Below are 72,089 nucleotides of genomic sequence, written 5' to 3' on the forward strand. Positions count from 1 at the left end.
ATGAGACAGCTGTAAATATTGATGTAAAGGAAAGTGTTTGGCTATGAATATGTAATGATCATTGACAAAATGATCATCTGGAATTTGAGATTCGCAAGATCTACATTGTTTATCTATTACATTTGGGGAAAAGGGAAAAATTTTACCTGCTATTTATTTTGAAGACAGAAGACACATGGAACTGAAAAAAACCCAGACTTTTATCACACTCTGACAAGCATTGTACTTAAAGGGGTGGCCCTGAGCATTTTAATCGCATTGAAATTCTAGCCCCCAAGCAAATAAGAAATGTGACAACTATTCTCATATATGAGGAAAACAGACACTAAGTTGTTACAAACTCATTGTACAACCATGATAATGCCTAGGTTTCAACAGTACTTTGGCAAAGGTCCATTGCATAGTTTAGATGCAAATCAAAGGAAAATCTCTTTATGCTAGAAAACAATTAAGTGTAGGCTATGATGTACTGTAATACTAAAGAGCGATAAAGTCCGTAATACACATGAAATCTAGTAGTATATTCAAAATTTTTATTTAAGGCTGCTAGTGTATAAAATGGATTCTCAAAGGAGTGTTTTGTTTTGATGTTTATTTTTGAGTAAGAACCACTCAGTGTCATTCTTAAGAAAACAAGTGAAATGTGTAAATGCTGTCATCAGTGAAAAAACGTATTGTGCTACATAGAATTAAAGAACAGGGAGAACCGTGTGGCCACTGTCATCACATAAGCAGTGAGCAGCTGGAAGCAACATAGACTGAGAATGCTCTCCCAGCAGTAACTTTTATAGTGTTTGTGTTGTTATGAGCTACTTTAAAAAATCTTGGAAAATTCAAGCAAGAGGATGAAAAAGGAGGAAAGCCATCATTGGATAAGACATGTAAATAAAGGTACAAGTTTTTAATTAATATTTATTATTTATTCATTAATTACTTATTAGTTATTAATTGAGTCTTCTCTTTCATTTAGATGTTTTGTAGATTTAATATTTTTTTACTGCGATGCCATTGCAGACCCCTACAAGAAATTATCTATTTCTTAATTTTAGTTTGTGGAGTCATTTCTCATCTATAACGATTCATTGTGAGATCAGCTTTCAAATGATGTTTTCCAATGTTTTCCAACATTTTACATTTTAAAACATTTTTCAAAATTTATTAGGTTACAAATACAATCATTAGATCTAAAACCAACCAAACACACACATTTATAAATAAGATTCTTGAAAAGAGAATTCAACCTGTAAGAAAATCTGCACTTTTGGGGTATTTTAGAGGTGTATGAGGTCTTTATTTCCAGTGAGGGAATGTTGACACAAGAAAAATGTAAGAAATAAATCACTACATCTTGAAAAAAAGTAATTATTTACTCATTTTAAGTGGGGAAAAAAAAAAGACAAAAAAAAATCAAGACAATGTCTTGGTCATTTGAATGACAAAAAAAAATAAGACTAAATTATTGCAGAAATAAACATTATGAAAGGGACAGAGCTAGCAAGACTAGCAAGAATCACTACCCATTCTATCTCAATCATGAGAATATAGTGAGGATTCCACTTTAATGGTAATGAAATGTGAACTCAATGAAAAACACTCATATTCAACAGCCTTGTTTACAGTGAGTGATCTCCTCTGAAGTTAATGCAGCATCTCAAGGAAGAAAGCACTACTCCACATAAATAAATTTGTCAGAATACGATAGATGAGTAATAGAGATGACTTCTCTGTAAATAATATTTTTTTTGAAAGAACTGATGGAATTTTAAGGAATGGGAGTGTTTAAATAACAGAGAAAACTATTAGACTTTATTTATTTATGCTGTTTTGTAGTACACTTCAGTCACACCTTTTTTAAAATTTTTATCTTTAAGATCTCATGTATTTATGCAAAATATATAAATTAATTTAATAATTATTAAGGTGAAAGCATGATGTTGTAATGATTAATGAATTACAACAGTAATTTTTTCTTATATAATACAGATGGAGATGTTAAACTAGTCAAAATCTATTTTCTTAGTTTTTTAATATGAGAAGTGTTGCCATGGAGATTTTAATCCTGCTGTAAACCCACAAAAATCTACATGAAGTTTTGTTCTCACTCTTCAGTTCTGAATCATAAAGCTATTCAATCAACTTAATGAAAATTTTATTTAGTTTTTAACTTGACCAATGTTGTAGAGGTCTCTGCTCTGTGTAATATTTTACATTAAAATACCCCTATTGCTTATAGCTTGTCAATAATTGAGTTTAGTCCTACCTTCATATCTTGTGTGGATTAACAACAAGGGTTTAATTTTTCTTTGTTTTCTCACTCAAGACCATTTTCTTTGGCTTAACAGTCATCTACTGAGATGTTTTTTAAATTCATATTTCAGTGTATGTTACTGAGGCTACTGGAAGTGGTTTTATCTCATTTAAATTTAGATGAGGAAAAATTAAATGGTTTAACTTCAGCTGTTCTCTCTATCACTCATGGGGAGAAATACACATTTCTCAAAGATAAGTCAGCCTACTTATTTTTTTTTTCTTGGGTTGGATGGAAAGGTTACGTTTAGATCTAGTGAGCTAAACCTTAGATTGGTGCCTTAGATGAAATGGATCCAAACTTAAATGATTTCTAAAAAAAAAAAGTAGCTCTGAAATTTATTTGATTTTAATTAAAATTTCCACACACATTTTAATTATATGCTGAATGTTGAAACCAATTAAACCAGCATTTGACTTCAATTTTCTGTAATATGTAATATAAAAACAAGCTAAGATATACTGTAGTAGAGCAGAACAAACAAACAACATCTGTATCTATTTGGACATGTATTTCTGCATTTTTTTGGTTGGTTGGTTGGTTGGTTGGTTTTTTTGTTTGTTTTGTTTTGTTGGGGTTTTTTTCTGTGGATATTTGCTCAGTGGAATTTTTTCTTCCATTAACTGATGTAATATTTTAAAGCGAAAGGAAAATACTACTGTCTAAAGAAACCATCAGAAAAAAAAGCTTTCAAAAGGCAGAAAATATTTAATGAACAGCTCTATTTTGTCAATATTTGTATTAAAGGTTAACTAGTTTTGCTTTCTGGGGTGCACATACAAATGCTTGAGATGGAATTGTTGGATGCTTTTGAAGGCTCCTCAATTTTCCTGTCTCTTGTGAATAAATATTGTGCTCTACACTGATTTTCTTAGTTGATATAACTGATGTATAACTACACAGAAAACTGCTGTACTTTCCCTAGGAATAATTTTTGAAAAAGACAAGAGATCCCAACATCTAGGTAGTTGTGGTTTTATTTCCTGCAGAGATTACTTATTTTAAATAAAAATGCATATAATTAGCTGATAGATAAAGGAACAATTAATTTTTTTATGTTCAGAGATAACACTAGTTTCTCAAATCAGGTACATCAGTTAGAGAGAATGAAGCTGAAATGATACCATGCATCCAAGTTTAATTTTTATTACTATTATTTTTATTAATGTCTGGAAAGCAACTTTATTTTTATTAGTGTATAAGACATAAGCTTTGAAAGTTCTTATTCTTTTATTGTAAATATTAAGTTTCTTCTGAGGTTCCTTAAGTAGTTTCTTCAACACCTAAAATGTAGAATCTGAAAATTTTAGGCTCATACATAACTATATGATTTAAGACAATACTTCTGGTTTTGACTTGCTAAATCTGCACTTCCAATGTGCATTCTCTCATGTATTTCAGTAGCAATTATAGTAAGATTAGTTCTAAAATAAGCAAAATAAATCTTGATTCTCTTGCTTATGTTTTTATAAAACTAAATCTGGGTCGATACAAACCTTGATGAATATCCTCCCAAGGTCTGATTATTTTTTGACGGTTTTGATTTCATGAAAACTTTGAATTTATTGTTCAATTCATTGTTACTTAAAACAGGACAGTGAATACTATTAGGATGCTCAGTGTGCAAATTAATAGTGACAATGGGCAGAATACAGTCTTATTGTCATTGCTATCAAAGCTCATGCTTGGTTGGAAAATCCAGATGTTCGTGGATGCCCATTTGAGATTGCTTACAAATATGATTGTCCCCATCACAAACAGGGAGTGCAATGTTTACTCTTCACTGAGTTTCATATGAATATAAATAAGGCTTATGTATTGCCCAGACACAACATACAGAATTATACAGATACTCTAATACAGACTATCAACAAAAAATGTAAAGGTTATAGTCACACTAAAGTACTAAAAAACTGGTAAAAGATAAGCAGTCAATAGTTAAAACACAGTTGAAGTTTTACCTGGTATTAAATTTTAGTTTTCCACATCATTGTTGTTAACAAACATGTATGTAACAAATATATTTATATCCTATTGCTGGCAAATAACTAAGAATTTGTGCAGTGTTGATCATTTACTTAGAAGAGCAAAAGATATGTTAAAGGTTGGTTTAGGTAAACTTTCAAAAATTATATACACGTGTTGCAGTAGACAACTGTGCGGAATAGTTACTGAGGGGGCAAATTATTGAAACTAATTATCAAAGGTACACTTATTGAGAATAAAGTTATATCCACATCTTCAGCATATAAGGCAGCTGCTCGCCATAGAAGGAATCTGGTCTGAATGGTTCCACTCCCCCCAACCTGGCCTGCATTCTTGGGTGTTAGTATATGTGGGGAGCCCAGTGTGCTGGCACTAAGGAGCACGGGAAGTGGAGCGGTGTGGAGATACCATGGCCAGGCTCTGTGTACAAGGTAGGTACAGGAAGTAGGTGGTACCGTGCACATAGCTGCTGTCAATTAAAGAGATAAATGTTCCATCCAAATGCTAGTTGCTGATCTAGCAGATGCATCAAAATTTAACCTGTAGATGAATTTTGTTCATTATAATCTCATTTTAATACCAAAACACACCTCCAGTCCAAAAGATACCCACCTCTATCATGCCCTTATTCTCTCTCGAGCATGTTTTTTTGAGTTTATACATTAAAAACAGAAGCAAGGGAATTTTACACAAATCAATAGCAAAGTCATGTATAGAGTCACTCAAGCTCCACCAAAATGCAGAAAACAGTATAAAATACCCTATCAATAGGGGAAGGTTAGGGAAGACACCATCGCTGAGAAGTTAAGGAAATAGTGTCACAGACTTCTGGAATCAGTTGGCAGGCTCCCAAAAGGATGCTTTTGAGTAAGATTTGCACACTTGGTAATATCAAGTGTTTCCCCAGGACACTTAGACTTCAACCTTGTATTTGTAATCACATTAGTAGTGCTATATAGTCATCTTAGAATATAGAAATTTGGTACCAATACTTTTTTTTTTGTAACTAGTGTATTTTTTGCAACTAAAATGTATTTTTGCAGGCAGTGTATTTTATCAACAACAATCTAAAAGAACTTGTACCTGTTGCTTTAATAAACCTTATTATTTGTAGATCTAGTTGTGAGAATTTCTCATTGGGTGCAGTATTTGTGAATCTGTGCAAGAGCATAAATTAAATGACGACCTGACTGTGCACTATTAATGAATCCATAAATTGTATGAATTCAACATAATGGTGAACTGGCAGTTGAACATGGTTGGACTTATAGTGCCAACTTGAAGTAATTTGTTATGATTGGGCATCACTCAGTGAAATACTGAGGACAAGCAGGAATGCAAGAGAGTTTAATTTCTGCCAAATTAACCCTCTTGACACAACAAACTGTTATTAATATATAATAAAATAGTCTCTAAAAATAACATCTTTAGAATATGGTTATATTTTTTTAATCAGTTCATATGATTACAGTAAATTTGTATTCAATTACGTTCGAAAGATTGTGCTAAGAAGTAATTTCTGTAAGAATAATGCTTCAGTGACAATAGGCCTCACATGTAAGAAAATTAATAAATCATGAGGTTAAAGATTAATTTGCAGTTTAAGTAAATCTGAAGGGATCTTGAAACAAAAGGTTGGAAAAATAAATTTGAACAGATATTCCTCAGGGTGTTGTTGCATCTCTTAAAGCTTATACAATTAAATATTAGAATAAAAAATGGTGTTATTTTTTTGAATGAGGATTTCCTTAGGCCGCTAATCTTTATATATGTTATTTTGTATAGACTCAGAGAGCCAGATACAGGATAACGTAGACTTAAGAAAAAGACACATACATTTGACACAGAAGAGTGCAATGATTTAAGTACAGTTCTGAGACTGTCTTTCTTCAAAATAATACTAGTAATTGAGGAAATTATCTATATTTTAAATATATACCTCATTGTGTGAAACTTGTATTTCTTGGACAGTTTACAAAAATCACAATTAAAGCATGTATGTCTATCTATTCATGCATCTATCTGAACATTACTAATCAATTGTTTTATTTAGATTTGCAATTATGCAATTGAAAATATCAATGAATGAATGTAAACCAGATGAAAGCTATTCAAAGATAGAAGAGTGGCATTTCACTAGATATAAACAATATAAATTCTTTCATTGCTATTGAAACAACAAAAGCAGAAACTCCTGAAGAAATATAGGATAAGGATGTATGGGATGTGATATAGGTGTCGAGAGCTGTGAGAGTCAGCTGCTGAGCATTAGACTTTAGAATGACCAAAAGCCAATGCACCAATAACTGCAGTTCTCAGCTGTGGTCTGCAAAGACTTGGCAAGTTACCTTGTGCTGGCTTCTGCTTTTTTGGCTCCCTAGAAAGAGAAAACCTGTACAAACAACTGAAGAATACGAAGAGGAATCTGGCCAAATATCCCAAATCTCTGAAGTAAGGATAAATAAGGCTTCAAGAGTGCAGTTTGCATCTTAAAGCCAAACAGTGTTAGATTTTATAATATATTTATCCTAACATGTTTCTATAATATAATGACTCTCTCTGGTATTTTAAGTAATTAGATACAGCAGAAAGGGCAGTTTAATTTATCTGTCATTCCAAGTAGTAATGAAAATGTTTCAGTGTCATGCATAGCAGTACATAATGTAATCTAACTAAAATCCTCAGTTACACCAGTGGCTTGAACACATTCCTAATCTGCAAAAAAATGCCAGTTGGTCTTCTGCCAAAATAAATAATTCACAGAGGATATCACCAATGGTAAGATGATGAGAAAACATGATCACTGAGGAACAATCAGGTTTATTTCGATGAGAAATGAAAAGACTGGGAGGAATATAAAGATGTCTTTGCAATATATCCAATGTCTTCATAAAGACAACAGTGAAAATTAGCTCTTTCTGCTTGCTGTATTTGCTTCCTTGAAGTACTTGCAATTTGAGAAATGTTAATTCTCTGTTTTCAGAAGCCTGAATCTAGTGAATTCTGCAACATCACTGGGCAATCAAAACTGTTTATTAATTGGAGGCCTAACACAATTTCAACTCTCTCACTATGCCTATGTCTATTACTTAGCAAAAGAAATGGTGTAAAATGACCACGAGATAAAATAACATCGGTAAAAGGTTAATGAACATGACCGACAGTTAATTACCAAAATAGACCCCATTCGGCTTTAATCCTTTTCAGAGTAACTAGTATGACCATCAAACATAAGAGTTGCAAACAAATTGGAAAGAAATAAATAGGCTAGGTTTCTCTAAGACAGAAACAGTAGGAAACTACTATGTTTGGAGAGTGGCAAAAGTATTTGTTATAAATGTATATATATAAGTATACATAAATGTATATATATGTATACATATATGTATAAATCTGTACTTGCAGCACATATATGTGTATATATATACATGCCTTACACATATCAAGACAACTTGATATTAATAGCATCAGTCATTTTGTATTTGTGATGAAATAATGCAAAAAAATATTTAATAGATTGTAGTAGAGAACTTGTGTTCATCTCAGTGTTTCCATCTCTTTTCTTTTAAATACTGTCACCAGTTCAGTATACACATTATTCTTGTCATTGCTACAATCCAAAGCTTAACTAAAACAACTTTATGCGATAGTTACTTTTCTGCTAGACAATTGCTATCACAGCTATTACAAACTGAAGTCAGCTCAGACCAATAAAATGTCAGTGGCCTTTTGCTGGTATTGGCAGAAATTATATTTCCTATGCTGCACGATACTGGAATAGGAAATTAAATTGAACAAACTTTTCATACTGCATTCCTCATTATTCGCAGTTTTTCATATTACTAAGATATACCTATTATCTGCATCAATTAGGTGAATACACAGAAAAAGTTTGATAAAATTTGGATTTGAGAGTTTTGAATTAAAAAAATGAGATTGAAAACTGAAAGAATATGATCAGGAAATTATCTATTTTTTAAGAAGGCCACTATATTAAAATAGTCTAATCAAATCTGAAATGAAGATTTAGCCTTTGCATCAAATTGATGCTGCATTGTTTCTAGGAAACACGAATGATCATAGTTTGAATTCTCTAAAATCTGTGTCTGTCCTTTAACGTTATGTTTGACTTCCAAGAGCCTTAATATCTCTCTTCTTTCTTTATTTATCTTACATTTTCTATTATTATTAATGAAAACCAAAGTCTTGTAAAATAAATATATGTTACTTTTAAAGTTTATGTTTAGTTTTTCAAGGAGAAAATTTGGAAGAAAAAGAACAGAGATCAGAGAAGGGCAGTGTTAAGAAAATATCACTTTGAATTGAATAAAATGTGGGGTTCGTATATAAGCTGAAAAGCAGAGTACGAAGAAGCTGACATTGTTCCATATTCAGCTAACCTCTGTCTTAGCACTTCAGATATTTCTGTAGAGAATGTGTTTAAGCATAATACTGACAGAATGTAATCTGAATGGCTTTGCTTCACTATAGTTAATTTTTAGCAAAAAGCACAGTTTGTGATTTCCTGGGGTGGAAATGTAATTTGCATCCATTTTGGCAACCAGTATTTATGTCTGAAATTCAGTCAATAGCTACTTTAAATTCACTGATTTTTATGATGTCATATAATAAGATTAGTGTGGTTAATTAATTAAAATTCTACTTTAACAGGAATTACTTTGGAACTTCCACAAGTGATTTATCTATATTTTAATATATATTTTATATATATTAGTTATCATTAAACAATTAAAATAGTAGAATTTAACATGTGAGGGCACATGACATCTACCTTGTTTTGAGCAGTGGCAGCTTCAAGAACATTAGCAAAATGAAACACTTTTATAGAAGGGTCACTTTAGTAATATTTCTTCCTTACCCCAACTAAAGACAATTTTGTTTATTGCTTGGGTGTTTAGTGTCTAAGATAGCTATAATATTAAGAAAAAAATAAATTAAAGATGACAATTATTAAGTTTTAAATCCACTTCATCAAAGGCAGAATCATGACTTTCCCAGTGACAAAATATCACAGAAACAAAAATGAAGGAAATAAAAAAGAAAATAAAAAAGAAAAATTGTACAGTTCTGTCAGACAAGTGTATTTGTATTTACAAATGCCCACCAACACTTCTTTCCCGTAGCCTTCACAAGTATCTCGGTGTTTTTTTTCCTATGCTCTTTCATTCATAGGTTCCCTTTCCATGCCTTAATTTCTTCCTGGCAAAGGTGTTCTGCATATACCTTCTAAATTCCCTTTCTTTTTTTTTTTTTTTAAATAGAAGCAATGTGTTAGAAAGGAGGAGATAGAAGAGAATCATAATCACAAAATAAAAATCCTAAAATCATAGTATTATGTTACAATGGAATGTCATAACAGCACAATGATGTTATTGCTCTACAAATAGTAGTATAATGTCAAGCTTATGTTAAGTTATTAATCCCAAAAAAATAACTAATAGAACAAATTCTGAACCTATTTATTGAAGTAAGTGTACAGCCTAGTCCCCAAAATTAACATAAATTAGATACATTAGTTCCTAATTTGAGTATAGGCACAAGATGCAGTGCAATGCTGATCTCTACCCAATTTTCACTGAAGAAAATGTGAGATTTTTTGACCCAATTCCAGTAAGGTTTAGAAAAGATCTAGTGTATGATAGAGTAGAGAAAAAAATATATACTCTGGTATTATTTAATGTTGTTATTTAATTAAATTAGAGGATTTTAGTTCTATTGACTTTTTCTAGTTTAGTAAGGAGGACTATTTATAAAACCTACAGAATATTTCAGAAAGCACTTGTTTATTTTATTAATTTTATTTGTCTATTTTTCTGTGTTACAGGAGTGGATAGTACAGATATAAGTATGACATACATGTATAATTTTCTACACTTTATCCTCTTTCAACATATAGCTACATCACAATCTGTTGTGTAGTATCACAATGTTAAAATTGTGCTCATTCACTTGGGGTATCTTATTGAAGAGGATTATTTTGCTAAAGTTTATATGAAAAGGAGCAAACTAGTCTCATAATATTACATGGTTTTGGATTATTTAATTTTTATGCTAGGATTGGACTTCTGATTTTTCAACAATGTCCTTTTTTCACCTCAAGAAACTGACCTGCAAAGCTCAGAAAGGTGCTTTAAGGAGAAAGGCATAGTTGTCTAAGGGAGGAACATTTATTTCAAAGTGTCTTCCCTGGGTGTCTCCCTGCCTCTTCTCTCCCTCATTTGCTAGCCCTCAAACAAATATTTTGAGCAGACACTGTATGTCCAGGGTACATCATAGGTTTGTTATGATGTCAGACTTAAGTTGAATTAAAAAAAAAAAATCACAGATATGTAATATGATGGAGGTTTTGTAACATTAGCAGAAATGAGTTTCTGTTCAGACAGCTATAGCTTTTTTCCCCTATCAAGCGATTTCCAAAATGTAAGTTCTACTTAAATGAAAGCTATAGCAAACTTTCTTGGTTAATGAGATTCCGTGTTAATCTCTCATGCTGAAAATCAATTATTTAAAGCCTTTCACAGCTAATGGATCATATAGTACTTTCTGATTAATGCCAACAAGCTAGTTTTAATGTAGTGAAGCAATCAACAGTCTTAACCACTGTGTTTTAATAATATTTTTCTGTGGTTAGAGAAATACCACAAAATATTTTTAAATAAAATATTTTTACATGAGAAATACACAGAACTCAAAGTGCAGCAGAGAATATATAGTCGTGCTTACTAGTAATTGACGAAGAACCATTGTATATTGGTTGCAAATTGTACATCTCCAATTAAATACTCAAGTATCAATTTTTAGCATTTTTCAGGAGATCCTTTTCCACTGAAGTATTTATTATATTAACTGTTTCTTGCTAGATGTTGATGAAATAAAGTTACTAGTAACATAGTGTGAATATTAAGTGTTTCGCATATTCTACTAAGACAAATTAATTGAAGTTTGTCTATTTCTTCTCAACTCGTCTGTGGTGCACTGTGGTGTATACTCTGCTGTGGTGCTGAATGAGATTTTCTCGAGCATTGCCTGTTTCTTTTTCAGGGAATGAGTACTACAAATAAACAAACAAACAAAACCACAAAAAACACAAGCAAGAAAAAAACCCTACAAAACCAAACAACCAAAAATAAACCAAAACTACACACACAAAAAACAACCAACCAACCAACCAACAACCACACAAACATTAAGCAGTTCTTCAAAGTCACATGGAAAACAATCTTCATGTACCCCTTCAAATCATGCAAAAGTTATATTGCAAATAAAATTGAAAGAACATAAACATAGTCATTGGGGGAAAAAATATTAAAACAACACAAACCACCTCCGCAAAAAAAAAAAAAAAAGACATATGAAACAAATAAAGACTAGACCTTTATGCAGTGTTGTACACTCCGACTTACCAGCTGGTGAATTTTGTCTTTCACTTGATTTGGAAAAAATAAAACCAAATCAAGGTATTAGACATACATAGATCACAGTATTGACATCAATAAAGAAGTTGTTTGTGATGAACACTGAAACAAGACAAAATATGAAGACTCAGAGTATTAATTACAGGGCATTTTTACTTTTATACGAAATATTTTTGTATTTTAACACAAACACACGTATCTACAGAAATAGGACATCTATAAGTGATAAAGTTTCCAAATCTGATTAAAGGGTCCTGTGCTTAATTTAAAAATATTTAAGACATTTTGGTTGCATTAGTGCAACTTTATCTTCATTCAAAGAAAACATAGGAAAGAGATACACTAAATGATAACTTTGCCTAAAATATGTCTTAGGCAGATAGCTAAGAAATAGTTGATGAACTTCCTTAGAAAGGGTCCTCTTCTCAGATCCTTAAGCTTAGCCCTTGATGTGTACTAATTCTTTATTTCCTGTGACTACTCAGGAGTAAGGCAACAAATTTCTCATTTAAGATCTTTATCCCTTTAACAAATCCATGATTTTGTTGTGCATGGGTGTCACTTGTACGATTTGAACATTATTGTTTTGGGTTTGTTTTTGCTTTTGTTTTGTTTTGTTTTTGCTTTTGTTTTGTTTTGTTTTTTTTCCCTTAGGAAAGCAGGCCAAACAAAACCAGTAGTGATTCTGTTCAGATTTGCAGAATGGTTAATGCTTAGACAAATGCCAAAGAAGATCTGGGAACACTTTCCCACCACTGCACTAAGGAATTAATCTCCCATCTCACTTCTGAAATTAATGTGCATAGGAGATTCAGGCTGAGAGTTCTTCTCTGTAGCCAGCAACTCTACACTCGTGGGATGAGAAGAATGGCGAGCAAGCTGGAAGAGTATCAGTCTAGTCTCTAGTACTGCTCACATATGCAACTAAACAGCTCAGCTGCAATCTCTGCACCAAAGGAATATTTTTGTCTTCAACAAATTTTTCTTGAGATGAAAAAAAGAAACAGCGCAGAAAAAATGCAGGAAAGATAGGCCTGAAGAGCTCTACACCCTAGCTATGTCACTTAGTCTTGAGAAAAAACCAGTGCAACAGCTTCTAGATAGCCCAAAGACTGCAAAACACACACACAGAGAACTGGCAAATAAATTAATACGAACACCACTAAGCATTTTAATCAGGAATATGGAAATATTAAAAGCAGTGTTTTCATTTCTGAATTCCCCATTTTATTTTACCAGTAGTTTTAGAGTTTCTTATCTAAATTATAAAAGTCTTTGAACAATAACTATACCTAATTACTTGTTTAGAAAGATCTGTCTTTCTCATGCACTCACAGAAGATATTATCAAAATAATAATAATAAAAACTAGTTTCATGGATGTTATTCACATAAGATCTTAAAGTGAACTGAGATATTAAATATATGTGTTAATGTAGAAAGGAATTATTTCCATTCCTTTTTAAATCACTTATTCTACAATTGACCTTATGAATAAATCTATCATAGAACCATCATTAAAGTGTGAACATGATGGTTACTACATATATATATTTTAAAAGCAGTTAGAGTAGCCCAGCAAGATAATAAATAATAAAAACTTAAGTAGTATGTAAAATGCAATCAGCTTCATTCATTCTGTGAGCACACAGAAAATAGGATGTTTTCTGCTCTGCAGTGATCTATATTGATATGACAAACAGTACTACAGATGCATCTCTTTTTTTGATATATGATAACTTTTAGAGGAGTCTGACTTTTTTACCTTTACAAATTTTTAATTTTTTTTTTTCTTTAGAGCTGCAAAGAGCCTAGCTTTTTTGAAAGAAGCCATTCCTATAACTAGGAATATTTTAAAGTCAATCTAGATGGTGGTGTTGTGTGAGACTTGACATTTAAAAGTCTCCACTGACCAGGCAGTAATTTTCAAATAACTTGTTAAAAGGATTTAAACTACTAGACTGAAGAACTAAGAAGGAACTTAGCAAATAAGTTACTGAAACATGAGTTGAAATGGAGTGAACACAGGGAGAGGAACCCTTTAAGACCTGCTTTCCCTTAGCTTGTAATATTGGCTTGTCATATGGTATAAAAAATATGATAGTTCTGCAGTCATGAGGAACAGCTCTTAAGGGGTGACTTCGCTGGAACATGCAAGATCTGTGTTTTGATGAATATAACTGGGACAGCTCCTAAACACCATGTAGAACTACAGTATAATTCATAAATGTTTTATTTACTCTATTTCTTTTATTAAATTTACATGCAAGGTTGTAGAGACAGTTTATGAAACAAGTCAATAAATAGTAACAAAGCCATATTTCAACTACTTTGTGTGAATGATAAATTATTTCCATACAACTCAAGTGTTTTTGCTGCTATTTTGCTCAACACTCACTTTTTATGAGACTTCAGATGGAGTGAAATAAACCAAGACCATTTCTCTTATTTATATGGAATCACATGTGTGTGTGTGTGTGAGCCATGAAGGAGCAGAGGGCTGTAAACAATATAAGTGTTTATACACTCTTTTGATGCTTGTTAGTAATTGAGCACTGCATGCAAACTAACAGATACACTTACAAAAATTCTTATTGTTATCCTTTTTAGAACTTTTACAACTTTTTAGAACTACGTAAGTGAAGGCAATTAGCATATTTCTTCTCTGAATTGTGTTGAAAAGTCAAGTGGTATTTATTGGGGATTGCCCTGAAATATAAATTTTGCCTAACAGCTTTTAAGAAAACTGGATTTTGGGGGAAGTTTCCCAGTAATCAGTTACTATAGATTTAGCTTCACTACTGAGGTCTGGCTTCTGACTTTGGTTCATCCTAACAGCAGAGCAGATATTTGCAAGAGAAGTACAGTATAGCAAAATCACTTGTGTAGTGTTTTGGGTGATTTAGGAACTCTCTGTTCACTTGAAAACTGATCATATTCTGAAGAAATGGTGGATTCATTTTTATATTATTCTGTGAAAAATAGAATCTACTCCTGTTTAAATTATAAGAAGCAGATGCAATGTGATAAAGCTTAGCATGGCATAGAGCTAAAAGTGCAGTCAGGTATCATCAATTCACAAAGATAAAGTACATTAATATATGCACAGGTGACAGATTGATGGGAACACTTTGGAGTAACAGAGATGTCTTGGGTTTTGTAGCCATTAAATGAGGTCATAAATAAAGCCTCTGAAGAAATATTTATTATTAATAAAAGCTAATTTCATTAGCACTGAGTTAGTCATCAGGGTGTGTGTGTTATGTTCCAGTTCTATCCCTGTGTCACTTACCCTGCAATCAAGAGTTATTGAATCATAAAATGTATGGATATAGATTTCTTTTAAGGACAGTATTAGTCATTATAGAGCCCCAAGTACAGCTACTGTGAATCCATTTGCACCTTAGGAAAAAAAAAAGTAAATGCTGAGGGCACTATTAATGCATATTGGTTGTTTTTATAAAATTGTGTCGGCTTTCATAGTTATTTTTTCTTTTGAAATTCACTTTCTCAAATGGATGCTATTAAAAGTTCAGAATAATTTAAGTACCTATGAACAATTTTTCTTTTGTGAACAGATCTGAATAAGGTAGATTAAACTCTGCACATTGTATTAGGGTAGCAGATTCAGACATCCTATATCCTTGCATGGAAAGGACAAAACTGGTTTTACCAATTCATTCTAAGATTAGATTGTACAATTCAAAATACCTACCATCTATATCTACAAGAGACTTTAGAGGAAACCAAGAAGGAAGACAGGCTTTGCTTTTATAATCCGTGCAGAAATCAAGATCCACTGCTTCACATTTAGTGGAATTACATGTTATTACATTAATACGAAATTTTGTCTCTGAAAATTAATTGGATGAAACTATTCAAGTCAGAGTATATCTGACCATGAGTAAGTTAAGAATAGAAACTAAAATTCATTTTGTTAGTTAATCAACAGCATGTTCACCTCACTCAATGCTGTACCATGCCAGATATGCTGATTGTAAGTAGCAGTATTTCCATGTTTGTATAATATTCTGTTTGTCTAGCACACTGTACTTTCACTCTCATATACTGGCTTGCTTGTCCTGAGACAGGGAGGATATCTTTCAGAAGCCTTGCTTTGTGCTTGAAGGCTTAACCAAAAACACCCTTCTTGTATGATATATGCAGCAGGTTGATCACAGGATAGTTTTTGTCTAAGGATTTTCATATTCCTCTGTAAAGCAGACGCTATTCTGTAAATCAAGGCTTCCAAATACAGATGACCAGGTATATACCAGAGAGATACCTTCTCACTGACAGTTTGAATAATTTCAATTCAGTTACTCCCAGAGATTAATTTGACTCATTAAATCAAAACTCAGTTCTCACTAAAATTAGTTGTAGCCCCCCTGCTTGTTTAAGTAGCCTTGAATATCTACACTGATATTAGATCAGATAAATGAATCCTTAAGTTTGAAAATGTGTCAACCAAAACATGAAGAACATTTCCACCCAGCTGGCTGTTTGCAAGTGCTCTAGCTGAGCAGGATATATCTTGATTACAAGAGTAACAGCTAAATAGAATCACAGAATCATTTAGGTTGGAAAGACTAAGATCATTGACTCCAACTGTAGATTTAAGCATAATGAGTATATCATGAATATTAAGGACTTTGTGAGAAGAAGAAAGAGAAGAAAGATGCAATAAAGCAAGTTGGTGCCTGAGTACTTTTCCTCAACAGTTTGTAGGGTGGCACATATTTAACTGCATTTTTTTATGACCTAAAATTAATTTTCTTTGGGTTGTAATAGAGGGGAAAAGTGTCTAATGGACCTTAACAAAGTTGTGATTGTTAACTGAGGCACAAATCATAGAAGCCTGAAGCATTGAGATTAGATATTATTATTATTACATTATCTCTTTATTAAAGAACTCCACAGAGCAGTAGAAAAGCTAGAAATTATATCCATGAGGCCTTTTCAGCAAATCTGCGAGTAATTGGTTTGATAATCTGGCGAAGGAATTGGGTGGAAAGCATTGTTATGAAGTTCACATACACTCCGAATTTGTGCTGCTACTTAGATGCATATTCTTCACAGGCAACTTAAAACACTTTTCCCGAGTATCATAAGTACTATATATATATTTATTAGCATATACACAAACATGTATGTACTGACACCTTCTTTATGAATAGGATTTTTAAAGAAAGGTAACACTATTTATTGGCTAAACTCATCTAAGCTTCTGAGATCGCGTCTTAACCCTCCCATTAACTGCAACAAGATTTTGTTAGGAGATATTTGTTTGATTTGAACCTGAAATCTAAAGAAAACCCTGACATTTTCATCAAAATCCATCTATGGAATGAAAACCTCCTCATTCACTTTAGTCTGGACTTTTAATCCTTTAGCTACTGAGTAGTCTTATCACTTGCTGCTACTCTTAGTGAGTGAGTATTGGGGAGCATGATGGATATTTATTTGGAAGTCATATTTTATTCATGACACATAACAGAAAGTAAGTGGCTAATGACCAGGAAACAATAATTCTTTTACTGCATCCATGCATTTAGGTGTTTTATGAAGCTGTTTCGGATCAGGACATTCCCAAAATAAAAATGTTAGTTAGTCTTTTGCTGCTGATATATATCACTTAATTCCAGAGGAACAGTCAAACTTTTCTGCCCATTACGAGCTGTGATACTAAGAACTTACTGATAGTCTGTTTCTCTGAGTCCCTCCCCCCCAAAAAAAAAAGTGTTGTTTTTTTTTGTTAAAAGAAATAAGAAAATTCATGTGCTTTCATAAAAGTTTGTCCTGTACTCACAGAAATTAAAATTTAAAGTGGATTTTAATATATATATATATATGTACAGGATATAACCAAAAGCTTTGAGATCAAATACTTAACTGTGGGTTAAATTGTGTAACTGTTGAAATTGTTTAAATTACATATTGTTTAATAAAATGGCAGTTGTGTATAGGAAAACACTAATTTATACACCAACAGTAAAACCCAACATGAGTTTCTAAATCTATCTCTATATATAGATACGGGTTTCACAAAGATTTCACAATGTCCATCTTTTTTTGCCCCTCTTTAAGTAGAAAAATACATTTTCTTAATTTTTTTCTTCAGTATACCTTGAGTTGTATCTTTGGAAATCTTTTAAATCTCCAGGTGAATTTTTATTATTGATATTGCAGTTGAGATACAAGCATTAGATAATGTTTTGTTATTTCTGATGAGAAATGTAACTGGTTTTGACTGACTCAGAGGAAATTAACAACAGTAAAAATCTTTAGTTGGGTTTTACGGTAGATGTGACTGCAATTTGGGAAATACATCCTACAAATTTCCTAGATGTCTCATTAATATTACTAATATCCTGATCTAATACTTAAATGAGATAAGCTTAGGGATTTTACTACGTTAGTTTAAATTGTCATTAATTTTGAAGCAATCATTGCCTTTATTGTAGTATTTTATTATTTAAAAAGGTAAACTGAAATACCGTTTCTGTGTTTTAGCTGTTTGTGCTTTCTTAAAGTAATCACATTTCTAAAAATAAAGGAACCTCTGAAAACTAGATTTGTCATCACTCAAAATCTTGATTCTTATCTTGCAATTAATCTTTAGCTCTCTAGATTGTCTTAACTTCTCAAAAAAGTGTACTTTAAATAACACACAGACAAGAATACACACATAAACACATGCTTAAGTATTACAAAGTATACTTTTCAGTAATCACACACTCAGAGCTATTTAAAACTCTTTCCTCTTAAGCACTGGATTGGTCTTGAGGAGGGGGAAGACATAGGTTCTGTAACAGCTAGATAAAGAAAAATCATATTAGAATACCACACTTCCTTAAAAAGCTTATTACACAAGGTTGTCAATGACATTGTTGCAATACAAATGTCACTGAAGCATATGCAGACTGCCTTTGAAAGACAGAAAAGCAAAGCAAGGAACACATTTCTGTAGCTGAAACAAAAGTAATATAGCAAGACAAAGAATTTTGAAATAAAAAATTGCACTCAAATGGGTTTCTTGAATTAAAAAAGCCAAGGTTGGAAGAACACAGGTTTCTGTTACATAAGCAAGTGTTAGATGTAAGTAATCTAAAAATATAAAAATAGCTATTTATTTACATGTAAATAAATGACAACTACATATAATTGTGGTCTTCAATTAAGACCATGCAATTTTGGGTCATGAATACTTAATGATCTTGGCTGCTTGATTGTCAGGCCTCTTTCAAACTGATACACTGAAAACTTTTCCTCAGAAATATTTAGCACTACTACAGCTAGAAGCAATGGCTTGAATTAACTGGTTCTCAGCAACATTTTTCTCAGAAAAGTAAGGGTTTTTTTCCCTGATATTTCCAATAGGATATTCTAGGATCTATCAAATAAATAACATGTGACTTATTTTCTAGTTTAAAATTGATTCAGATAGAAGGAGATAGAGTAACAGTTAGAAAGAGATGAAGGAGAATAGAGCAGGGGAGAAAAATGAAACAAACTAACCAACGAACTACAACTTGTTTCAAGTGATTTTTTTTTAGTTAGTTTTCTGGGGTTTTTGTTTTAGTATGAAAACAATGTTCAAAGAAAAGGTAATCCATGTGCTTTTTTCACATATTCAAACTGTAATTTTTCAGTTAAAATATTTTAATTAAAAATTTTCTAGGAACTGTTACTGAAGATGTGTAGGATTTTTGAACACGATGGCCAGTCTGATACTCAGCCCTTGACGACTAAGATGATTAGTATCAAAAGCCTTTATCAAAACTATGGCATTAAGGGCCAAAATGGTATCTGGAGTTTCTTCAGTAGTCTTTAATAATAATAATAATAAATAGTTGGCATTTGCAAGATAATGTTCAGGAAGGTTCAGTTTCCTAGAATTTAGATTAAGACTATTTTCTGAAATTCCTTTTAATACAGTGGAAAGACTATTTCTGATATCCCGAATTCTCAGAATAATCTTGGAAAGTGGTTCATGTTATTGCTATGTGCTGTGCTTTGTTTCTTACAAGTCTAATGCTATCAAGACTTTTGAACTTGTATTTCCTTGATTTTAATGATGTTTCCTAATAATTTAAGTTCACACTTACTTTTGATTTTTTTTCTCTGTATTCTCTGTTGCTCTTTTCCATTTGAAAATAAGTAAGACATAACTGGACTTCGCTTCTCCACTCACAGAGAATGAGCGGCTTTCAATGGATATTGTGCTTCACAATATCTTCTCGTCATTTTCCAAGATCTCAGCAATAAGAAATAACACCTCAGTTACAGAGAAATAACGGGGTGGGGCCGGGGGGACATGCGTATATCCTTAAGCAGTTTGAAATTAGAGCTTGCATGAATGCGATGAAAAGAGACAAAGAAATTCAATTCAATATTGCAGGAGATTCTTTTCCAGTTGTATGTTCCTATATTCCTATATCTAAAGGAGTATGATTTTCCAAAAGTTTTTTATTAAAAAAGGCCCATATGTAATCCTTTGAAGCTAGAAATTTGAGTGCAGTTTAAAAGCATTTACTGTGTCTGTGTAGACTGGAATACAAAATTCTTGTATGTGAGGTTTCTCAGGTTCAGGTTTATCAGAGAATTGGTATCACGGAGAGACACAGATTGTCTTTCTGAGTAACTGATGACCATACTGTCTATGAGGATCTCTCAGAAGTGTAGATGGCAAATGATTCAAAACAAGCATGATCAGCAAAGTTGTGTGATTCCTCTGGGATCTCAGTGAAAATAAGCTTTCATTTACATGCACATTCCATAGTTGCTATGATTTTGTAAGTACTGTCAGCTGACTGTCTTCGTAAAAAGGTATTTGCTATGTTTCAGACGACAGTTGCAAAGAGGAAGATTAAATTATTTAAGGGGTTGGCAGTTCTTGTTTTATTTTGCTTAACAATGTTATTCTTTATGAAAAAAAATGCTTTCATGTAAATTAACTTGAATACTTCCCTCTTTTTCCTTGTCTTACTGAAATGAAACTTCCTACAGAACCTGTCTAAACCCGATGATACGAAGTCTTCATCCTGTAGTTAGAGATGAATACAGCTCAGGAAGCTTTGAGTTTTGGATAATCTTCCTAAAGTTAAGATGCTTAGTATGCATTTTTATGAAGCTGACTGGGGTGAGGTTTCTGCAAGTAACATTTAGCTTCTATCATCTTTCAGGTACTTCATATGCATTGAGTAGTTACTCCTTCATAATTAAAGCATTCTCTAAAGTAAGCAATTATAAACAGGCATATGAGGGGATATTCAAAGATCCAGAATAGTTCAGAAAGGAATAAAGCAAGTTAATATTTCCCATGTGCTCCTACGATTTCCCTACTTGACATTTTATCTTCTGTTTTCTCCATCCGAGAATGGAAAAAGTACTTGTACCGCCCTCTTGCACAAGGTGAACTTTTTTCTTTCCACTGAGATGACAAGTTGTTTTTTTTTTTCTCTTTACTTCCTCTTCCAGAAATTGCAATGATACGACCATAAGTGCATATGTATGTTCTGTGTCATATAGAGACTTGCATCATCACCTAATTTATCCAACCATTTTAATCCTTAGAGGTCAGACATATTACTGTGCATATGACTTTGAAGCTAGTGCTGTTAACTCCAGGTGCAATAAGATGGAATCAGAATTTGCAATTCCATCTCATCTAGAACTGCCTTTGACAGAAGAAAATAACTGAGCTGCTTAACAGTCCTTGTAATATACTATATCTACAATTCCTCCTACCTTAAAACAGACCTGTCTAACTTAATCTCTTGAGGGTTTTAGCCTTTTTTTTTTAAAGTTTATTTTACCTTCTTGTGAATTTGCACACATTATAAATTTAAAAAAGAATAGTGTCTCCTTGTCCATAGTGTCAAAATGTCTAGTCGTAATAAAATTCAGTCTCTTTGAATATATTTGATTTATAGATATAAGCACTGTAGCATGAGAGCTACGTTCATTAGGTACATTTAGGCATGATGGGTATTTCTTGTCTAATAGTAGTTCATCAGATTGTACTGTAGCATGCTGACATTTGAAATTCTTTCCTCAGTCTTAACAGGAGATAGAGTGTTTTATATTTTCATTTGCCAGTTACAGACTAGTGTGAGCATACATTTTCTCTCGTCTTTGATTCTGTCAGAAATACTTTTACCAAGATTGTTGACTCATGATTAAAGAAAAACGAAGTGAGTGTACTTTCTCAAAGCTGAGTGAGTATGACTGTGAAAGTATTTGTTTGTTTGTTTGTTTGTTTTAAATTTTGTTTTGTTTTTAGGAATGTAAATATTTATTTTCTCTCTTGAAAAATTCTAATTGGTTTGGTTTAGCACCATGGTTTTAAAAGATAAAAAATAAGTCAGTGAAAAAGTTTAAAAGTGAGATACTATGGACAGCATTTGTGTGTGTGAGTTATGGTGTTCTTTCAATATACTTGGTAGAAGGAAATGTACACGTAAGAAATTGATATATCATCTCTAATTACACCTAATTTAAGCTTGTCTTTGATAGCATCTTGTACATAATGTTTAAATATATCTTCAATTCCACTAGACATTTTCTTGCAAATTATCAGGTTCTGGGATGAAAAGAACTACTTTCTTGATTCCCATAAAATTTGTCTACCATTCTAAATCACAAATTTCCAGTAAGGATGCAATATTTTGTCTGCCACATACAAATATTGTTTTAGACCTGTTAAGTTGTAAACAAACTTCATAACTTTCACTTGTCATTTGTCTTAATGCTTTCATATAGTAAAGAACTCCACAGCTGCTGCAGAGTATTTGACAATGTACTTCATTTGATACTTTTAAAAGTAATCTATTGATTCTATGCTACTATAGTTTTCTCTGTTCCTATTTTTTAAGTAAGAATGGATAAAGCAACAGATCTCTTAAGTTCTCATTTGTTTTTCTTTCTAAATACTTAAATATGCAAATATTGATCCAAGTAAATATGTAGTGACTCCGGTGTAACTCACTATAACTTTAATGTTTTCACTGGTATTCACAACGAAAATGTGCAGTTACAGCAATGAAATCTGTTTCTGATTGCAATTTTGGGGAGATGAATTGTGTGTGTCAGGCATGGCAGCCAAAGCAGGCCATGCCCTGGAAATCTTTCCAATTCCTCCTGTTCCCACTGTCTCTCAAATATCTTTTCAAGGCAATAAAAAAGGAAATAAAACAACCACAAGGGCATTTTCTTTCCTCCTTTATACCTTAATATACATTCTCAATATCAAGGTTTACTGATCTATTATTTGTTTATGAATAGAGATTCATGCAATTCACTTCTGATCCTGAAGCTACTGGTTGCAACAATTTATTGGGCAGGAATTTCTCTAGAGGTCTCTCATTGTGGAGTGGATTGACTTAAGTAAGGAAGAAATTAATCTTGGTTTAAATAATTAATTTTAATGTTATACTTTGTAATTTAGGTATTTCCCAAAGATATGCTGTTTCTCGCTAGCCAACACAAGTTGTTACTAACTTCATACTTTATACTTCATTGTTGTTGTTCTGTTTGTTTCTTTTAAGAAATTATGTAGCTTAATATGCATTTATGCACATACTTCTGAACTTCTGTTTTGTTTATAAGTAAGGAATAAAGACCTCCATTATACCTAAATGATGGTTCACTTTTCCTCATTATTTTTGACACTTCCATTAAAAAGGAAATTGGAATTTAACTACAAATAGGTAAAATAGCAGTCTGATGAATAAAATAAAATGTCTCAGACACATTAGGAAAATAAAAGATATATCTAAACTTCGTTTTAAGTGAAAACTACTTGATTTATAATAAAGGACTCACATGTAGGTTAATAAATTTGTTAGAATATGTATAATTTTCCCAGCCTTTTTAATCTCTTCTTATGATATCTTCTTTCTATTCATGTATTAGAAAAATCTTTCCTGATTTTCAAGGGTCTTTTGTGACCACTGCCTGCTATTTACTAAACAAATTGAGATGAAATAAATGTTTTCTCTGTAAAGACAAAAACTTGTTTAGAACTTCAAGGCCTTTTTATCTATTTTATTATAATCCTGAATGAGTCCTCTGCAAAGACACAGATCTTTAAAAAAAATTCTAAATAAACCAATTAAGAGAGTCATGGAACCACAAAATGCAACTAGGACACAAACAGTTTAATATCTCATAGGTAGAACATGCATTGACAGAGTCACATGCAGTTTAAAAATATCAACGAACTTAGCAGCCAACCTAAAGATACCTTGTAACTTGATAAGAAATATAAAGTCTTTCATGATAACCATTCAAAGAAGGGTAATCTGTTTTCCTTACTGGGAACACAAAATGTTGCAAGAGACAGAATGGAGACACAAATTTCTGTGACCATGCCCAGACGCAGTTAGAGAGAAAACCAGTCTATCAAATTCTTGAAGTCAGGAGAGACCAGAAAAGAAATACTGAATGCAGCAAACAAGCAAAACATTTTTTTAAAATAATACCCATAATATGGAATAATAATAATAATAAACAATAACAAATGAAAGGAAAAAAAAGCACTGACAAGATTTGTATGATTATATAGTTAAGTAGTTTTCTATAAAACTTCTTAAGGTAGACGTTTTTTTTTTTCCAAAGTATTTGTGCCTATTTGTTCTTTCCCTTAGAATCTTCAACTTTTTTTCATCCCAGAAAAACAAAGTTATGAATTAAAGTATACCATAGAATAAAATCCTATGAAGTAGCTATCGAAAAAAGACTTAACCAGTGAAAACTTTGTAGCAACTTGATGTGAACAATTCTGGTGTACATCCTCAAAGATGATTTTAGATTTATGAGAGTAACTCTGAAGATTTTTCATTTTGAAGAAGAACTAACATATCATGCAAGTTGATCCCTCCTGATATTCACTGCATGTTTCAGTATGTCCATTAACTGCATGTTTTGTCTTTAAGTTCATATTCTTTTAACTTAGGGATAGTCAATATAAAGTGGGGTGAAAGATTGAGACAAAAGGGTCATGGATGTGAGTCTCAAATTTTAACTGTGTAATAGCTAAACTATGTCTGTGTAACATTTAAAGTAAAGCACTAAAATATTCTGTAGTTATTATTCTTACTCACCTTCACCATCATTATTTAATTTTAATATAGTATCATCTGGCCTTGTCTGTATCAAGAATGTTTTTAACCTGCAAATTACACCTTTCTTTTAGAATATTATGTGCTCTCTCTCTTCTTTCAGATCAATGGCACAGCCAGCCAAAGGTGAACACCACTCTATTTAAGAGAAAGGTGGGTGGGAGAAGGTGATAGGTCTATGCATTTTAAACAGTATTATACGATGCAGGATTCAGCATTAGAGAATGACAGATCTAAATAGTCTATGAAAACTCAGTCTTCTTTATATTTTTCAATATGTAAAAATAAATAATGCATACTATTTATATTAATGTTCCTTATAGAAACCTGAGCTGTTCATCGGCTTCTTTCCAAAGATTCACTTTTACATCTGAAAGTTTCCTTGACATATTTCAAATACTAGACATTTGAAAACCAACATTTAATAAAACATTATTCACTGACAGCAAAGCATATCTACCTCATCCATATCTTCTGCTAAAGATTAACACCTGTTTCGTAACACATTACTTCTGTTTGTCTATCAGTACAATAGGTTTATTGTATGTGAAAAACTCAACAGTCAGACACTGTCTGGAATTTAAGTAATACCAGGAAATCCTTAAAAGCTGCATCTAATCTTTCATACATATTTAAATACTGAAATATGGTTACGTCTGGGGCTTTAACTTGCATTCAGTTCAGTAATTACTTAGTGTCTGGCCATACAAAAGTCTGAGATCTGTTTTAGTGTAAAATAAATAATTTTCATTTCATTTACTTGGTGTAATTCAATTAATTAGTATTAGCAAACAAAGTAAAATTAGTCTATTTTGGGCATAGATACATATAAATAAATTCTCTTTCTGATTTCTTACCATCAATCTATTTTTTGGGTTTTTTGTTTGGTTGGTTGGTTGGTTTGGTTTTCCTCAGCAGACAAATTTTTTCCTTCAACACTTTGCATAGAAACCCCCTTGAGAGACATTACGTGTTTCAGCAGGATATTAGCTGACAACCAACCTGAAAAGCAGAAGACATGATTCCAAATCAACAGAAAGCCCAATGATTTATTGCTTTTGATTAGTTTAAGATTCTTATTTGTCTTAAAGGATCTGGAAAGCCAGTCAAAGACTTGTGGGAAGTGATAGACTTTTAACAACTTCAATAGCTGCTAATCAAGAGTTTATCAATTGATCACTAATCCACAGGTTCATGAGATCATATGAGATATTTTAAATGCTTTACAACTAAAATACTTGTAATTACTACAGTAAAATTGGGTTTGAAAAAATGTTGAGAATTACATACTGTAGTGAGCTCATTGCGAAAATACAAAATGTTAGCTGCTCTTCAAATCACCAGAATACCTCTAAATGTGAGATAGAAGATGGTGGGACAATGACAAGTCGCAAATTCTGTGATAGCAAATGCTTATCTCTCCTAAATAGAAGTGTTAGACTGGAAGATTTGGAATGGTTTTATATATTTTTCTCTGCAGTAAGGAAAAATATACATATATCTCTGTTTCAGATGTGCAAGTCAAAAGAAACTGAGGAAAAAACAATCTTGCATTTGAGTCATAGGAGTATCTGAATATATTTCTAATTCTGCATTTCTAGTTCCTTTCGGTATAGCTGCAGTTCAGCTTTCTAGCAATCCATAAAATAGATTTATTAGCTTTGGTATTTTAATCGAAAACTGTATGATATGTATATAAACATAGGCTGAAATGTATCAATGAAACCCAACTTTTTCATCATAAATTTTAACAGTGAAGCATATAAAGAATGTAATACTTGTTCAGATTAAAGTTAATGTAAGGTGTCTACATTCATTCATGGTTTTAGGAATAGTACTTCCTTTCCATCCATTTATGATTTTCAGATGATATTTCCTTTCAGTCAACTCTTTTCTTCATGTATGTAATCTGCTTTGTCTCTCCTCACATAGACAGCGCTTCATGAAATTGATCATCCTGATCATCTAGAGTGAGCATCTTCAAAATAAAACTGAAGAGAAAAAGAAAACAGTAGTAGCTACAAAGGAAGGATTTAGTTATTCCTCATTATACAATAACCTAGGCCTAGGCTCCCTATGCAAGGGAGAATGTTTTTCACCCTGAAACTAAGAAATATTTATTCATTTTACTGAACAATTGTTAATTAAAATGGCCATATAGTCAGAATAATTAAGTTGGATATGAAACTTAGCCTAATCTATAATAAGGAGACACTTCAAATACTTGGGTCATTTTCAAATAATACATTCTGTATCGTAACCCAAAACACTGTGAGTAGTACAATATCCAGATACCCGTTCAAAGAATCACAGAATCACAGAATGTTAGGGATTGGAAGGGACCTCAAAAGATCATCTACTCCAATCCCTGACTGGAGCAGGAACACCTAGGTGAGGTTACACAGGAAGGCGTCCAGGCGGGATTTGAATGTCTCCAGAGAAGGAGAATCCACAACCTCCCTGGGCAGCCTGTTCCAGTGCTCTGTTACCCACACTGAAGAAGTTTCTTCTCATATTTAAGTGGAATCTCCAGTGTTCCAGTTTATACCCATTCCTCCTTGTCCTATCATTGGTTGTCACCAAGAAGAGCCTGGCTCCATCCTCGTGACACTCACCCTTTACATATTTATAAACATTAATGAGGTCACCCTTCAGTCTCCTCTTCTCCAGGCTAAAGAGACCCAGCTCCCTCAGCCTTTCCTCATAAGGGAGATGCTCCACCCCCTTAATCATCTTTGTGGCTCTGTGCTGGACTCTCTCCAGCAGTTCCCTGTCCTTCTTGAACTGAGGGGCCCAGAACTGGACACAATATTCCAAATGTGGTCTCACCAGGGCAGAGTAGAGGGGAAGGAGAACCTCTCTCGACCTACTAACCACACCCCTTCTAATACACCCCAGGATGCCATTGGCCTTCTTGGCCACAAGGACACAATGCTGGCTCATGCTCATCCTGCTGTCCACCAGGACCCCCAGGTCCCTTTCCCCTACACTGCTCTCTAACAGGTCCTTCCCCAACTTATACTGGAACCTGGAGTTATTCCTGCCCAGATGCAAGACTCTACACTTTCCCTTGTTACTTTTCATTGAATTTTTCCCCGCCCAACTCTCCAGCCTGTCCAGGTCTCGCTGGATGGCAGCACAGCCTTCTGGCGTGTCAGCCACTCCTCCCAGTTTGGTGTTATCAGCAAACTTGCTGACAGTGCACTCTATTCCCTCATCCAAGTCGTTGATGAATATATTGAATAGCAGTGGTCCCAGTACTGACCCTTGAGGCACTTCACTAGATACAGTCCTCCAAATAGACTCTGCCCCATTGCCCACAACTCTCTGGCTTCTTTCCTTCAGCCAGTTCACAGTCCACCTCTCTACCTGATTGTCCAGTCCACACTTCCTCAGTTTAGCGGCAAGGATGCTGTGGGAGACTGCGCCAAATGCTTTACTGAAGTCAAGGTAGACCACATCCACTGCTTTGCCATCATCTATCCACCTCGTTATGTCCTCATAAAAGGCTATGAGGTTGGTGAAGCACAATTTCCCCTTGGTGAACCCATGTTGACTGCCGCTAATGACTCTCTGATCCTTGATATGCCTTGAGATGGCACCAAGGATAAGTTGCTCCATCACCTTTCCAGGGATAGAGGTGAGACTGACTGGTCTATAGCTACCTGGGTCCTCCTTCTTGCCCTTCTTGAAGACTGGAGTTACATTTGCTTTCCTCCAGTCCTCAGGCACCTCTCCTGTTTCCCATGACTTAGCAAAGATGATGGAGGGTGGCCTAGCAGTCACTTCAGCCAGGTTCCTCAGTACCCGCAGGTGCATCCCGTCAGGACCCATGGATTTATGGATATCCAGATTGCTTAATTGCTCCCTAACCCAGTCCTCAAGTTCAGTGGCATATGCAAAGGAGTGTCTTCTGTTTCAATTGTGAGAGTGTTTCAAGTCAGTTTTGGATACCAGGTTGTGGAGGGATTAAGAGTTATTTTAAAGTGCACCTTTAAATGAAAAGTCACTAAATGGAAATGTCATCAGATCTTTTTCTTTATTAAAGAGGATACAGGGAGTTTAAGATGACATTTGAGCTTTCAGCTTGAGGCTGAAGTGACAAGGATGGTTGAGCCAGCCTCCTGTCAAAAGAAGAGGTCTCGATCCCTATTGCTACCCTGCCCCCTACTCCCTCTCCTTCCTTCCTCTTGCCCTAGTTCTGACAGTACATTTTCTTTCTCTTCTTTATACCATAACTAGATAACTCATTAACTCAGAAGAATGTTATTCATTCCGGGGGGGGAGAGGGCACAAAAAGGTATTAGTTTAAACCTGTTCATCGAAGAGATCTGCTGTGGGCCAGTTTTAGTACAACATAAATGGCAGTAATAAGGGTATGGGAAAAGTAAAAGGACACCATGAAGAAAAAAGCTGTTTTGTTCAGTGATAGTATGACATTAGATCAGCATAGCCTACCACATAACTGTTTTTTGTGAGTATACTCGGGTGAAAATATAAAACTTTTAGTTTTAAATACTTACCATGAGTATATAGCGCATGGTGTATTTGCACAATATTGAATGCAGCGCACTATGGAAAACAAAGACAAACACTTAGCTGGTACAAAAGTGGCATAACTAGATTGAATTCAACCTATGTTGACATAATTCTTATGTAACATGATTAATCAGCTTGTTAAATAACTTTTGCCATAATGGACAGAGGACAAGAAGTTTCAAGAATATTAGATTTTCATGTGTTTACTTTAAAATAGATGGCCACATTAGAAGTGAAAAAGTTTATTAAGCTATGTTTATGCTGCAGAATAAGTCAGAGCAGGGGAGTGAGCTTGATCACGGGATCATTTTACAGGAGAAAACTGTGAATGGACTCACCATTTAGTAGATTTCAAAGGACCAGAGCAGGAGATCAATTCTGAAGTATGAACCTTTAAGAAGACAAGTTTCATTGCTTCAGTTTCTCAATAAACTACTAAGAGAATTATTGTAATGTTATCATTTAATATGTTGTTTCACGTCTTGAATTTCTCTCCAAAGTTCATCAGCTGCATTTAATGACAACATGAGGAACAGCCACAATCATGGTGGATGTCTCAAATTGCTTTGAAGCCTTAGAAGGAAAAACTTGAAATGTTAGATATTTTTTATTTTTATGGTTGTATGTGGACTTTATTCAGCATTGAGTATTAATCAGTAATACTTGTAATCTGTGAGAGTATATGTAGAAAATAAATGGAAATTAGTAAACTATCATTAAAAGAAATGCATTATTTCCCTCCATGGAAAGAGAGCATATTTTGTAACAAACTATTCAGATTGCTATTACATGGTCTCATACAGATGCCAGAGCTTCGTGAGAGAGGATTCTGAGAAAGCTTATAGTTTGTCACCAGATGAAAAAGCAGGGCATATAAACTGAGGCTTTGGAGAAATATATTACTGGGGACCAGATGCAAACAGAAATACATAAACACTGTAAACATAAAAGCTATTTCCTTCTTCCTGTGGTGGTACATTTTACAAAGTGCTTTCAATATTGTACTGCATTTCTGTATGACATTTGCTTTTGGAATGCTTTCTACTGTTCTACTGTTGTTTTTTCTCTCCCTGTTTCTTTTTACCCCTTATAGAGCAAGAATTAGAATACTAACATAATTCTGAGAAAAATTAATCATGTTTTTCTTTCAAATTATGGTCAAAGTAGTGGAAGTAAAAGTCTCCTTTGATAATATGCAGTCTTTTACTAGGCGGATTCATATTAAATGTTCATTGTTTGGACACACTGGATCAGCAACTGAACAGCTTCTTCCATAAGTAATATGATAGTCATTCTCCTTACCATAAGAGGTTCAATGACTTTAGATCGTGGCTAAAACACATGATACAACCCTGTATGTAAACAGATCCTGTGAATATATATGATTTCATACAATACTCTATCAAGTAAATATTAAAGCACAATTAGTTGATGCATTTCCTGCTCATATTTCATGAAATAATAATAAGACAGCCATGCACTAAGATATTAGGCAGGTTATATCATTCAGTTTATGCCAGAACAGATTGCACATTTTACCTAATACATATGCAGTATGAATGGTAAGGCGTTAGGTCCATGATTTCAAACAAGACTACCAGTGTAACAGCAAGTTTGCACTCCTAATGGATCAGGCCTTTGAATAAACTAATCTGACTATTCTTTAAACACTTGAGTGGTTATGCAGGACCTAGATCTCCAGCTGTTCTGTCAGTACAATTCTAGGCATGAGCTCTACAAAGAATTCCAAGCGCTCAAGGAATTACCTGGCCTAAACAGGATGAGTTGGATGGCTGCAGAACAGACACTTTGAATCACAGCTGTGTATTTAAGTATCCAAAGATCTTCTGGTTGTAAAATGTGTCCTAACAAAGAACTTACATTATGCTTCATAAGGGACTGCCACAGACATTGCCAGTAGTAAATGGCTGGTACTTGGAAAATTTGAATGTGTGTAGCTAAAACAGAGGCTACTTGCATCTGTAAAACTAGAATTATGTTAAGCAGACTTTAACACTATCTTGTTTTGAACTTAAGCATTAAGCACACTAATTGTATAAGCTTTTTTGTACCCAGTGGTCTAGTAAAAATAGAATGTCCATTCTTTGTTGCGGGACAGAGGCCTCAAGCTAACTGTACCTCTTGTGCAAGGTCCTAGTCATGGCTATTAGACCTAGTTAGGAGAACTTACTGTGTGAACCAGAGCTTGGTATCTGCTGCCTCTTCTTTGGTGTACAATTTTATCATGGGATAACAACAAAGGCTTTTAAAATATGAGCACAGGTTGAAAGCAGAGGCCCCAGAATGATAAACAATTCACTGATGGTGAATTACTGATCTCTGAGAAAATGTAGCCTTGAGGGCTGGGTGAAGACAGGTTTTGCTTTCAGAGAGGGAGCAGCAACTGAGTAAAGTTAAAAAAGAGCTGCAGGAGAAGCCACATGCTATGGCCTGGGAAAATAATCCTGCCTCAGTGCTGCAGAGTGCATGGTCTAGAGCATGTAGCTACTCCTACATTTATACAGTCCTAAAATTACATTTGGCCCTTTGCAGGCATTTGCAGGCTGATGTGGCCCCCGGTCAAAATGAGTTTGACACCCCTGGTCTAGAGGGAGTGGAGGCCAAGGGTTAGCAGTTATCTAGAAACTCAACTGTCTTACAAAAGGAAAAGATACCAAATTTAAAGAGCTGGGGTGAAAGATGAGAAAAAAACAACAACAAAAAACCAACCAAAAACCAAAACAAAAAATAATAATAAAAAACAACTACAAACAAAAAAACCCAAACAAACAAACAAACCACCACAAAAAAAACCCAAACAAACCAACAACTACTTCATTTCCAGCTTCACTTATCAACAAGCTCTGAAGGTTGACTATCTTGATAACTAGGATTTATGAGGGGCTGTAGCCATTAGCTATACATACCATTGCATATTCACAACTAATGTAGGATTTTATTATTATAAACTGACTCTTTGGAATAAGTAGTGATAATGATAAATAATATGGACGAGCTATAAGCATGTGGTGTGCCGTTAATGTATGCCAGCCTAGTTAAGTTTAAAGATTAGAAGTGATTTATCAGTCTTCTAAATACTCCCATCCCAACAATCTCAAATTTCCTAAGTGATAGATACAATCAATTGCAATACTGAATGCATGAGGTTTGCAGGTCAGGACGGCCCAACAGAATCTTCATACAAATTAAAAAAATATACATTTTATAAGTCTGCCTTGAAAGTCCTGAAGAACAGTGGCAATAGTGTTGGGTGGAGAAGTTATCATCTCCTTTTTGTTCCAGGTTCTCACATTTTGGCTGTCACTGGACTGGCCCTTAGCCATATCATTAGTGACCTCTGCTTTATCTCCACAAAATTATTACTTATGCTGCTTCATTCCCTTTCCTGAAGTACTTTTCTCAAAAGATAATATTGACTCTAATCAATCAGGTATTGCATTTCATAGACATCATTTCTCAATATTACTTGCTTAATATCTTATTGCATGGGTTTAATATCATATACTAACTTTGACCACCATTCACTAAATTTATATTCCTAAATACAATGAACCTCATTACACCTATCTTTATATGTGTCACCACAGCAAAGAACTGGTTTTGCTGTTAGCGGTCAATGAAAAGAGTGTTAAAAGTATTAATAACTGTTATCTGTGTTGAAACCCTGTACCTATTACTGTCTGCATTATCTGCTACTGCTTTTTTCTGTACCAATCATTCCATTCTGTGGTAAACTATTGTTATTGACATTTATTTCATGTCTTTTCTTAACACACCATATATCAGGCCTCAGCTGAATCTGTCATGCAGAATGAAATGCAAAGCAAATAACACATTCACAGACATTTCTTTATATAACACTATCTAGGATGAAGTCACAAGAAAAAGTTTTACTGCATGAATTTGCCACCAGTTCATAGTTAACATTAAGAAAAATAAGTTTATGCTATCTTGCCAACTTCTATTACCATGTAAGCTTTATAATATACCGATGGAAAGTGTAGTCCAGCTAAGTGAGCATATATTAAAATGAATAAGCCTATTAAAAAGCAAGCCTCCTCTGCATCAAATGTAAGGTGCAATAAAGGCTTCTTTTCAAGTACTTTCTTTGTTAAAAGGGATACATCATCCTTGTGCCAAAGCTGAATTCATTTACACAATTCCTGGGTCTTTTAAAATAAATTTCTTTTAAAATAATTCACTTGAAAAAAATAAACAAAAAAATGAAAAAGCAGTGAAAGAGGACATTGCCAGCTTGTAATGTACTGAAAAACTGTATTAGTTACTGTATGCTAATTAAGATGGCATTTTAGAAATTTGACAAATAGCAATTAATTCCTCCCTTTCTTCTACTTCAAAAATACTAAACCATCATATTCAGAAAGTTTTTATCTTAATTTCTGTATTTCTTTTTTTCTAAACTTAGCTGCCATTATTGGTAGGAACTTCAATTTGCCTCATTTGTTAAGGTGAAACATACGCAGTTAAATTGTGGTTCTTTTCAGTGTAAGAATCAGTGTAATAAAGTTATCTAAATTATGCTGAAAATATGTTCTACATTAAGTTTAAAGTTAGTTGTATGAATATCCTAATTTATAATACACTATATAATATACCTTTCACCAGCCAGGTGAGATATGACTCAGATTCATATGCGTTATGTTAGACTCTTTTTGGACATTCTGAGTGTGAGCAGGTTCCTTGTTGGAGGTACAGAAGAGACAGATATACATCAAGGTAGTGTGGGTGAGGGTGGAATTCTTGATTTGTATAGTTTTTCCAGAATAGTATTGTTGGTTCTTTTGCAAAGCCAGTTCTGATACAGTTTTGGAATAAGAATTAATCTAGACAGAAGTCCTGGTGAATTGATGCTGTAGAGCAGAAGCAGATAAAAAGGTTCTTTGAGCCTGTGTATAAAGTAACCTCCAACTAGACTCTTCTCTGAGTCTATACATAGTATAGACCAGGCTTTTGCTGAGGGGAGGTACATAGTTTGGTTTGTTCCGTTTCGGTCTTAATAATCTTACATTGATATCTTTTCTCTTTATGTGATGAATTAGTATTGGCAATGCAAAGAGATTTCTATGGGTGATAGAAAGCATTTGGAAATCAGTGAGCCAAAATCAATAGAATTGGAATGTTCTTGGACAGTCTGACTTGTCTTTTTCAGTGAGCAATTTCATCAGACCAAGGAGATAGGAAGGACAATCTTTATTCATAACTTACTGTGATCATTCACATAAATTAAGATCAGGCCATCTTTTGTTCATTTAGCACAAGATCTTCCCACAAACACAAGCTTTCTTAGGTCAGAGATCACATAGTTATACAGACATCTACTAATGAATGTTAGAGAGAGAAAAGCTGAGACTGAAGGGATGTGGAAGATATAATGATCAGTGGAGGTGATTCAGGATGCTGTGGTTCCCTCATCAGTGCTGTGCAGAGTGTCACATGTTGCACATAATTTCATAGGAGAGAAGCTGTACTGTGTCATATCACACATCTCTCTTCTTCAATATGGCTACACTCAGTCTTGCAGAGTTGATAAATATGATAATCCTGGGAGACAGGAATAACTGAAAAGACTGTATAAGTTAGAGCAGATCACAAAAGAATGAATACATGGATATGATTGTCTAATAGGGTACCTAAATTACTCAGTTTTATAACAGCAATCCTTCCAAAGCACCAAAATAGTAGATATGAAGAAGGTAGACTACTACTTAGAGAAGCTTTGACAAAATAGAGAACAGTACGAGAAATGCTGTTCTAAGATGTTATCTGTGCACTTTTCAAGTGAAAAAGCAACTCTAATTACTGTTACTTTTCTTGGCAATCTTTCCACTCCTGTCTTGATTGTGTGCAATATCATTGTACTTGGTCATAGTAGCCAGCATGATACAGCTGCACTGAGCAAAGAAAAAGTAATCTGTAATCAATTACTTCCAAAAAATCAGCATTATGAACCTGTAACATTATTTTCCAGATTCAGCAATCAGCAGCTGGTAATAGAATGGTTTCTCCAGGGAACTTTGACAACCCTGTACACCAGCTTTTGAGCCATTATTAAGCCAGTGTGAAGTGTCTTCCTATAATATTTTTGGATTGTACAATTCATAAAATCACAGCATATGAGAACCAGATCTATTAATTGTGTATGCTGAATTATACTACTGCTGTTAATGAATTTTCAAACTTATAACTCTATTATATTTCAATATTTAATGATGATTGTAAAATACCTTCAAAACTACTATGAACAAGTTGTCATAACTATCAAGTGTAAATATTTCTGATGTACTACTTTTTCTCCCAGAAATTCAGTTTCATCTCATTCAAAATAGTTAATGAGAATTCCGTTAAAAGAAAATGTAAAAAACAATATAAAGTTTAGAAACAGAAGAGAATTCATTAAAAATCATAGAATCTCAGAATCATTTCAGTTGGAAGAGACCCTCAGGATCATTGAGTCCAACCATGTAACAGAACATCTTGTTATGACTCATTTATTTTGTTCACTTTGATACAATTTCATTTCAAACCACTTTGTTTATAGGCTTGTCCAGCCATGCTGTCTATATTTTCTGCTGTTGAATGGGCTGGCTACTTTGGCTACTATGTGAGGTCATTGATGTGACTGAAGGGAGTGGTATCTCTTGAGTCAGAAGGGTTGAAACTAGGGCTGTGATTGCAGGGCCGTGCACTGGCATTATTAACAAAATGGAACAAAAGAACAATGAAAGAAAATTGAGTCACTCTATCTCGTTCTAGCTCTGCTGAATCTGCTCTTTAAACTATGTAAAGTCTGAAACTGAAGACAATATAGACCTCGGTAGCTATCTATGTCTCCTGTAGTATTCACATAAGAGTAGCATTACATCATTGCTCTCACTGCTCCCTCACTTATAATAATCAGGCTTCCTCTGTCTTCACCCTATATGAAGAAGCAGGTAGAGTCCAGCTGTTCACAGGTTTTCTGGAATCACTTGCTCATGATTCTCTAAGACAAGAACTACAACATCTTCATCTCTATGAGGCAACTATAGCAGATAACGTACAAAAGCTAAATATGTACTAAATGTATTAATGTACTAAAGCAGATAACAGATTTATTGGTGTAAGTAGAGGGAAACAGTCCAATGGATCCTCAGTGGCTTTTTTCTTCACTTACTCTGCTCCCCTCCCATAGTTAAAAATGGGAGAAGGTGGCACAGAGTTACATACTATGATTCAATTATTCCATACCCTTTTAACATTGGGATGTGTCCACACTCCGTTCTCTAAAGCATTGAATACTGTGATATTCTGAGCATCACACAAACATGTGGAATAACAACACAGACAATACAGACATGAAGACATTAAGAGCTGGTGTATGTATCCACAGAAACAAGAGGGGTTCATCCAGATTAATGTCTTAATAAAAACAAAGAACACGAAAGCTTGCTGAGCAATAAAGAGATTGTATTTGGACATAACTGGCTGCTGTGATTCAGAACAGACCAGTTCCTCCTATAACTATCTGTCCCAAGGATCACCAATTTCAACCTCTTCCCTTCAGCCAGTTTCCTTTTGTCACACAACATGCAGAAACTTCCTTTATTTAAGACTTCTACCTCTGCATAGTTGAAACTGATTGACAAAAAACAATGAGAGTATTTCATAGAAACACAGGGACAGATCATTTTCTCATTTTCCTAGGAAGCGTAATTAAAAATAAATGCTCTTTTATGATCCCACCTCTGTCAGTAATACAGAAAAAAAAAAAAAGTTTATTCATGTTCTTTGTCCGGAAGAAAATTGCTCCAAATACAGTTCCATTCCCAAACTAAGTTACAAAGGTGACGACTGGCAGGATGATGGGGATAAACTCTGTAGACATGAGAGATTAGGATTATTAAAAAAGCTAATGTTATAGCAGTACTGTTTGTCATGCTCTGAGATGGTGCACCATCACTCGTGCACTAACAGTGGCACATGTTGTTTGAGGCCATTAGACCAAAAACATCTCTATGACAACTTTTGCCGTTAGTGCACGTGACCACCTATTTCAACATCATGTAACTAAGTCTGGCTTCCTTCATAAATACTGTAATATTTATTCCACTCCTTACATTGCCTTTCTTTTATCTTTTCCCTTTTTCTCTCTTCCCAGCCTTGTTCTTTGCTCCTTCCACTCCTCCCTCATCCAATGACAAAGCAGTTTTATTAACTGACAGTTTTCCTTGTACATTCTGTACTCTTTTCCACCTTTAGTGGCTATCACGATAAAAGTTGAATTCAAAACTCCTAATACCTTTATTTGTAGATCAATGCCGGGGGGGGGGGGGGCGGGGTGGGAAGACTGAACAATTTACTTTTAATAATGGCAAAATCTTTCTCTTATTTGAGATTATTCTGATCATTTTCTAGATCAAAACATTCTCATTGCTTGGATCAAAAATGAGTAGTGAAATTTCATTTTCCAATGCAAGGGATTTTTTTTTTCCCAAAATTTCAAGTTTCAACAGAAGGTTAACATCTTTTTTGTTCTTAGTTACACACTGAACACCTACTTGGAAGTACAGGCAACACTCTGAACAGCAGGATGATATTTCTTAAAATAATGTGTGCACATTTCTATTGCTATAAATCCACTGTTTTCAGTGCACCATGGAAATGTAAAGATTTTGCATTTATTATTTACAGAATAATATGAACTCTACAGTCATTTAATATCCGTATTTTATATGATTCTTCTTCTGTCTCCATTTACATTTTTGTTTATGTCCAAATACATTTTTGCAGTCATCAATTAATAAGACTCCCTCCTAAACTGGTACCAAAAACCCCAAATGCAAAGAAAATACTGACTAGTATTACATGTGCAGCTATTATCTGTATTTCTGGTATCAGTCTAACAGAAACACTATTATCAGTATTATGCAGTTTATATAATTAGACTCTCAATCAGTCCTTAGTAATACAATATGCAGTGTCTGCGCTTCCTGGGTCAGTGCTCATAGGGCAGAAAGAAATATCTCTGTAACTACTATATGCTCTGATGGAGGTCATAATTGTTTTGGAATCCTCGTCCCACTTCATTTCACTAACAGTCTTACACTAGACTTCATTTAATCCTAAAGATACTAGAGGCATGCTGAATTTATTACTTCTTTCACATAAAAAATAACCATTTGTCAGTCTAATATTCTCTATCTATGACTCATTAAAATTAAATGAGAAAACTAATTTCTATACTTAAATTCTGCCTTGATTTTGATGAAATTCTGCAACAGTTAGGATTGTGAAGGAGACTCCAAGCTAAAAGGATGTCAGCTATTTGCATGTTCTGCATGCCCACCATGTGCGCAGTGGTAAAGGTATGGCCTGATTACCATTAGCCTATTGCATGGCTTCCAATTGGTGAAGAAATAAAGTGGCACAATTAGAAGAAATGAGTGTCTGAATATTCCTTTAAAATGTTGTAGGACTTCCTCCTCTGAAGTTATCGGGAAATTCTTACCAACTAGGAAAAATGAAAAAAACTGAGCATTTCCAGCCTGCACATGCTGTACCTCTCAGTACATAAAATTCTCCCAAATCAGCTGAATGTGCTCTCCTTAGAGGCTGTGGAGCATCTGTGGAGATGCATTGTACAGATTTGAATACTAGATGAACAGTGTGCCTTGAAGATTCACAAGCTCTCCCAGAGCATCTGTGTAAGGCAGAACATGCGCAGGCCCTATTTTGCATTATGTTTTTCATTTGATGTATTGTATTTCAGGATATCATTATTCCTTATCCTCCTCCCTGAATGTATTTCATTTCATCTTCTTGTGAGACATCTATACTTAATTAATTACTGCAGATCTAATAAAAACGATCTGTAGACAATTTAATATTTTTGTGTTCAATGGATCCATTGTCCACTAAAATAATTTGCTTTGGAGAAAGCAAGACTCTCATTGCTTGGATAATAATTATATATATCAGCATTTTATGTTTTGTTGCGTAATGTTAATGTACACTGAAATGCAGAGGAACTCAAAATAAGCAATATTTGGCAGTGAAGACTAACAACAACTGGGTTTCAGGGAGTTTTTGTTTATTTTCCAACCCCTCAGCTCCATCTAATACGCAGTCTTTTTGATTCACTTGCAGTTTGTAGTAATGTTAACCGTTGAAATAATGTTTTATGAAATTGTGTTTCATAAACACTAGTGGAATTTTCAGTGAGATTCCAAAGAAAGTATAAACAATTTGATGGTTAGATATTTTCTAACACTTTCAGTAGGAGCAAATTTTAGATAGCAATAAACAATAGTTTGGTATATGACTTTTCAATTTTTTTTTTTATCATGACTTTTACCTGTATTTTTTCAAAGTCAGTTTTACAGTCCTAAAAAAGACACTTCTCTGGCATCCATACAGCCAACAGCATGACAAGAAAAAATGAAAATCAAGAAAAAGTGCCTTATGCTTAAATTCTTAGAGCAGCACTCAGGAAGTGAAGTTCTGATTTTCAACTGCTTTTGTTATAGGACTCGTGTTTGGTCTTAGATTTAAGGATGGGGTGAAAGACAAAATTAGAATCCAAAAGACAAAGTAACTATTTTGGGGATCTAACATTAGGCATAGAAATTGGCACTGGATGCCCATATTAATCAGTGAATTTGAATGTCCTAAAACCACACAAATGGCCTCCAGTTGGGACATCTCATGGTTCCTGTGTCAGTTTTTGTAGATGCCTCAGATAAAAAGGACATCTCAAATGTCAGCAGACACTTAAGAGTAAGCAACTAAACTTCAGCCTAGATGTTTAATCCCCAGACTGTGATACTGAAAAACTGTGCTATAGTATAGAGAACTTGTTTCTGACTTAATCTTCTTAATATAATAAAAATCTCTTGTGTTTATATAGGGATATTTACTATGTGTATCACCATTCTAATTTCTAAGCCCAGCTAAATTCTAGAGGAAAGATACTTTTTCACCTAAATCCCAAGAAAAGTAATCAAATCATATTTACCCAGCATGTTGGTATTCAACCAGTTCTATTGTTCTGTACAAAAATACAACCATTACCGTGGCTATTGTTTAAAATAAAGATGAGAAGATGGTACCTTTCATCCATGGTATGCAAGAAAAGGTTAAATTCATTCCTTTGCATTCAGCCCTCTTACCAGAACTATTTATGTACTTTCCTGACTATCAGGAATTATAGCACAAGCCTCCATCCTCATGTTTAAGTGTCTTTATTATGACCTAGTTGTTCTTTCTCTCACAAACATTTATAGACACCTACACAAACAGATATGTCTTTCTCTGAGAATAACCTTACATGTAATCTGTTCTTACAAATTGGTAACAGATTCTGTGGCTATGTTTAAGTATAAAAGACTTTCTTTTCAGTTTTTGAGTGAAATGAAGCAGTTGTTTGCCTTCAAGGCAAGTTTCCAAGGTGCAGATCTTAAGCAGAATAAGGAATCTTCTTTGAAGGCTAACCAAAGATCTAGAGCACAGCCCACTTTATCTCCCCATTTTTGCCAATAAAAGTTGGAACAAAAAGGTTTTTTTATATTCACATCTGTTAGTCTGTTTTGCCTGTTTACTTTTTAAGCTCTTTGAATACAGTCTGCTTCTTGCTGTTTATCCAAAAGGTACAAAATACAGTAAACTTATACTTACTTTAGACTGCTGCCACTTCTCTGATATAAATGCAAATAATAGTATTGGAACTAGGAATACCAAGGAGTTATGTAATTCAGTGCTTTAAAGTCAAGGAGTGCTTCACAAAGTCTTTCCTGAACAGAATGGTATTCCATTTTAATTTTTTAATTTGCCTTTATCTAATTTTAAGTTTCATAAAAGAATTCTTTGTAAGAAATAAGCAACCTTCAAAAGTACAAGACAAGAATTAACAGCTTCCCAAAGGAAAAAAATCAAACAAAACTCCTCATAGACAAACAAATAAAGAAAAAAAAAACACCTTGTAATAATTTTAAAAGATATATTATCCTTTTTATAGGCAAATACTTTGGAGATAGCTCAATAAAGCAATTCAGCAAAAGAAGCACCTGGCTACTTAGGTACCCACTCCTACAGTAAGAGAAATCCTGTCCTCAGTACAGTCCACAGGAACCCAAGAGAAATACTCTTTCTATCCTTGCGAGAAGGAAAAAAAAGCTTATCTAAACTAGCCAGTAGGAACTGATGAGACATTTTTCGGCCCTGTCAAACATTTATCATCTTCTATTGCTTCAGACAAGTCGTGTCTTTCTTACAAAGTTTTGGAGATCTGGAATTTCTTACCTTAAAACTTCAGAGGTTTGACCCCTTATTCTGAGACCTTCAACTCACATCAGCTCAGCAGAGGATCCGAAGAGGTAAAGTAATAAAACTGAGAATTGTATCCAGTGATGGGCTAGACTTCTGAGGATAATCTGCACTAGAATTGGATAGCCATGAAGCCCACTTTCAAAAATTAAGGCACTGAAAGAAGTTAGGCAATGGGCACAAATTAAAAATGTTTTGTTTCTAGACACCCTTCCCCCCCTGCCCCCCCAAAAAACCCCTGGCACTAACGATACTCATCTCCAGGACTCTATTTCTACCTGTGATGGTTTTATAGTATTTGAAATTACTTAATGTAAAGGTACAGCAAAATTATGGCAAATATCATACAAATACTATCTCATAAAAGAATGTTTTCCCAGTTAGTCTGTTGCTGTAACTCCCATTAATATTAATAATAGTCTTAAGCTAATAATATTTCTAAATCATTTTAACCAGGTTTTAAAAAAAAGTTCAAAAGGTTAAAAGGTGATAACCTTGGACATTATTTCAGGACATGATTAATAAAACAGCTGTATTACTCAAAAATGTGGTGTTTACAGTGGCTATTGCAATAGTTAGCTAAAGTTACGCTTAAGATTTGTCACAAGAAATACTTGATGAAGAGTTCTGCTTTAAATGCTAGGACTTTGTGACATCACAAAACCTTCAATATTTTTGTATTTTAAAATGTCTTAAAGACATTAATATAATAGCTTTCAATGTTCCTGTGAGACAGAGATGATAAGGTCCCGTTTTAAATACGAATTTAAGCAAAGTAGTTTCTTCAGAATGACTTAAAAGATGAATAGGAGCATTAAGAACGAAAATCAGATGTTCTCAACTTTTTTTCTTGTGCAGGACATCTACACAAAACTTTTTCTTTCTCAGATGTTATAGGGCAACTTAGAATAACATGAAGACATCACAGTGTGTATACAGCCCCCAAAAGTAACACTTGCGAAAATAAGAAAAGCAACCATATGTACAATTTTACTGTTCAACTATTGAAAATTCAATTAAAAAAGGCACACTAATAATAAAAAATCCTATATTGACAATTAGTAGAAATAAAATAGCGTAATATTAAAGACAGCTTACCAACAACAATTCTAACTCATTATTAATATTAATTATATTGTATAGAACGAAAGATGTAAGTGCTTATGTTGCTTATCTGAACAGCTATGTAAAGCAACAACAGTTCATTAAAATGGCTGCATATAATCATGGTGCCTTAGATTCCTATAAACTTTTCTAGTTGGTCCTTTAAACTTTCTGTATGTTTTTAGTTTTTCAGTCCCTCAAATAATGTTCTTAACAAAGAAACAGTGGCTACTAAAAATAATTGCAAGATCTTGTCCTCCAGCCAAAGGTTTCTATAGCATCAGGAAGAATGTAGTCATGGAACTAAAGGATCAGTCTTTCCACACACCTTAAGTTCTTTGGAAGGAGCATGAAGCCAGTGGAAAAGCTCTTGTTTCTTAGCAGTAGAGGAAGGTTAGGGCTTCTCCACTATCCCTTCCAGATGTCCTTCTTTACACACATACAGGATGTTTCTGTACTGTCATCTGCTGGATGTAAAATCTGTTCATTTTATGATGAATCTCTGAAATGAACCGTCAGGAGAGTGAACAAACAGCATCATGGATTTGAGTCAGGAATCTCTTTAAATATTACTTAAATGTAACCTGATTCTTTTATGTAAAATTAAGTATTTTAGCATACTTTGATTTTTTTTTGTCTTTATCTCTTTCAAATGACTGTGCTATCCATTTCCATGTGTAACTGAGTCTGTATAAGATGGATGGTTTTTAACACCGTTTCTGATAAGAAACATGCCTTAAGTGTTCCTTAACTAAATAGTATGTTTTGACCCAGCATAATCTGTCCAAATAATAATAATAATTCATAAGTGCTTCTGTGCATAGATAAATTGTCCTTAACCAGAAAACATTTTGAATAAAAGGGAGAATACTGATAGATCTTTCATAGTCCAGTCTGCATCCAGCCTTTCTTTATGAACCATGTATTTTGAAAAATTGACCTTTGAGGAAATTAATTTGGTTTCCCTATAATACCCCATTGCACACAAATGTGACTAAGAAATTTTGCATATGGTGTTTCCACGAACATTTTTAAAACTATGTTACTATATTTTAACTGGTAGAGACTGGGAATGACCTGGAAATGTCAAAAATATTTTAAGCCTGGAATAAGTGAGTATCAGCTTTCAAGCTCATCAGAAGTCAGGGACAGTAGAACTCAGTTTTGCCTTTGTTTCACAGTTCTCCCCTTACCAGACTAGTTAGGCTAAACTGTAAAACATTGTGATTTAAAATCTTGCTATTTCATGCGCTGAACTATCAAAAAGGAACTGAGTCAAAAGTCAGACACAATAGCTATTACATTGCATTTTTAAAGAATAATAAGAGGTATGATATTTAAGGTCAAATAAGAACATCAGGAATCAAACCAAACTGGGAACAGTGTTCAGAAACAGATTTGCAATAGTGTTCTGCTAAACAGATTTGTAGACATATGATGGACTAAGAATGCATATATGGACAATTATTGCCTCTAAACTGACATGCAACAACTTGATGGCATTTCTAAACGCTGTGAGACAGTACATCTTTGATAATTTTAGATTTCAAAACCTCACTTCAAAAAGCATTTTCAGTGAAGACAGTGGCTAGCAAACAGTTTCAACTTTTCAAGACGTTCATGTTCTGAATTTGTATTTATTTGTTGACCATCATGTGATGATTTAACAAAAAAACATACTTCATGCTCCATGCAATTACATTCCAGACCAGAATATAATCCCATTAATTTTCTGCTTTCAATAATTAACTGCAGTCAGAGTTTTTGTTGAGCAAAGTTATTTTTGTCTAATATTCCTGAAACTAATAAATAAATAAATAAATAAATAAAATTAATAAAATACCAAACAACCAAACAAAAGAAACAAACAAAATCCAAACCTGAAGAGATTTTATAAAAACGTTATCTAAAAGTAATTTACCTCCAAGAAGAAATCAAATTAGGAATCTGTCAGCCCCAGAGATGAATATTTGGGATAGTTATAAGACAGTAAGAAAAGGTTATAATAAGTATTTTTCAGTATTAAATATATCTCTCAAAACAGTTACAAGAACATTAATGATACGTAAAAAGATTTAATTTCCTTAGTTTAAAAGAAGTTTTCTTCCCATAAGAATTACACATTTAGAAGTTAAATTATATAATAAAGTTTTATAGTTCTATAATTCTGGACATGCATGCTCTATAGAGAATTTGTTATTGCATTCCCCAATCAAAATATTTTATTATTGATGCCAAAAAGGGAAAGTCTAATAATGAAAGAGAGTTGTTGTAAAATGAACATCATAATTTGCTTCATTCATGTGGGAGGTGTTCAAATAGTAGGAAGGAGAGATCTGCATAACCATCTTAGTATATCAAAATATGTGGTATGTTGAAGAACTAGGACAATGATACAAACTTCAAGAGTAAAAACCAAAGATTTATTTTTACCAGATAATTTTCATTTTAAAAAATAACCTCTTACAGCAGGTTCTGTACATTTATTAAATTAAGCTGTTTAGTATAAATGAGTTAGAATTTTAGATATTCTTGTGGAAGAGATAAACTGCACAACAAATTCATTAAAGAAATTGATACCATTATGGCTTCTATTGTTACAATTTTTCATTAATTTAGAAGACTGAATGCTTATAAATGTATATCAATACCTCTCAGATGCAAACCGCACTACTGTCTTCCTTAATCTAAGAGATAGGCCATTTCATGCCTCACCAATTTATGACAGCACTAGACACAAATGGTGAATTAATACATAGGTTAAAAAAAATGGCTGGATTATCTTATCACACCAAAACTCTTTTTTCTTCTTAATCACTTTCAAACTTACTGGCATTTTTAAAGATTAATTGTTTAGGCCTAACTATCTTAGAGTTTTACTTTCTTTTCATTCTGCAGTGTAACATCTATGAGTATGAGGACAAAATGAGTGATTGTACCTATTTCTGAAGAGGACTCCTTCTATTAAAAGAAATTTGAATTAATGCTAAGATATGCTACCCTGAACATTTTAAAGAGCAGTGGGCCTATTCTAATCCTACAGGACTAATAATCAAATTGGCAAATAATCCCAGGAGAACAATCAAAGACTTCTTTCCATCTCAGAGTCTTTGTTTTCACCAAAGTAGAAAGAATGAAAGGGTTTTACTTCTGTTCTCCAGGACATAAATACTCTTCAGATTGCCTATAAATGATCCATATGAGCTGTGCCATCAAGGGATGGTTCAGCCTGCAGCATTCTTAATGCATCATTCATATGAAGACGTTAAATGTTTTAGGGACACACAATTCCTTTAGCATGTTGCACTGCAGCATCACAGTAAGAAGCAAGAAGCTTCAGCAAGAAGTGTTACTGAGCTCGTTAGCTATTTAGTCTCTTGAGTAATCATATTTTGTTATCACAACCGACTCTAGGTACCACACATCTCAATCATACCTTGCAATGAAATGTTTGAATTTCATCTTGGCACCACAATGGGTCATTTATTTTCTGACTTCACTTGTAATATGTTCTGCTTGCTCTTACCTTAGAGATTTTTTAATTAGAAAATAATATAGAGTGGCAGCCATTCAAATAAAACTCAAGGATGTTAAAAAAGTACTTCATGCAGTGTTTATTAGGTATGTGATTTAACAGCATGTGTAAGGACCAGTTCAACAAATCTTAACTGAAAGAAAGCTTGGAAAATCATGCAGGATTATGAATATTTATTTTCTGGGAAAATATTAGTCTGTCCTAAAGCAGCCACTGATAAATTCAATCTGCTTTGCTAGTAATTTTGTATGTACATTTCTGGTGTGCTTCGTAAAAAATGAATAAAACTAGATCTTGGACTAGTACTGAAGAGAATTCCTCAAATTACAGTGATATTTACAGATCCCCACTAAGATCAGAACTGCACTGTGCTGGTCCTGTACAAATGCATTTTTTAAAAGAATTGGCTAGTACTGAAGGGCAAGGGGGATGAAAAATGCAAAAAATGTCAATGATTTGTCCAAAGCACATGTATAAACATTAAGGTAGGTATATAGGGCTAATACTGGACCATAGAGTTAGATTCTCTAAACTGATTGCTTTAAGTAGAGAAACAGTACCATGGAGGGCATATTCTATACTTGCTCTTTTTCATGCCCTTTTTGTAAGCACGTAATATACTCACTGTCAGAGTATTTAACTAAGTGAAAATTTGTTCTGGCCTATTATGGCCATTTTATGATTATTGGTTTATAGTTAGTTTTCTCCAAAAAGTAGAATACGAATCTGAGCAAGTTCCTGCACTTTGCTCCAAAATCTGGTCTATTTCTGCCCATTTTTTAATGTCCAAACTTGGTCTGTGTGGGGTAGGGAAATCCCTTTCCCTACAGACTGCTAATCTCTCCATACAGTATCAACATTGATTAGTTTGGAGTGTTATACATGTTTACTTAACATTAACATCAGGAGGTATGTGTATAAATAACATTTGCCATCTTAAGACATATCAAGGATAAGAGGGTCATCAGGGACAGTCAACATGGCTTCACCAAGGGGAAGTCGTGTTTGACCAACCTCATAGCCTTTTATGAAGACGTAACAAGGTGGATTGACGATGGCAGAGCAGTGGATGTGGTCTACCTTGACTTCAGCAAAGCATTTGACACCGTCTCCCACCGCATCCTCATGGCAAAACTGAGGAAGTGTGGACTGGATGATCGGGTAGTGAGGTGGACCGCAAACTGGCTGGAGGAGAGAAGCCAGAGAGTTGTGGTCAATGGGGCAGAGTCTGGTTGGAGGCCTGTATCTAGTGGAGTGCCTCAAGGGTCAGTTCTGGGACCAATACTGTTCCATATATTCATCAATGACTTGGATGAGGGAATTGAGTGTACTATCAGCAAGTTTGCTGATGACACCAAGGTGGGAGGAGTGGCTGACACGCCAGAGGGCTGTGCTGCCATCCAGCGAGATCTGGACAGGCTAGAGAGTTGGGCGGGGAAAAATTTAATGAAATATAACAAGGGAAAATGTAGAGTCTTGCATCTGGGCAGGAACAACCCCAGGTTCCAGTATAGGTTGGGGAAGGACCTGTTAGAGAGCAGTGTAGGGGAAAGGGACCTGGGGGTCCTGGTGGACAGCAGGATGACCATGAGCCAGCACTGTGCCCTTGTGGCCAAGAAGGCCAATGGCATCCTGGGGTGTATTAGAAGGGGGGTGGTTAGTAGGTCGAGAGAGGTTCTCCTTCCCCTCTACTCTGCCCTGGTGAGACCTCATCTGGAATATTGTGTCCAGTTCTGGGCCCCTCAGTTCAAGAAGGACAGGGAACTGCTGGAGAGAGTCCAGCGCGGGGCCACAAAGATGATTAAGGGAGTGGAGCATCTCCCTTATGAGGAAAGGCTGAGGGAGCTGGGTCTCTTTAGCTTGGAGAAGAGGAGACTGAGGGGTGACCTCATCAATGTTTATAAATATATAAAGGGTGGGTGTCACGAGGATGGAGCCAGGCTCTTCTCGGTGACAACCAACAGTAAGACAAGGGGTAATGGGTTCAAGCTGGAACACAAGAGGTTCCACTTAAATGTGAGAAGAAACTTCTTCTCAGTGAGGGTGACATTACACTGGAACAGGCTGCCCAGGGGGGTTGTGGATTCTCCTTCTCTGGAGACATTCAAAACCCGCCTGGACGCCTTCCTGTGTAACCTCACCTAGGTCTTCCTGCCCTGGTAGGGGGATTGGACTAGATGATCTTTCGAGGTCCCTTCCAATCCCTAAAATTCTGTGATTCTGTGATTCTGTGATTCTGTGCATCTATTGGTCTTACAGTCATAACTGCAAAATAGCATGAATAAATAAGTATAAGAAATATATACTGGATGTTTTACCACTTACAGAAACCCAGCCAGCAGCAAATATTGCCTTAAAGTAGTTCTACTAATCTTACAAGCAGCTACTACAGTTTGGGAGGCATTTGCCACAAACGCTGCTTGCTTATAATTTTTCATCTCATCTGAAACATGTGGTTCACATTTTCAATTTCTAACCTGTACTACAGTACTCCCTAGAGGTCCATATAATCAGAACCAACCCCACAGAACTTAAATATCCAGTGTGGATGGCTGAGAGACACTTAGGAACGTCAGCTGAAACTAGAGCCTGGCCAAGATTTTCTTCCTTACTGCATCAGAGAAGTATTCACCAATAGTAATATCTGCAAGCTAAATTGAGCAACTGCACTCTCACAGACTGAGCAAGGAAGATCATGCAAGTATTCGGGCTCTTCTCTAACTTAGGAAGTGGTGCTCGTAAATGTTTTGCTTTATCCTTTATCAAACCAGCTGTGCAATTGCTTCTCTGTTGTTCTGATACGTACCAGAAGCACCATAGCTTAACTAGCCAGGGAAGGCTGGGTTCACACAGGAAGGTTTCAGTTCTGGCACCACTAAGCTTTGCCTCCAAGATGAGACTGGTGCTCACATGAGTGCCCACTCTATGAGCCGTTTACTTTAAGCTGCTGACAGGCACTAGAATGAGGTTGTTGGTGACAACTGTCTCTCCAGTGCCACGCTGATAGTGCAACAGCTTCCTTTAGATTACCTGTAGATCAAGGCAGAAGGTATCATACACCATGCAAGATTAAAAAGCATTCTGATAGGAGAAACTGGTTGCTAATACTGTCTGCCTTTCAGAGTGAATCCTCCCAGGCTTGACTCTGACACAGCAGTCACAAAGTCGGTAAATTCAAACCTGGGTCAGTTATGCAATGATTTCCCTGCTCCTGATCTCATGGAGAATTATGTTGCCTAATATAGAGAAGAAATCATTTTCATGTCATCTTGCACAATTTAACTTAACGACTTTCTGGTGCAGAGATATGAATCTGTACCACCTCTTATTTTAAGCTATGAGCAAACTCTGCCATCTGTCCCAAATGAAGGAAAATAGCAGTCAGTCTCCAAATGCCTTTAATTTCTTTAAATGATAGTATAGAAAATATTTTTTTAAAATGTTGTGCAATATTTATAATATTCCCTACAGTGAGTACAGGAATGCTTACATATAGTTGTATCTACCTAAGAAGATCAGCATTCCTGTAATTGTATCTTAATAACCTCCTTAACACTGAGATGTCAATAAACACAAGTTTTTTAAATATATGCACATTTCAGCAGATGCTGGGCTTCTGAACTGTGGGAAGATCAAATACCACTTAGCAAAATAATTGCATGTTATATCTTCTGGTGATAGTTCACCAGGCTCTCTGTAGCCTGAGATACGCTCCTACAAAGTGTTTGACAGACACAATGAGGAGTTTTGAACATTGAAACACCACATTTTAGCAAAGTACTGAGCTCAGTTATCGGAAGAACCCTTCTTTCTGGAAAGAGTTGGTTCACTAGATACACAACAGATGAGACTACAGAGGGAAAACATTACTAAAACATGTTCAGCTGTCTTTGTGCTTTGAACTTTTATCTAAACAACGGATATAAGTGTGAAATATTTTGTTAAAATACGTTATGATTTAATCAATTAGGATCCAGTTTAACCAGAGACTATAGCAAATTTTATTTATACTGTTGCAGCAACAAAAATATGAGTTCTAGCAGATTGCTCAGAGCTAAAGTTTTCCTGTCTTTCTGAATGATGTTCTTTGAGGATGATAAGATTTAGGGTTTTTCATTACATATACATTTTTCAGGTCACCTATTCTGAAATCCAACGTGTTATTAGTTTCTGATATTTTTGATGACAGCTTTCATTCTTTCACTCAGTATCCCCACACACTTATTAATTTATCTTGCATTACCTTGGTATATGCAGAAGATCCATTTCTATCATTATCAACAGTTTTATCTACCAAGAAAAACTCAGGAGAGTGTCAGCTCTTTTTAATAGTGTCCCATCATTATTTGTACTGAGCTGAACATGTAATTTAAACCATCAGAAAAGATGATACTTAAAATGGGTTCCATAGTTGGAATGACTCCTCAGCTAACTCTCTTTCACCTAATAACTTCCTTTCAGATGAAGAAAAGTCATCTCTTTTTCCTGTAGGGCCACTTTCACAATTAATTTTAAATCAATCCTTTTAAAGAGATGACCCAGCTTTTTGCATATCCTCTTCTATGTAGAAACTAATGTTTTTTGTATTATGTGATTCCCTGCACATCCTCGTGATCACTAAAGCTAACATAAAGGAGACATAATTCATTTCCTGGGTTAAAAGGGAACAGAAGGTCAGTATTACCCTTTTTGGTATCAAGGAATCATGTTCTGAAAGCTTCCTCATAGTCACTCCCATTGCTGTTGCAGTTCCTGTTTTCTGCTTTTCCATTCTGTGATTCTTTGGTGTTTCATACTTGACTTGGCTTTAAAAAACAAGCAAACAAGCAATCTTTCTTCCTCTATGGAGCTTTCAGCCTTTTAGGTACAACATGAACTAAGGATGTCTTAGTGGAAATTTTGAACAGTCCCTGATGCTCAGGAAAATTCAGATAACTTTGCTAGCATAAAGTAGCTTTTAATAAACTACTTGTGCCTGTAGAATCTCTCTTGTGTGAAAGAGCTTTCAAAAAAAGGCTTTATAACAGCACCTATGCTATCATATTGTGGTTGTGATTATAGAAATGCTACTGGAGAAAATAATGTGGAACTGGGTGCATATTTGACTTCATTTACACAGTATTGATTTTTGCTTGAAGGTGAATGCAGTTGTCTGCATAACAAACATTGTAAACATTAGTTTGTATTTTTAAGAAGCTGTAGACAGAGAGAGTATAAAAGATATTACCCTACCTTGGTGTTTCTATTTGCAATACCTTGCACAAAACCAGAACAGATAGTTTGATTTTCAGATTATTCTTCTCATTTATGTAGCAGTCATGTTGTTTTGCATTACACCTGTACAAGTTTAATTTTGATTTCCAATTTTAAAGTTAAACAAAAAATTCTACAAGATAAAATTTACAATATCCCCAAAATGAAGCTTCTGCTCCAAAGCATTACTGCTGCTGTAACTGTCACTTGTATGAGAAGTTGCACTGCAGTATTTGCATTGCAAGGAGGATCTGGTTAGCATCTGAATCTTCATTACAGTATGTATGTCTCTGTGCAACCATAGCACCATCCTTGGTTCAAAATATTCCCCTTAAGCCATATAAATTATGTGATTTTTCTACATTTGAGACCAATGTGGCATTCTCTTTTTGACAAATCCATTTATTTTGTACTTTTCTGAATATATGAGAAAGTGACTTGCATTAATAAAAATGCCTACTGTTTCACCTAGGTGTGTGGATCATGTAAGTGTGCAAATATCTTTATTTAAAAGTACATTCTGGACTTCTCTGAAGTTTGTCCAAACCATGCTCTATTTTAATGAGTTTGGATCTGTTATAAATAATTTAGGCTTATTTATTCACAGGTTCAGAAAAACAAATAAATCATATGAGGTAAAAATATTAAATATATCTATTTCAAAACTCCTTTTTCTTCTTCAGATTAAAACATATGGCTTAATCATTTTTATGTGAGTGCCTTGCTTACTCTTTTAGAAAATATGAACTGTTCCATACAGCTGCTTATCTTTTCAGAATTTTATAACAAACTGGGATATCTTGCATCATGATGAGTTTGTGGAAAATCAACCTTTTTAATTAAAAAATATATATATTTTCATACTAATCTGATCATTAGTGAAGCAGAGAACATAACCAGTGAAATGCAGGAAGAAAACCAAAAATCTAATATGATTTGATGTTCCCTCCTACAGTAACATCAGAGTTAATATTGTCTCATATTAACAAACATTTTATCTTGCTACAATACGTTCAGGTCTTATTAAGGATCTTATTATCATACTTAAGAAGTGTACAAATGCATGAAACAAAAATTCAACAATTAAAAGAATAGCCTTTATTTGATCCAGAATAATTCTTTCTTGGTAAGAACAGAATTTTGACACACTTGAATTAGCATGATCAATCTTTCTTCATCAACAGTCCCTACCTTTTGATAACTAGGCTGACAGACAAATTGCAAACTCTCAGCTCAGAAAAATGGAGTAACTTATTGAGCTATTGCAAACTCATTCTTCATGAAGGTGAGGATTAGATGCTTCCCTTTGATCTCTTTGTTTCCATTTAATTGCGTAAAAGGAAAAATTTATTTTATTGTCTCCAGGAAATGGAAGGAGAATAATACAAAAAGGTACACTTTTTTTTCCTGAACTATTGTAAAAAAAGTAAATAAACAAGTTCAAAGGAAGGACCTGATTCAAGTCCTTGGAATCAATTCGATGCTTTGTTGTAATTCTTGGTATTCTGAAAGAGGCAATACATGCAGGAATGTAAATTCACTTCTAATAATAACAAACCAATGAAATAGATATAGTTGTTGAATAATAAAGAATACAAATGTGAGGATATAGGCAAGCTTATGTTTGAATAAACTATCCAACTAACAAGAGAATCAATGCAGCTGAGTAAGAAATCTCTACACAACTGCCATATTATGTTTGTGCTTTAACAATATTTTCATCACATTTTAGGTCAATAGAGCATAAGGTATATCACACTGTTTTAACTTCCCAATATGAATTATGAAATGTATTAGCAGCACAAAAAGTATTTTTTGGCTTGCCTCTTTTTCAGTGATGTATTAACTTAGTTATTCCTCAGCCATACCTAAAGAATTATTTATTTATAACGCCTTTTTTTTTCCTTCAAAATGTTTTCATTTTCCATGTATGTTATTTTCTGTTTTGCCAATGTAACACTTCCTTACTGTTTCAAAAGTAATATGGAGTAATTTGGTTGCTGTTATGGTTTAACCTGGGCTGGCAACTAAGCAGCAGACATCCACTCGCTCACTCCCCAACATCTTCACTTTGTGAGAAAGGTATCTCATATGGATCTTCGAGGGCTATCCATAAATCTCTTTTTGCTTGTCTCCTCAAGATACTTGCAGCTAATAAATGGGTGATGTTTCAGGCAGAGCAGGACATCTGTTTGTGTGACTTAAATGCTGTTGGAGACACTTCTACATGTCAGGAAATATATGTAAGGTCTCTGATCATACAAAGAGCAGTAACTTTCTTTCTAGTCACTCAGATTTGTAGCAGATTTCTGCAGCCTCTTCCATTTGCATTAAGGGATTCTGCCATCACTGCCTGTAATTTCTTCATTTCTATCCATAAAAGGCCTTTGAAATGGGTCTTCATATTTAATACCATAATATGGATGTTCTTTAACATTTTGCATTTGTGCCTTTCATTTCCACCCACTATTTCCTCCAGACAGTAGAAAAAAACTTTCCTTGTATCATGAAAGAAAAACAACTCAGAGACTAACCTGATATTAATACTTATGAGCACTAAGAATTTCATATCTAGTGTCAGTCTGGAAGCTGGTTTACCACACATATGTTGGGTTATCAATTTATGATGGGTAGCAAATCTCCATTTTTTTAATATCCATGTTGTTTCTTGGTTTAGTTAGGATTAAAGGTTTATTAGAATAATAATTGTGGTCATCACAGTGAGAAACATCAATATATACTTTAATACATTTTACTAGCAAGACTGTCCATGATGTCAGACACTAGCAAGACTCAGTAATTTTCCATAGTATGCACTGTGCCATTTGTCCCTGGGCAAACAGAATGTAATGCTTATCTCTTGGTTCTTCATCATTATCTTTAGTTGACAAAATCAGTAGCATCACAAAAAGCAATTCATATTCACGTACAGGATTTTAAATCAATATTTTAACCATGAGTACCAGAATTTTCCTTTCTCACAATATAGACATTTTATAGTCTCCAGACTAAATTCAGAGCTATTTTGCCTTGTACCAAGGGAGAGGGGTCAAAAAGAAAAAAAACATCATCTTCCAATGTGAGTTTAATCTGTAAATGAAGTTATTATGTTCTTTATGAAGAAACATTGACTGATTTCATATGGAAAGACAGTTCCTAGTGCATGTGGACTATAGAGTACTATGAACCTTCAAATGTTTCTGTAAGATAATTGGGCCAACACAGTTTCTATCTGCAGAACAAAAGCTCATTTACAGTTGTTGTCATTGATTCATACCTAATGCAGCAACAAGAGAAGACCTTCAGAAGAGAGTCCTATCATTATCATTGAAGTGTCATAGGGTTGGCTTCAGTTTTCTCATCTGATAGCACCATGCGGATAAATTATACCTTTCTACTCACATGCTCCAAAATCACTTTTAAGCAGCATATTTAAAAGTTCTTCTGACCTGCATATATTTCAGCTAATCCTAAGTGAAAGGACCAATATATAGCACTTGATCCACAGCTTAGTTTCAAGTAGTGTGTTTCAAATTATATTTGAAACAAAACTTGTCTTGGAGTCAGCCACAGCGAGAAAAATTAGATGTAGTTTTTCATCTGTCTGTAGATCAATGTATGCTAGTTCTACTGTAGAATGGTATTTCCCACTCATTACTGATCCTAGTATGTAACTATTTCACATGTAATATCAGGTTATCTGTAACCTAGAAACCATTATGCACTAAGGCAGTCTCTTTTATTACTGAAGTTGCAGGAGGACTCTGTTAGTTGCAGCTAACTTTGGAAAAAATTCCAGTCAAGGAAATGCTGAAGTTTTAACTCTTCTGTAAGCAGAAAGAATTATATTCACTTTGGCACTGATGAGGAAAAAAATAATACTTTATCTTTCAAGTACAATATTTGCTTTCTTAAAACATAAATCTCAAACACTATCCTTAAAAACCTATGACATCAGCTTTCTTCTGATTTTTGAGCCTGAACTTCAGTTTGGGTGCAAACATTTTTTAGGTATTTTACACTTTGCTTGTCCAGTTCACTCTCCCTCAAAACTTTTTGAAATAAATATAGTTCCTCCCCCTCACTCAACCTCACTGCATATAAATCTGTGAAATTCTGATTCACTTATATTTTATCCTCTCTGTAATGATATTCACAAAGTAGGTGTCTTCTTCATATACTTGTAATACTGTCTGTGAGATATCAATTTGTTAAAAGTTACCAATTATAGTTCTCACGATTTAAAATAAAATAATAAAATAGTCTAAACAACACCTGGTTTATAGTTTTCTGAATCAAGCAATTGTAAAGGTAATGGACCAGTCTCAGTCGATGCTGTTGGGTTTAGCTAAATGACTCCCACTCCCCATCTCTACAGAATTGATGGAAAAGGGCAGGTTCCTTGTGAGAAATGATTCAGAGCAGGTGCCTTAGCTCCCTTTGTATGTTATTCCCATCAGAGGCTGAGGCTCTTCATTGCTGAACCCCTTGAAAAAGCACTTTCTGGCTCAAATGTCTGCATTAAAACTGTGAATTTAGTCAGGCAGAAGATGTCAGTCCTGAATATTGCTGGTGAATCCCAACGTCTGATACAAAGCAACGGCTCCTACAAGAGTTTGGTGTTTGTTAGGCACTATTCTAATGTTTCACCTGTTCACTGTGTTAAACCCCTGACAGAGCTGAAACTGCCTGTAGTTGTCCAGATAGTGGCAGAACAGTAACTATCCAAATATGAAATTATTAAAGGAGTGTAGAGACAAATTTTGAGATATATTGACTATCAGCTGATGATCAGCTATTTTTTTAGAGATTAGTCATCATAGATTCATAGAAGAGCCCAGGTTTGAAGGGACCTTGAAAGATCACCATGTTCAACATTTAGTGGGAAAGCAAGCCTAGATAAGATTACCTTGCATCTCTAAATCCTCCACCAATGGGGATTCTACCACATCCCTGGGGAAGCTGTTCCAATAAATGATTTTTCTCTGTGTAAAAAAATTATTTCTTATATTGAGAAGAAATCTCTCCCGGTGCAACTTCTACCTGTTGTGCCTTGTATTCTCCACGTGACTTCTTGTGAAGAGAGAGCTTCCATCCTCTTTGTAGCCACCCTTTAAGTACTGGAATACTGTGATGCGGTTCTCCCTCTCTCCAGAGAGAAAAGACCTAATGCCTTCAGTCTTTCCTCACAGGTCAAGTTTTCCAGCCTTTTGATCATCTCTGTGTCCTTCCTTTGGAATATCTCCAATCTGTCTGTGTCTTTCTTGAATTTTGGGGTGGGGTGGGAGGGGGGAAATAGTGAGAAAGAGGAGGGAAAGGAAGTGGTACAGGCACCAGAGCAGAGATTTCCCTGCAGCCCGTGGAAGTAGCCATGGTGGAGAAGGCATTTTCCTACAGCCTATGGGGAGGACCATGCTGGAGCAGATGCATATTTAGTGTGGCCAAAGGAGAGCCCATCATGGAGCAGATTTCTCCTGAAGGATTGTACCCATAGAAAGGACCCACACAGGAGCAGAGGGAAAGTGTGAGGATGAAGAAGCAGCAGAGAGGAACGGTTATGTACTAATTGCAACCTCCTGTTCCCCATCTCCCTGCACCACTGTGGTGGGAAAGGTGGAGGTGTTGAGAATTAAAGAGTGAAGTTGGGCTTGGGAAGAAGGCAGGGGTGTGGAGGAAAGGTTTTGTTTTAATGTTTGTCTTCGTTTCTCACTGTCCAAATCTATTGCATTTGTTATAAATTAAATTAATTTTCTCCAAGACAAGTTTGGTTTGACCATGATGGTGATTGGTAAGTGAGCTCCTTGTCTCTCTCAACCCATAAGCTTTTTTTTCTTATTTTCTCCTTCAGCCTAGGGAGAATGGACAAGGAATCTCAGGACAGGGAGTGAGAGAGCAGATGAGTGGATGACTAGCATCTCACCAAGGTCCAGCCATCACTAAAAATATAAGTGTGTTTAATATAATCTCTTAAAAACTGTGGGCCCATTGTATATGTTTCCTACTTCTAGTGTCACCATATTACAATCCAGAACTTGGAGATGACAGAGAGGCAATTTTATTTCTTTTTTTTCCAAAGCTAAAGAACCATGGCAACAGTTGAGTAACAGAGAGAAAAATGAAGAAACACCTTAACAACTCAAAAAAGAGAATTCTGTGTAATTAATGAGCTACTTTGGCTATTTCATTCATGCTGATCCAAATTAAGTAGTCCGCAGCCTTCTGACCTTGGGATTATAGGACTCCTTGCTTTGGTTTAGGAGTCTAGCAAAGCGATTTTCTAAATCAGAATTGAGTTAGAGTATAAATGGTTCTATAGGCATTCCTGGATTCAACTCGAACTAAAGGAAGGTGGACTGGCTCAAAAGCTAGTTCACACACATCCTTACACTTACTATCTCCAAGCAGAAAAATTTGAACTTCTTTGCTCTTAGCTTCACAATCAAATAGCTGACTTGCACATTTTTATGCAAACACAACTTCAGTTTCTATTGTCTTTGTTCTTGAACTAGGTTAGCTTGCTTTGTGACCAAAAAAAAAAAAAAAAGTTCAACGCAGAGAAATATGATGATATTTAACCAAGCACAGACTGTTCTAACTCCAGCACTAGGTGCAGCACAGTTCATCAGTGTTGGCATGGCATTACATTAACTATATTGCTTTTGGGAACCAACATGTGCAAAGTGCTACAAGCCAGCATATGAACATGCTAATTCCATTTTATGGCTGCATAAAGATTTCCATGCTTCTCTCTGTCATGTAGCTTAGAGAAATTAATTTTTACTAACATAATGGAGCATCCATCTTCTAGATCTCTTATCTGTAGCTTTGATGAGTTCATTTATAATGCAAATAATCAAGGACTGTTGCTTTCCCTGTTCCATTCTGCATTTGACTCCTGTTTCCAGGGTATATTTTAGAATTATTTTATTTCAAGAGACTCTGTTTTGTATTCAGTACCATGACAAAAGGTTTTAATGTATCTTTTCAATTTCTCCTGTCTATGGTTAGTTATTTTCAATAAATTAAATCAGGTGTTCAGGAAATGGTTTCCTTTAAGAAAAGAGAGGGAGCTACTAAATAACTGCACAAGTATCAGAAACTTCACATTCTTCAGTGTTCTAAATGTTTTGGATATTTTTTCCAAAATGAACAAATATTTTATCTTTTGTTGTAATCAGAGATTTTAAGTCATACAACTTATGCTTAATTTTAGACTTGTTCTGTTAATTTTAAATAAATAAATACAACACAACATCCAGGATTCTAACTTGACTATAATGTTTTCAAATACTAAACAGCTAGAAATGTAACAAAATGGTTCAATGTTTTGAGAATATACGGTATGGCCATTTAGTTCCATAGCAACCGTCGCCATTAAAGCTCTTTAAAATTTTGCATTAGAGATACAGAGAAAGTATAGACACAGGAAGGAAGTAAAAGAAAGACTGGAAGGATGAAAGAGAGAAGTATATGAGGACAGGAAGGAAGGAAGGGGAAGAGGAGGAAAGAAAATGAGATAGAAAAACCTTGTGGGTCAAGCTAAAGACAGGGATATTGCTTACCAATTACTATCATGCGCAAACTAGACTAAACTATGGGAAGATTAGTTTTATTGCCAATTAAAAATAGAATAGGTTAGTGAGAAACAAAGACAAAAACTAAAACATATTTCCCTCTCTGCCTTCTTCCCTGGCTCTACTTCACTCCTGACTCTTCTACCTCCTTCCTCCCAAGTGGTGGGGAATTGGGGTTGCAGACAGTTCATAAACATTTGTCTCTGCTGCTCCTTCCTCCTCATGCTCTTCCCCTGCTGCTGGGTGGGGTCCTTCCCATGGAATACAGTCCTTCACGACCTTCTCCAGCATGTATCCTTCCCACCGGCTGCAGTTCTTCAAAGAACTGCTCCAGCAGTTCTTTCCATAGTCCATCAGGAACAGACTGCTTCAGCACGGCTCCTCCACAGAATACAGTTCCTGCAAGGAGTATGTGGACTCTCCATGGCCTGCAGCTTCCTTCAGGACACATCCACCTGCTCCAGTGTGGGGTTCCCCAGAGTGTGGCTATCTGCTCCAGCATAGTCCTCCATGGACTGCAGGGGCCAAACTTGCTTCACCATGGTCTTCTTCATGGGCTGCAGAGGGAATACCTGCTTGGGCACCTTGGTGAACCTTCTCCCCCTGTTTCTTCTCTGCCTGTGGTTTTCCCTCTGCTATTTCTCACTCTTTCTGTTTCATCTCCCTCTATCTGTCCAGCATTTTTTGCCCTTTCTTAAACATGTTTTCACAGAGGTTCCACCAGCTTGGCTGACGGGTTCAGTTGTGTCCTGTGGTGTGTTTGTTGGAACCAACTGGAACCAGCTGTGTCTGGCACAGAGTGGTCCCTGGCCTCTCCTCACAGAGACTCCTGCAGCACACCTACCCCCCACCTTCCTCTGTGCTACTTAAACCAAACAAAATATGGTAAAAAAGACTCTTGAATGACTAAGGCTAAAACTTTTTAAAATAAACAGAATGCAGAGAGACAGAAAAGTAGCAAAGAGAAAAAACAGTGTGGAAAATAAATGAAGCCCACTAGGAAACATAGCCTTGCTTTTCAGTTGCTTCTGAAAACTTCACAAAACCTGATAATGCTAGCAGTTAGAAATGAAATTCAAAATTTACCTGAAAAATAACAAAAAGTTATGTTGAAATATGTTGCAGAAGAAAAGGCAAAGGGGTTTTTTTTGCTAACTTAGGACTGAGACTACCATACATACTAGGCAAGCTGTCTCCTGCAACATAAATGTTGCTCAAAAGAACCAGGACTTCTATAGCAAGCAGCTTTGCAGATAGGACAAAGTGAAGGTGAAAAATCTAAGATCTCAGGAAGCCATTTAGCAAAATGACAATCGTCAGAGTTTAATTTAGGTCTTTAGCATTTTTTTCCTAAATAGATTACCTAGAAGGTCTAATATATCAGTTTAGGCACAGATGGGAAAGGCAGGTATGATAACAGAGCTGCTGCTGCTCCGTGTATTTGTTCTTTTCTTCTAAAGCTGGAAAAAGATTTTTATTTTGTTGCTGAATTAGGCCTGCTTTCAAAGTTATTCCTTTTTAGTTCCTCATTCTTTATTAGCATAAGCTATTTTAGATACAAAATGATGCACAGCAATGGGGGAAGGTTGTTCCTTCCCCTACAAGTGACACAAATGTGGGATGGAGAGAATAGATATGACTACACTTTGACATTATTTCAACTTTATGAACATCTAGTACTGAATACTTCAGAAGAAGTTTAGATCCCAAGTTAAATGGAATGAGAACAAAGAATAAGAGAAGCCAAGAAGTTTGGCATATGTGCAGTTGGGAGGGCAGCCTCCCATTCCCTGTCATCCTTAGTGAGGAAAATTGGTAGGATTGCTGCAGGGTGGAATAATGACAAATTATTTGTGAACTTAGCTTTCGTGAGGGAATGTTTATTAAGACAAGTTCCACTCACACTGGGTCAATTATGCTTGGCAATATATAATCATAAAAAGTTAAGGAAGTTTCCGTCTAATTAAACTATGTTAAGATATGATCTTTCTTCTTTCTGCTGTGTCTGAAACAATAGGCTTTTGATAATAAAAATTTTCCCTTTACCTTGTAGTTATTGTAGTTATTGTAGTTATATCCTGTTTAGGATTTTTGTTACATTTGCTATCTTTAAGCCTATTGCAGTCCAACAGAACATTCTCTCTTGCATGTGCAGTCAGTGACCTATTACAGTCAATGATATTTTAGAAGCATACAGTTGATGTTAAAAACAAACAAAAAACACACACCAAAAAATCCCCAGCCAACCAGCCAACCAAAAACAAACAAACAAACAAACAAAACCCAAACCAAACCAGCAAAACCCTAACTACCAAAACATCAAGATCTTATTTGCAAAGTTGTAGATAAACACAGATAAGTACTTAAAAAGGATAATGAAACTCTTAAGTTACTCCACTTCCATCTGAGAGATCCTTACAGATCTAGGATCTCAGCAATAAAGTAAAGAAAAAATCACTTGGAGCCAAATTCTGAGATCTATTTCAAGAGTCTGCCAAGTAACTCTAGAAGTACAATATTTTAACTGAAAACAGAATGGGAGGAAGTAATTGTAAAACCTTTAAGCTGGATACTGTGTCATAATACTCTAAATTACAAGTAAGAAGAATGGTATAGTGACACAACATGACTTCTACAGGTTAAGAATATGTGGATATATGCTAAAATTAACTTCTTCAGTGGTTGCATTCCATTATTTTCACTGTGTGAGAAAACAGTGCTGCAGAAGTAACAGAACGTACCAGTGTCATTAAGATTAAAAAAAAAAAAAAAAAAAATTAAAGATTTAAGGCAGTGTGTGAATTTTACATATGTAAATTTTAGGCTTATTAACAACTGCAGTGTGCTTTCTGTGCATCTTGGTTTCAGCTGAGATAGAGTTCATTTTCTTTCTAGTAGGTGATATAGTTCTGTGTTTTGGATTTAGTATGAGAAGAGTGTTGGTAACACACTGATATTTTGGTTATTGCTGTGTAGTCAAAGATGTTTAAGCATCCCATGCTCTACCAGGTGCATAAGAAGCTGGAAGGGAGCAAAGCCAGGACAGCTGACGCAAGCTGGCTACAGGGGTATTCCTTACCATATGACATCATGTTCAGTATCTAAACTGGAGTTTGCCTGGGCAAATAGACTGCTGCTTGGGATCAGACAGACTGTCAGTGTCACAGGCGCTGAGTAGTTGCATTGTGCATGACTTGTTTTGTATATTTTATTATTACTGTTACTATTCTATGTATTTAATTCTTATAAATGCATTTATGTTTAAAAATCAAGTAAAACTTTTCTTAGATGATAACTTTTTCTAAAAACTAAGAATCCATGAGTCAGTTCTGAATTTCCTGGTTTGTCCTTTGGTTGGTTATATGCTCCACGAAAACAGAAACAGCTGAAATGTACAGACACTGCGCATTTCTAGTCTTGTGTTTTAGCAAAAATGAAAAATAAATCAGTATAGGTCATGGGTATTCAGTGCTCTTATTTCCAGAATTCTTTATACCTATGTTTAATATCTAACATATTTTTCCTCAGATGATTTTGAAGATGTACTTTGGTATCTAGACCTTTATTTTCAAAATAAGATTGAACCATAACACTTCTCTAAATTTGGTTTATAATTTTCCCTTTTAATAAATAAAACATTGTCCACCCGATAAAAATATTGTGGTTCTTGTGCATCTTGTAGATATAAAGAAGAAAAAGATAGTCAGAACAGATTTTTTATTTCAAAAAAAAGATCTACCTTTTACCTAAGACATAGGAAAGGAACAGAGGGTCTCAGGATCTCAACTCTTAATAGAGACATATGTATAATGTGATGGCTGGTCTTTTTTTAATACAAGCCTACAAAGTAGAATGGCAGATAATACCATGTTTAGCAGCTTTGCCTCTGATTTGGTTTTGGAACAATGATTGACAATTCCATTGCAGACAATAAAATAGTTGTTGGCACATTTTAATTACTATATAAAGGCACAGTCATTTCACGGAACTTCAGGGAGTGAAGAAGCCATCAATTACTGTGCTCAGCTTGAGTTTATTTAAACAAAAGATTTTCTATTTCTGGGTACATAAACTATACACTTCCAGTCCTTTGTGATATTTATTTCCAGAAGCTTTTCATTTGGGTTATAAAATACCCAGGGCTAACCATATATATTAAAAATCAATGTTACAAAGGACAAGGTGATTATAGGCACCCTACAAGTGCTTTGGAAACAAACATTTGTAGAAATCTCTGTGCCACTATTCATTGAGCTGAGCAATATATTTAACACTGAAGCCCTTGGGCATTTTAAATCTTTAGTAGCAGAACAAACAAACAAACAAAAAAAAAAAAAAAAAAAAATTGGCTCATGGGTCTTAAAGCTCCCCCTTCTGACTCAGGTCAGTTTCAATAAGGTTTAGTAATAAATTATATATAAGCTAGCTATGAAAACAGTACAAATAGAAGATACATACACCAGGAAGTAAATATGATGTGGCCTTATTCAAACTGACTGTTTGCAACACTTCATAGTCTCTCCAAATTCAAGATACTCAGACATTATGCATTAAAGTAGACACAAATGTTACACAGAGTTATATCTCTCATATTAGAAATACAATTTGTCAGTTATGACAGCATAAGAGACAAAAAGTTACCTGGTAGTAGGCTGCGCACTGGTTGATATTTTCTAAGTTACTTTTGGATCCCACTATCTAATTCAGATTAATATTAATGAGTTAAAATGAACAGGGACTGTGTTACTAACGCATATATATGTAAATATTTATATTCAGTGCTTGTGAAAGACAAATTATTTTATCTGTTTGGGCCAAAAATGCTTTTTCTGGATATTTCGATACTACCTTACATTGATGAGTATGTGTTTAATTTAAAGAAATAACTTTATCATGTGTTTTACAAAATGCTGCTTTGATCTTAAGAGAGATAATTTTTTACATTTGACAACTACTCTACTTGTGAATATCAAACATATATGCCCTCGAAGATTGAATGTTTGTGGAGAAAGTACTTTTAACTACTTTGGATAAGTACATTGTCCTACAAATAATAATTAATTAAATAATTAAGACTTTTCATGAGTCACTCTATTAACACTGAGCGTTAATATGCATCTGAGGAGCTTAGAGTAAACATGTACCTAGGTAAACGTGTGTAATGATCACTTAGGAGTAAGCTTAAAACCAACTAAACAATCAGCATAATGACCAGTGCTTAACTGAATTATATTTATTGCTTTCCACTTGGCTCCTAGTCCACAGTTTACAGACACCATATTTTAATGTAAGACAGATATACTAGATGATTTCTCATAGTAGGTCAAATTTTCTGTTGAGTCAGGAAGTCCACTTGACTTTTCTCTTTAGCTGTTGAGATATCAGAATGATGGACATAGCAATGTTATTGACAGAATACATATGACTCTGGTTTGGGACCAGGTAGATTACAACATGGGACTATGGTTGGTCTGTGCACACAAAAACTCTTTCATTATGAGTGTTTAACATCTGCTTGTATTCCCTAGGCTGCTTCTTCATTTATTCGAATTCCCTCATCTGTGCAATCTTTTTCCTGGCTAATCCTTGCCTCTTTTTCTGGCATGACTCCTTTGTCTGTTTATAAGTATTTTTTCTTTTTTTAGTCATTCACTTCCCTTTGTTTTTTTCACATGTGTTTCTCAGGCATAGGTGATTACTACATTAATACATTGAGACTATTCAACAGGAAGTGGTTGCTGTACCTCTCATGCAATGCTGACTGTAGGGTGCCTTTATGGAAAAACAAAACAAAATCATACACAATAAAACTATTGACTTCAACAGGCATAAAGGAAATAAAATTTTATTAAAAATACTTTAAATGGATTATAGTAAAGAATCAGCCACAATCTGCACATGGGGACTGGCTATCTTTTGTATAATGAGTAGAATTTTAGAACTTGTTTTGAACTCTTTTACCTCAGTGGTCATGGAACATCCTATCTCCATGTATATCACCAGAGGCATTTAAATCTTGTCCTGACTTGATGAAAGAAGAGAAGAATTTTCCCCCTACATACAAATATATAATTCATTGTAAAGCTATACAAAGGAATCGTAAACAGTCTCTGTTTATGTGTGGTGCAAACACTATGACATACTGGCTAAATAACTATGAAAATTTGTTATTTGATAAATTCCTGAATGTTTTTAGATGTCTTTACTGGTGTTTCTGAATTTAGTTACATTTTCTGGAATACTTCTTAATATGCTTCTCAGAATATCCTATGATACTGCTGGTGAGAAGTGCTGTGTAAAAGTGTCCACTGAGTGAGTGAGCTGAGTCCTGTAGATGATGGGCTTGCTCAGAATCCCAAAGGAAACTAATAGGAATGACAGGAATTTACAAATTGTACATCCATGTTCTAAGTTTTAATTCTTGGACTTAGACATGGAGCAAATGGGTGGTGGAAGAGAAAGGTGTCCAGAATTAGTAAGAGAAACCTGAATTCTCTCATGGGTCCCTGAACTCTGTTGGCTCCCTTTTCAGCTAATTTACTGGCATCTCCCTTTCTAATGTCAATCATATTATATTTGCTGTTTTGTTCAGTGTCTTTTTGAACTTGTCCTCTCCTTTTGTATTTTTTTTCTTTACAAAAAATCCATATCTCATTTAGTTTAAATTCTTCATTTTCTGTTGTTATTTGCAAATAGAATTTGAAACTATTTGAGAATACATCCTCTTGACCCTGGCAAAATTTTGAAGTTATAATCAGTCATTTCCAATGATACAGACATTTTAACTGTCCATTTCTGTGCACTTTAAAGTTTTCAGGTTCTTCAGATCTTTTTTATTCTTCAAATTATCTCAAAAAATATTGCTGCTTTTAAGACTAGATCTACCTCTATGTTAAAGCAAGCAAGATAAAAACCTTAGAAAAAGTCCAAACGCTCCTAACAGTTCAGATCTCACATGCTTGAGAGACAAGTCTATTTTGTCAGAAGGATTCAGTCAACGAGACAACTAAATTTCTAACTCATCGAAATCTAGTCACAACTGTTAGAGGATCCAACTGTCAGTAAATGTTAGGTTGGGTCCTTGGATGGAAATTCCAGATTATATTTTTGTCTATTAATTCTGCATTATGGAAGGTCATACCCTAATTAATAAAATCTCTATAAGGCAAATGCTTTGTTTTGATTCCCGTCTAGCAGTAAACTGCTTTGTGCCATATGCTGTATCCTTAAAAGAAAGGTAGTAAACAGTCAAAGCAAGCACATTGTCAACATTAAGTGGTGTAAATCTCAATCAAATATGGCATATGAGTGATCAAAATGTATTTTACTCAATTTTTTTATTAAATATGTTAGCAAATGTACAAAGTAATCCCGAAAGCAAGATTCATTAGAGGAGGCGCTTCACACTGACAGATGCGTGATGAGGATGTGCTTTCACAACATCTTCAACCAAAGCTAATCAGAGATTTCTTGGTCCTACTTCAACACTCTTATTTGTTCCATTCACAAGGAATAACTGTCCCTCCCTTGTGCCAGAACTTCTGCACATGTGTAGCTGATTGGTTTAGAGACAGCTGAGTTGACTGAAAACAGTCCCATAAAACAAAGTGGTTAGTTTTCAGCTGCAATAGCTCAATAAAAAAACTCACCAAATGTTTATATGAGTGTCACAGCTGGCACTAATAACTCAGCTATGCAGCTGAGGCCTGCAAAGGGTAGGATTGCTGTATACGCAGGCTAGTCTGGCTGTAGTTCATGTATAACTTACTGAGCCAGTAAAGGCAGACTTTGTTTTTTCCCCGTCTGGAGTCAAATAGTCATAAATTGGCCAGTCAATTCCAAGAATTGATATCTAGTATAAAAAAAGAGGCATTTCCATCTCTACAGATACTAAGACATGCAGACTTCAGTGAAAAAGAATAGCCAGTCTGTATCTTCTAGTAAAAAAGAATTAAGATCAGTAGGATTTAAACTGTCTAGGCCTTCTGAAGTACTCAAAAGCAAATCCATTATAAAACCTAAATGCTAAGATACAAGAGTTCTCATTTAAGATGTAACCTCAGAATCAAGGAATGCAGAAGGACATGAACTATCAGGATAGTGTCAAATACACAAAGGTGGTCTGACGGACAGAGGAATTGAAGGACATTTGACAAATCTGTTGTAATGCTACTTTACTTTTTATTTCTTCAACTGCATCTTTCATCAAAACAACCAAAGAACACAGCTGTTTGTATTGGATGCTGTGAATTAACACTTTTATTTTTACTAGACTGTAAACTCTCTTGAGCTCGCGATGACTTTGTAAATGCCAACAAGGTTTTCCTAACTGAAGAGCCTAACAAATGCACACAGTGAGAGACTGGGTACCTCAGCCACTGTCAGCTGTCAAAGAAGGGAATAAAGTGTTTCCCAGGTAGAAACTGTCTGGACCAAGTGCAGAGCTGCAGTCACAGAAGTCAGGAAATTAAGAACTCTTGTAACCATAATAAGAAGTGACCAGGATTAGTTTTTGCCATGTAACAAGAGAAACAGAAGTCTACTTAAACTCTGAGGGTACTTTGAGGTTCTTTCATCACTTGGCTAATTTATTACATGGCTTTTCTTTAAGTGACAACATCACTATAGCAGTGGCTGTATTGCATAACTGTCCACATAAAATTTCTAGAATGTGTGGGTTTACTTTATGCAATATATATCTTGTTCTTGATGGATTGTGGAATATATATATTATGTTCTGTTTTTTTACAGAATTGTTTGAATATTAATGACGTAAAATAAACCTGATTTATCATCTTTTTATAACTGTAGAGTAACTGGTTTTTAAAATAATGTATCTTCCCTTTATGAAGTGTACAATTTGTTAATAACTACCTCCTTTTAAAGTTAGTAATGGAACCATCACAGCCAATCTTGAGTTATAATTTTATTGTATTTCTGTGTGCTGAAAATAGCACAACATAGCTGCAAGGATCTTACTTATTTTAGCCCAACAACTGTAAAAATGATTTGATTATAAAACATTAAGTATTCTGAGAAAAAACTGTGGCTGTTCATTTAAATGAGAGATAATTTATAAGATTGTGTCAGCGCAGTCTTGTATACCTTGGTCTAATTTAAAAAATAGTAGGGAAGCTCAGGGTTGGTAACATAAAAATGTAAATGGCATCCAGAGCCTTCAATAGGGCAGTTGATGGCTCTTTAGCACCTTTTGTGCCCCATTGTGCCTGTCCCCACATACACACCTAGGGTGGCACCAAGGTGCTGACAGTGACATCCTCCCCTACCCCGGGGCAGGGTGACTTCAACTCCACCAGCTGGGGGGGCAGGAGGAGTGGGACCCTCAGTCAATTGACAGGGTCGTCAACAAAGGAGGTGCCCAGAGAAGCTGAGAAGCTTCTGGACTATGTTGTAATGCCCACAGCCAGGTCTTACCAGGCTATAAAACGGGGTCCCTGCCAAAGACCCCCTAGGAGTGGTCTTCTCAGAGCAGCGGGTCTGTGAACTGGAGCCCTCCCCTTAGACTGGGACACAGTCTAAGGAGACTTCCCGGGACTGAGAGCGCCTCACCACCTCCAGTGGTGAGGTTTTTTACTGGATATATCCTTGAATGAGTCCTTGCCTAACCCAGACAAGTGATTATTTCTTGTGGGTACCCTGGAGTGAGAGGCCTCTAGTTTTGTTTCTTGTGAGTGTATGAGTGCACGTTGTGGATCTCCATTATTTTTATGTTGTCACACCCCAATAATCTCCTTAACTGATATCCGAACCTGTATTTTATGTTGTCAGAGTGCTAAATAATTGTATAAACCCTGTTTCTAGTCGGTTTATTGGATACACTTTTCCAGCTAGAATAAAGTCTGTTTTGGAACTGCCTGGTCTGTTTGGTCTGTTTTAGGGTCTGCCTAAAATTGAATTTTGGGGTGCCTCCATGACCGTAAACTTAAAGTCCTAATTCTTCCTCCTGGGCAGCATTGTTTTCTCTCTTCGCTCTGTTTGTTCTGAGAAGAAAACCAAGCCAACCCTTAACATGCATTAAGTAGAGAATTATGTGAGGAAATGAATTTATTTTCAGAATTTTCCCATTTTCTTCAGCTAAACATATTCTAGGAACACACATAAAGGGATTTTGCTGTTTTCCACCATTTGCATACAGTTAAACCTACAATTTGTTAAGTCAGCTTAATGTTCCATGGTGTTCCTACATAGTCCTAAGGAGACTTTCGTGATCTGAAATGTTAGCAAAAGGTTACACTGGAGGAAGGGAAAGTATCTACTTCTATCTCCATAAGGCATTAGTAATTAAGAACATATTACTTAATTCAATAGTGTCTTCCTAGCACTCCCAGTCAGAACAATTACATAGAGGGAAATCACTAACAGCTAACTGTGAAGGCTAAAGATGTCCCTTTTGATATGGAAGCAGGAAGTCAACTAGGGTTTACAGGCAGCTTCTACTAAGGACGGTGGGCTTGATCAGTTAGTTTTCATAGTATTGAAATCTCCATCCAAACTCCATGTATCTAGTCCTGCAGAAGTCCCATCTTATCAGTATCATTTAGAAGCAATGATTTGCCATTTTTTGAAACAAAACCAAACAAAAACAAAACCACAAAACAAACAAAAACCAAAACCAAAACCAACCAACCAACCAAAGAAAAAACCTAAACAAAACCCCAATACCAGCCCACTCCCCTCTGCCCTCCAAGAAAAACGCAATTGTTCAGGCTGGAAATTCATAAACGAATAAAACATTAACATGTAATCCCATTCACTGTAATGACATTAAAAATATTTAATTGGAATTTGTGTATTGCTGTCAATGGTAGTGAGTAGTAGGGGAAACAGTCAAGAGTCTTTCCAAGGAAAAGAGGCATATCTTATTTGCGACAAAAGTCTCTCTGCTTTGAAGAGCTGCAAAAGAAATGCACTGGGGAAGGCAGCTTCTAAATGACTGGGAAAAATATGAGGAAAAGGCTGGAGGTAGGGGAAGCAGATATGAAAGTGATATAGCACTTACAGAGGGAGTCAGAATTCCCTGCACATCTGAGTATCACATGTCCAAGAGAGATGTCAGTAGTTGTCACAGCTTCTATGTATTATCCTAAGGGTAAACCCAATGCAAACCACACAAACAATTGCTACCGTGCATCTCCATCACCACACATTACTAAGGGGAAAACTGTACTCCCAGGTGATCTTAGCCTTCATTCTTTGAAGTCGACGAGAATACTGCCAGTTTATCCCAGTGCAAAATGTTGCTCTTCACATTTTAAACTCCTTTAAAAATCATTTTAATTGGGGTAGGAGAGGTAGCAACCAAGGTAATCTGTGCATTTATACTCTTGTTCTGGGTTCCAGAGGTAGTTGTAATGAACTGCTTGAAGCAAACATTACAGATTGTTTTTCTGCTGAGAGAAGTCAAATGAAACGACCTTCTTTTCATCTGCTATTCTTTTAAGCTTTTGAATTCACTTCTTTTTGAAGAGATGATCCATTTATCAGTCATATCTGCATGAAAGTCATACATTTATCTAATAAAAATTCCAGTAATTTGCTTTAAGGTGGACTATGCAGATTACAGTCACATACAATTTTTTCTTAAATAAATTAATGAGCACTTTAAAAAGTGAAAGGCATAGAAACGTTAGCATAAGAACTGGACCCTAAGTGAAAAGAGCTTTCTGTACTCAAAAACAGGGGTGAAGGGAGAGAATATTTTAAGCTGCATATTTTTTCCCCAGTGTTGGTGATTGCTCTTTACTAGATTGTCTCTAATTTACATCAAATGTTTATGGTGCCAAAAGCTGGTAATAAAAGATCATTAAATGGAATTGCTAGGTTCGTGATATCCTGAGGTAGTAGGCAGAAAAGCTGATTGGAATTGTTAGAGCAAGATTATCACCTAAAGATTTCTCCAACAATTGCAGACATATTTACTTGTGAGCACATGTGAGCAAGTACATAATTTCAGTACAGGAGCTGATAAAGCCTATCTATTTTTAAATATATACATAATCAGAATTAATGCAATCCACTAGTATGAATTATATGCTCTTCTTCCTTCAGAAGAACTGTTGTTTAATATCTAATTCAAAATTAATAATGCAGCAGTAATGGATTCATTATCTCTTGTGTCAAAATCTTTCTTAATAAGTAAGATGAGGAAAGAGAAGAAGCATGAATAAAAAAGAAGAGTTTCGGTGACCAAATTAATCCTGTCCTCATCAAATCCAGAGAATAAAATTTTTATCCACCCTAGTAACTGTTTGGTAAGACAGGAAAGAGAGAATGTGTGGAAAGTTCCTAAACCTTCACCATCAGTATATTGTCAGAGTAGATGAAGAGTGAAGGAATAAATAAAGGGTAAAATCAAATAAAGTAAATTCCAGTATACTTTTTAGCCATTGACATTGGGAACCTGGTAGAATTTTTTATTCTTCGTATACTCATATTAAATTGACTGTTCTTATTCAGTTTCTAGCCTGTCTCCTATCAGAAAAAAAAATTCTGAAAGCAAAACAAAATTTCCCTTGCAATTGCCACAATGAAGATTGAAATCAGAATGAAGTTATCTAAAGAAAAAAGATTATTCTCTTGTAAATAGCTGACATAGGTCACTGTTTCACCTTGAAATTATTTCTGAATAGACTTGGAGTCTATTGGAGCAGTAAACATATGAATATTTTACATTTGCAATGATCACTTAGTTTAGAAACGTGTTAAAGGCAAGGAAGAATTACCCTGTTTCTGCACATAAAAATAATAAAATTCATTGTTACCATTACTGCTGTTATGATCATTACTTTATTTGTACCGTGGTAGCATTTGGATATTTCATGCAATTATTTTGGCAGAGTGTAGCACTAAATCTGCATGAGCTCAACTT

This window comes from Caloenas nicobarica, chromosome 4, assembly GCF_036013445.1.
Source record: "Caloenas nicobarica isolate bCalNic1 chromosome 4, bCalNic1.hap1, whole genome shotgun sequence".
In the NCBI taxonomy this organism is placed as follows: domain Eukaryota; kingdom Metazoa; phylum Chordata; class Aves; order Columbiformes; family Columbidae; genus Caloenas; species Caloenas nicobarica.